General features: G+C 35.1%; 1 long non-coding RNA gene across 2 annotated transcripts; it reads right to left on the reverse strand.

The window, feature by feature from the left end:
• Nucleotides 1-16,287: 16,287 nt before the first annotated feature.
• Nucleotides 16,288-45,877, reverse strand: LOC145950793 (uncharacterized). Of its 2 annotated transcripts, none has more exons than XR_014428637.1 (6): nt 45,658-45,877; nt 45,296-45,581; nt 44,522-44,579; nt 44,196-44,292; nt 42,858-43,020; nt 16,288-16,452 (listed from the first exon to the last, which is right to left on the reverse strand). It is a non-coding gene; the product is annotated as an uncharacterized LOC145950793 (long non-coding RNA). The 2 variants fall into 2 exon arrangements; XR_014428638.1 differs by lacking the exon at nt 16,288-16,452 and adding an exon at nt 22,767-22,903.
• Between the last annotated feature and the right edge of the window lie 26,212 nt (nt 45,878-72,089).

A 72,089-nucleotide genomic window follows, 5' to 3' on the forward strand; every position in this document is an offset into this window, starting at 1 on the left:
TGTTGCATACCTCGGCGCTTCTGACAACCTCGGTAGCTAAGTTTAACACCAACGTGCCTTTGACGACGCTGATGGCTGAGTATTGTCTCTCCAGACCTTGAGTATTGTCTCTCCAGACTTTGAGTACTGTCTCTCCAGACTTTGTTTGAGTATTGTCTCTCCAGACTCTGTCTGAGTACCGTCTCTCCAGACTTTGTTTGAGTATCGTCTCTCCAGACTTTGTTTGAGTATCGTCTCTCCAGACTTTGTTTGAGTATCGTCTCTCCAGACTTTGTTTGAGTATCGTCTCTCCAGACTTTGTTTGAGTATCGTCTCTCCAGACTTTGTCTGAGTACCGTCTCTCCAGACTTTGTTTGAGTATCGTCTCTCCAGACTTTGTTTGAGTATCGTCTCTCCAGACTTTGGTTGAGTACCGTCTCTCCAGACTTTGTTTGAGTACCGTCTCTCCAGACCTTGTTTGAGTACCGTCTCTCCAGACCTTGTTTGAGTACCGTCTCTCCAGACCTTGTTTGAGTACCGTCTCTCCAGACTTCGTTTGAGTATCGTCTCTCCAGACTTTGCTTCTCCAAATGAGGTAGTTGAGTATTGCCTTTTAGGCTTTGAGATGATTTTGTCTCCACAGTCCACGATGCTGCTTCGACGGTTTTTCTGATTTTGTGCCGCTGAGGGCTGGATAACGCAGGGATCCGTCTAGGGGATGTGCAGTCATTCACAGGTTCCTGTGCCCCAACTTGCATTGCATTGTTGGTACCCATGGGGAATTTCTGAATCCTTGGGGTGTGGACACAGATGCTCTCTCTTTGAGTTGAGCGATGCCTTATGTTTGGCTGACGTCCTTTGACGTTGGTGGAGTATCCCGATTTATCCTTATTCGGGTATCTCTTTTTGATTTTCTGATTTTTGCTGCCTCTGTATAGGCTGTTATCCGCTGGGGATTCTGGATGTTGATTTTGTCTCCACAGTCCACGATGCTGCTTCGACGATTGTTTTTGATTTTTGTGCCGCTGAGGGCTGGATAACGCAGGGATCCGTCTAGGGGATGTGCAGTCATTCATAGGTTTTTGTGCCCCAACTTGCATTGCTTAGTTGGTACCCATGGGGAATTTCTGTTTCCTTGGGGTGTAGACACAGATGCTCTTCTTGAATTGAGCGATGCCTTATGTTTGGCTGACGTCCTTTTGACGTAAGTGGAGTATCCCGGTTATCCTTATTCGGGTGACTCTTTTTGATTTTTTGGATTTTGTTGCCTCTGTGTAGGCTGTTATCCGCTAGGGGATTTTATCATTGGTTGTGATTGGCCTCTTCTGTTAGGCGTATCAGCTTGACGTTCAATGATTGGCTAAGAGCCGGATTCCACTTGGGGAATGATTATTTGATCTTTTTTGATTTTCTCTTTTTTGAAGGAGTGCCTCTGAGTAGGCGAATGATCTTGATGTTCAGTGTTCGGCTGAGTGCCGGATTCCGCTTGGGGAATGGTTATTGATATTTTTGATTTTTTTCTCTTTTTGAAAGGGTGCCTCTGAGTAGGCGACTGGGGATTTGGGGATCTTATGTATCCCAGAGTATTTTTTAGGAAGCCTCTGCAGGCTTAGCCTCACTCAACGCTTGAGTCAGAGAGCTATCTTCCACTGAGGAAGTTTCAAGTCCTTTGACTGAATATTTTGCTTGGATGATCGCGCTTCCATTGGGGGTTTTGACGATCTTGCTTTGATAGCTCTCGCTGGGGATTTGTTCCATGAGCGCGAGCTGAGGTTTCTCTGGGGAGTATTATTTCTGCGAGCCTCTCCAGGCTCAATTATTCTGTAAGAGTATTATTTCGACAAGCCTCTCCAGGCTCAGTTATTCTGTGTGCTGTGGAGTATTATTTCGGCGAGCCTCTCCAGGCTCAATTATTCTGAGGGAGTATTCTTTCGGCGAGCCTCTCCAGGCTCAATTATTCTGGGAGAGTATTCTTTCGGCGAGCCTCTCCAGGCTCAATTATTCTGGGAGAGTATTCTTTCGGCGAGCCTCTCCAGGCTCAATTATTCTGGGGGAGTATTGTTTCGGCGAGCCTCTTCAGGCTCAATTATTCTGAGGGAGTATTGTTTCGGCGAGCCTCTCCAGGCTCAATTATTATGGGGGAGTATTGTTTCGGCGAGCCTCTCCAAGCTCAATTATTTGGGAGAGTATTATTTCGGCGAGCCTCTCCAGGCTCAATTATTCTGGGAGAGTATTATTTCGGCGAGCCTCTCCAGGCTCAATTATTCTGTACGATGAATTGGTTTTTTGTTCAGCCCGAGAATGCGAGCTGAGGCGTCTTTTGGAGAGTATTATTTCGGCAAGCCTCTCCAGGCTTAATTATTCTGTGGGAGTATAATTTTAGCAAGCCTCTCCAGGCTCAATTATCTTGTGGGAGTATTATTTTAGCAAGCCTCTCCAGGCTCAATTATTTTGTGAGAGTATTATTTTTGGCAAGCCTCCCCAGGCTCAATTATTTTGTATGGTCAGAGAGTATTGTTTCGGCGAGCCTCTCCAGGCTCAGTTATTTTGAGAGTATTATTTCGGCAAGCCTCTCCAGGCTCAATTATTCTGTGGGAGTATTATTTTAGCAAGCCTCTCCAGGCTCAATTATTCTGTATGAGGCGATTGATTTTCTAAATCTTTTGCCTTTTTTGTCGTTTTTTGGCTTTTTCTGTATTTTTGCCTCTTTTGTTAGTTTCGGCTTTTTCTGTATTTCGCCTTTTTTGTTGATTTTGGTTTTTTCTGTATTTTTGCCTTTTTTGTTAGTTTCGGCTTTTTCTGTACAGAAATGTCTTTGAGGAGTATTATTTTGGCGAGCCTCTCCAGGCTCAATTATTCTTTGATGAAGAAGAGTATTATTTCAGCGAGCCTCTCCAGGCTCAATTATTCTTTGATGAAGAAGAGTATTATTTCAGCGAGCCTCTCCAGGCTCAATTATTCTGCGAGAGTATTATTTCGGCGAGCCTCTCCAGGCTCAATTATTCTGCGAGAGTATTATTTCGGCGAGCCTCTCCAGGCTCAGTTATTCTGTGAGAGTATTATTTCAGCAAGCCTCTCCAGGCTCAGTTATTTTGTGAGAGTATTCTTTCGGCAAGCCTCTCCAGGCTCAATTATTCTGTTATGATGAGAGAGTATTATTTCGGCAAGCCTCTCCAGGCTCAATTATTCTGTATGGTTTCTGTTCAGCCCAAGAGTGCAAGCCGAGATGTCTCTTGGGGAGTATTATTTCGGCAAGCCTCTCCAGGCTCAGTTATTTCGTATGAGTATTATTTCGGCAAGCCTCTCCAGGCTCAGTTATTCTGTATGATGCGGAATCTCTGTCTTTTTTTGTCGAATTTTCTGCTGTCATACACAAGCAATTTTCTATTTTTTCTATTTTATGTGATTGCCTCATGACGAGGTCTTTGAAAATTTCTTTATAGCCAATACGGCCGTATCCATTTCAGTACGCTCGTATTGAGTTGAAATTTTGTTCATAACCCCCATTTTGGTACGGGTGTACTGAACATGGTACGGGCGCATTGTTTTTTCTGAAGTTTATATTTTTTGTTTTTTTGTTTGTTTTTTCCAATAAACAGAGAATAAGTGATCTTCCATTACACCTATCATCTGTATGCATGTATGCAGTATGATGCACCTAATTCTATTTGATTCATTTTTCAAAAGAATTAACCGATGCGTTTTTGGATTTTGCCATTCCTCTAGACGGGCTGTGCGCTGCCGATTTCTGTAACCGAGGAATGATGCGTGTTATATTGGGATTTGGTGTCATCAACCAAATGATCCTTCCCTTCCTTTAAAAGATGTGTCAACCCTCCTATTGACCACTATATCTCCATGTTTCCACTAGATTATTCAAAAATCGTTGGGACAAGAGAGAAAAGAAGGAAAGGATATATATTTTCAAAAGTTTGTGTTTTAGAAGGGATTATTTATTTTTGAAAAAATTGGATTTTGAAAGAATGGCTGGCCAGTGGTAGGCTCAAGTGTTTAGGCTAGTTTGATTAAACACTTATGAAGTTAAACACATCTTTGTTATTAATGATTGTGCTTTGACAACTTGGATAGCTTTTTCTTGAGCCCCTTTGTTGAATTTAGTTTGTGGTACCATCATGGATTTATTTTGTTTTTCCTTTTTTGATGGCCCTATCTTTTGCCTAAAACACCCCTTTGTGGTGTCTTAGCGGGTTATTATTTTTGTTCATTTATTTTGCAACCCTAATTTTTGCCTAGGTCACCCTTTTGTGGGATTCCTAGCGGGTCTTTTGCTCTTATTTTTGCGCAGTCCCCTTTTTGGGTTTCCTGCCGAGCTTATTATCTTTAGGATTTCTTTTTTATCCATGATGGCACTTTATTGAGGCCAAGAAAAGGTGCTCCAAGTTGTCACACACTTCCACATAAAAATGATGCGGGTTTATTGATTATTAAGATGATTTTAACCTCATTTATGTTTATTCAAACAGGGTTACATAATGCGGTTTAGAATTTTATTGCAAGCAAGAAAAGAAGCAATAAGAAATAATGAAGAATGATTTTATTATAATCTTAATGGAAACATGTGCCCTATCGAGGCTCGGGGGTCGGGCTGTCCCCGAGGAGTGATCTCTAATAGTCATCAGGTCTAAACATCCCTATTAGAAGGAGAAGAACACTTGATGACAACAACCGGCCTTGACGTTTGTGAACCGGCCTTCCGAAAGATCTGGCTTAAAGAACGTCGAGTTGGATCTTGATTCCTCTTCGTCCTTTGATCTTTACTAGGGTTGTATCCTAACCCTTGTTTCCCCGGGTTCTCCTTGATAATGGGTAGCTCGGGAATTCCTTGGGAATACTTGCCAAGTCCTTGTCCAGGCAAGTATCCGTTCTTAGTGAGCATATGGGCTACCTTCTTCATTTCTCGGGGAAACGTCTCAACATTGGCAATTTCCAATGCTTGGAAGGCGGTTTCCAAAGCTTCCTCTGCTGCATCCACATAAGGTATGTTGGATGGCTTGCTGATGAGTATGTCATCTTCAGCTTGCACGGTCACCAGTTTGTCACCCACTATGAACTTGACTTTCTGGTGGAGCGTAGAGGGTACAGCTTTCGCATCATGAATCCAAGGTCGGCCGAGGAGACAGCTGTATGCCGGAGTAATGTCCATCACTTGAAATTCGACGTTGAAGATAGTGGGTCCAATTTGGATTGGAAGATTGATCTCTCCCACCACTTCTCTTTTAGAACCGTCGAAAGCTCGAACGATCATGTTGCTCGGGCGCATTTGGACTCCCTTGATTGCCACTTGATCAAGAGTTCTTTTAGGCATCACATTCAAGGAAGATCCATTATCCACCAAGACTTTTGCGATGTGGTACTCCTTGCACTTTACAGAGATGTGCAAGGGCTTGTTGTGGTTTGATCCCTCGGCGGGGATTTCTTCATCGATGAAGGTGAGGTGATCATTAGCCTTGATGTGACTAACAATTCCCTCAAACTCGTCTTGGGAGATAGTGTGCGACACGTATGCCTCGTTCAAGACTTTCAACAAAGCTTGTCGATGCGGTTCAGAGCATAGGATCAACGACAACAGAGTAATCTTTGCTGGTGTCCTATGAAGTTGATCCACGATGGAATACTCGCTCTGTCGGATAAACTTTAACAGCTCGTCTGTCTCCTCCTCGGATTCTTTTTCCTCGGTTTTCTTTTCTTCTTTTTCTTTATTCTTGGGGGTTTTGTTATGAAGATCATCGGGAGTGTAGATCCTACCACTCCTAGTCATGCCCCCAAGTCCAGCGATGTTGGAGATATCGCTGTCGGCAGAAGAGTGGATGTCGTATATCCATGGCACAGCCTTATTTGATTTGTAAGGGAAAGGCCTTGGAACTGTGATCCTTAATGGTGTTGGACCTTCCCCTTTGTTTGTCTTGATTACCAACAACGGAGTTGACGTGTGCTCGCGTGGCGCGGTTGTTGGCTTACACTTGATAACGAACGGCGTGTGATCCATTCTTTGAATATACGCATCGATTTAATTCTTTCTTTTTATTAATGTTATTAATGATTTATTAGGAGAGATGTATGAATGACTCCTAGATCTCTCCATGATCTATATGCATGATATGAGATGATGAGGTTGAATATGCATGCATAGTGTTTATTCAACTAAGCATTATCATGTTTTTAGGATGTCCCTAAGATGATGCATGATATTGCTTGGTTTGGATAAATACATATTTTTTCTTTTGGATATTTTGTATCTTTTTTGTATTTTTTGGGTGAAAAGGGAAACTACCTATATGAATGCAATGAAGGTAGATGTTAACACCATGTACTAGAAGATCTTTATTTCTATTTATTCTTATTATTTAAAAAAAGAATGTTGTATGTTTAAAAGTGCAATGTATGCTCATACAATGTCACATAAAAATGCACAAACAATTCACTCATCCACGAACAGTCACGAGCGAATCACGAGGTAGGGGTCTCCTGCAGAAAAGTGCATATTCAAGGAGGTTCTAACTGTTCTCACTTGGTCAAAGGCCCCCAAGGTGCCCCCATTATAGGGACCCAATTCCTCTCATCGTAGGTCGATGGAAAGCTCCAACGCACCGTCGGACTCAAGTTCATGGTTATCACCTTGAGTGATGTTTTCCGACAACGGTCTACGGGCACCTATAGACCCATTCGACAACCGGCCGTACTAACATCCACTCCCTATGGTTAATCACTCATGCCCCCGGGTATAGAGGGAACTGTTGTGTGCAAAGGTTTGTGTGCAGTTTTTATTTCAAACAATTGCGTAAATTTAAAAATACAACAGTTATTAAAGCCAAATAGATAAACATGTTATCATACAAGTGAGGGGTAATAAAGTAATTTTAACTATTATTTGTTAAAAATAATCTGTCACTAAATGGGACTGACTCTCGAAATATCCCCAGTGGAGTCGCCATCTGTCGCCACCGGCCCAAACGGGCCTCGGCGGTCGCGAAGACGGTCGAGCTCGCTTTTTATTTTGGTTTTGAAAATGTATTGGATTATTAGAACGACTTGTTCTCAAACTGAGACCTTGTCGATCTTATCCAATTTATTTATTAAAAGTCTCACCAATCCATGTTAATCCCAAGCGGGACCCTCCATGGATTAGCGGTTTTCGTAAAAGGAGGGTTCGTGGAGTCGCCACCAATGTTTTACTCAAAACATTGGAAAAAGGGATAAGGCAATCGATTCAAAAATCGACTTCGGCCATTACAACCAGAGTCGGGTAAGGGAGTCGGTTACGCGTGAGGAAGGTGTTAGCACCCCACAGCGCCCCTTTCGGGTTCCCTATGACAGATTATTTCTAAAATAACAATATAAAATTACTAAATTACCCCTATTTATTCTAAGCAATTATAAATTAACTATCTACATGATGACAGTTAAATATGCACACAGAAAGCAATAAAAGAAGGGATTTTTAGAAAAGAAACCTCTTGAAGCGTGCTTTTTATATATCAAGTAAAACTGGGAAGCTTTTTGGCGTTCCCTCGCTCTACAAGCCCGCTCACTCCTTCCTAAAAATAATTTTTGACTTGGAAATCCGGAGGATTTCCCTTCAACTAGGTTCGATCCTCAAGCAAAATGGCTCGGGGCTCAAGAACTTCGTCGGATCAACTCTCCGAGTGATTTCTAGGGCAGAACACTGCTCAAAAACCCCAGAATACTCAAGGAGAGGGTTAAAACTGTGTGTGAAAGTGTGAAATGACGTCCAATTGACGTCATATTTATAGGGAACAGGCCCAATACGGGCCCTGGAGCCAATACGGCCGTATTGAAATTTTTGAACTTCAATACGGCCGTATTGAGTTCAATACGGCCGTATTGAAATTCAGAAATTTCAATACGGCCGTATTGAGTTCACTGCGGCTGTATTGAAGCTTCAATACGGCCGTATTGATTTCAGTACGGCCGTATTGAAGTTTCAGAAACTTCAATACGGCCGTATTGAGTTCACTGCGGCCGTATTGAAGCTTCAATACGGCCGTATTAAGTTCAGTACGGCCGTATTGGGCTTCATTCCCTCCACTTTCTTATTTTGAGCTATTCTAAGACCTCTAGACCTACAGAGAACCCTCCTAGGGCCTTCCAGGAGTCCTTCTGGCTGATCTTCCTTCAGTCTTCGAGAGTCTTCAAGCTTTATTTCCGACCCGGGCAATTTTAGGGGTCTACACCTGATTGAAGGCCGAACACACCAAAACCGAAAGACACCCCTTCGGCCCTGGGCCAGGCCGAGCACCCCCTCGGCCCCAATACAAACAAGGAAGCATCCCGCAAGTATCCAATTCACCCTGGACGCCCCTTCGGCCCTAGACCAAGCCGAATACCCTCTCGGTCCCAAGTTAAGCCGAATACCCTATCGGATCCAAGTTAAGTTGAATACCCTCTCGGTTTCAAGTTAAGCCGAATACCCTCTCAGTTCCAAGTTAAGCCGAATACCCCCTCGATTCCAGGCCAAATACCCCTTCGGTCCCGGGTCAAGCCGAGTACCCCTTCGGTCCCAGACCAGGCCGAATACCTCTTCGGCCCCAGGCCAGGCCGAATACCTCGTCGACCTAAGGCTTGACCGAAAGACTTAAAGCAAGGACGACTCACATAAACACGTGGCAAATTAGATACCTATTATACAATAATTACCATGTCTGATTAAGAAGAGATTAAGGTTAATTAAAATGTTACCCATCTCCCAAGACAGAAGGCCCACCAGGCCCAAACATGTCACTACAAATACACAGGTGATGAGACATAAAGAGGTACGATTTTATTTCATATAAAAGCACTTATTGCTCTATACCGAATACTCACTTGATCGTCGGAGTGCCTTTGCAGGTACCCTCCCCACCCGTCGGAGACAGTATTCGGTCAGCACCGAAGACCTAGAAGAGCAAGGAGAAAGAACGACAAGAGGAGTGTTTCTACGCAGGAACAACGCGTTTTGAGAGATATACCCGGTGTCTATTGTATCTTTGTGAAGGTTCGAGCTCGACCTCCGATTTTTGTTAACTAATTCTTGTGAGGGTTCGAATTTTGACCTTAAGTTGATAATGCCGAGGTCCTCGAAAATTGGAGCAAAATGATTTTATTAAGGTTCGAACTCAACCTTGGATGAGAGTATTGAGGTTCGTATTCGACCTTGGATAAGAGTATTGAGGTTCGTATTCGACCTCAAACTTTAACGAGGTTCGGATTCGACCTCGGACAAGCGTGCTTAAGGTTCGTACTCGACCCTAAATTGAAGCAAAATGATTTTATTAAGGTTCGAACTCGACCTTGGATAAGATTATTGAGGTTCATATTCGACCTCAAACTTTAACGAGGTTCGGATTCGACCTCGGATAAGCGTGCTTATGGTTCGTACTCGACCTTAAATTGGAGCAAAATGATTTATTAAGGTTCGTATTCGACCTCAAACTTTAACGAGGTTCGGATTCGACCTCGAATAAGCGTGCTTAAGGTTCGTACTCGACCTTAAATTGGAGCAAAATGATTTTATTAAGGTTCGAACTCGACCTTGGATAAGAATATTGAGGTTCGTATTCGACCTCAAACTTTAACGAGGTTCGGATTAGACCTCGAATAAGCATGCTTAAGGTTCGTACTCGACCTTAAATTGGAGCAAAATGATTTTATTAAGGTTCGAACTCGACCTTGGATAAGATTATTGAAGTTCGTATTCGACCTCAAACTTTAACGAGGTTCGGATTCGACCTTGGATAAGCGTGCTTAAGGTTCGTACTCGACCTTAAATTGGAGCAAAATGATTTTATTAAGGTTCGAACTCGACCTTGGATAAGAACATAAAATAAGAATATGGATTGAACAGAATGAGTCATTTTATTGATTATGTCTGTGTGCCTCGTTAAAATCCCTCTCAGTCAAAACAAGGACTGAGGCGGGAAAAGAGTGCACAACTCATTCATAAAAAATTAGTTGAAATGGCACTTAAGGTGCGTAGCGTTCCGAGTTCGCGGCATTGGCTCTTTGCCGTGTTCTTGTAGTCGGGGAGCGCCGGTTTCTTGAACTTTGTCTCTGGGCTTGCTAGCGGGGCTCGGTCTTTCACCACAGGGATCGGTCCTCAGGCCAAGGTCAGTGGCCTCCCTGCAGGTGATGTGAGCTACGGTGGGGGGATCTCCCTTGCTTTGCTTGCTGGACGAGGAGATCTTCAGACTCTCGGCGTAGCACTGCCGAGTCGTCTTCTGATTTGCTTTGACGAAGATGATTTTACCGTCGCTTCCTGGGAACTTCATGGTGAGGTGCGGAGTGGACACCACTGCCCCAAGCTGGTTCAACGTCGGCCTCCCAATGATGATGTTATAGGAGGTGTTGGCCTCCACAAAGAGGTATCGAACCATGATTCTCCTTGTATCTGGGGAACTTCCGAAGGTGGTTAGTAGGTCCACGTATCCTCGAGTGTGCACTCGCTCTCCTGCGAAATTGACTAGGGGCTTCGTGTGAGGTTGGATAAGAGAATGGGGGATGTCTAACCTGAGGAATGTCAGCCAGTACAGGACGTCGGCCGAACTCCCTTGGTCGATGAGTGTCTTCTGCACCTCCCAGTTGGCTATTTCTACGACGATGACCATGGTATCATCTTGGTTAGGGCTGACGCCTGCGTAGTCCTCGCCAGAGAAAGAGATCGGCGGTGAGCTCTGGTGCGAAGCCGAGGTGGTAGAGTGGACGCAATTGATGTTCCGCAGGTGTCTCCTCCGGGCCGAGCTGCTGGCGCCTCCCCCAACGAAACCACCTGCAATTGTGTTGGTTATTCCCCGTAAGGGAGCTGACCCTGTTTCCTGGCTTATCTCGGCTTGTACTGCGCCGCTGGCATTTTGTTGGGAGCCCGAGGGTTGGTCCGTGCGAGCTCCCGAACCACGACCTCTGCCCCGTCCTCGTCCACCATAGCCCCCTCGGTGACCCTGCTGTCGCTGGACGTACTGGCCGAGGTTACCTGCCTGGATGAGCTCTTCGATACGGTCCCGGAGCGTGCGACACTCCTCCGTGGTGTGACCGTGGTTCCTGTGGTACCGACAGTGTTTGGACTTGTCGGCACTGTTGGGAGTGTGACTTAGTGGTGGAAGGGCGAGTAGGTTGTTGTTGCTGGCTTCCTCCAGGATGTGGACTCTGGGTGCGTTCAGGGGAGTGTAGAAGTCATATCTCCCCCCTCTGTTTGCCCTAGTCGACTTCTTGAACTGGCTGTCGTTATTGACTTTGATTTTATCCTTGTGCCCCTGTTCCGGCTTCGCTGGTCTTTTTTCGCGAACCTGGTCACGGAAAGCGGAGTGTTCCTCCATCTGGATGTAGCCCGCCGTGCGAGCGCGAAGCTCGTCCATGTCGCGAGGAGACTCACGACATAGGCTGTCGACGAATGGTCCAGGCTTGAGTGCCATAAGCATGGCATGCAGGGCGACCTCGGGGTTCAGATTTCTGATCTTAACCGAGGTGGCGGAAAATCGCTCCATGAACACCCGGAGTGGTTCGTCGTCGTTTTGCCTGAGACTGGCCAGGGTGGCTGAAGTGACATGGTGAGGTCGGCTCGCCGCATACTGCGCTGTGAACCTTCTGACTAGGGTGCCGAAACTATCAATGGACTCGGCGGGCAGCTGGGTATACCAGTTGAGCGCGGCTCCCTTGAGCAAGGTTGGAAAAACCCTACACAAGATAGCGTCACTGTTAGTGTAGAGGTTTACCTGCGTCGTATACAGGTCGATGTGCTCATCTGGGTCCGTCGTGCCATCATAGCGATCGAGGTGGAGAGGCTTCCACCCATGAGGGAGTGGTGTCTCCATGATGCCATCCACAAAAGGGTGGCGGCGGAAGGTTGCCTGATCCCCTGGGATATGAGTAGGGGCCTTGCTGACTTTGTGGGCCGACTTGTGTGTCGGTGCATGGGACCGATGCGTGGCAGGTCGTTGAGTCGGTGCCCTAGTCGCGGTCCGGGGTTGAGAGACTGAGTGCTCCTCCTCCTCATTGTGGTTGCTCGTATGAGGAGGATGATCAGAGTGGTGCCGAGGGATTTGAGCGCGGATTCGCTCGTTCTCGGCGCGTAGCGCCGCCAGGTCGGCTTCATTAGCGGTACGCATTGCCGCTAGGTCAGTGTCGTGCTTGGCACGCATGCTTTGTAGGTCGGCGGCGTGTTGCTGCCGCATCTGTTCGACCTGGTCGATTAGTCTCCTCAATGCTGCTTCGTTATCCATGGTAGTTGAGTGATTTGCGTCATCTGTTGCGTGTCTACTATGGCTTCTGGTGAATACCATAAGCGTGGCCGATAAGAGCTGTCTTGATCGGCCCCACGGTGGGCGCCAAATGTTCTTACCGAAAATCTGCTGTAGAGATGATCCTCCGAGTAAGATTGGTGAGCCTGCTTCGCTGGTACGCTTGATGCTCCAAGATGACTCCGATGCTAAAGTTAGGGTTTGTATGAGTATGAGTCTCGTATAAGTAATGCACGTACCTTAGTGTGAATTAGGGTTGCTTTGGGCCCTGGGCCTGAGATGAGATATGATAAGATTAGATAATGGATCTCGTCTGGAGCGAGATTCCCTGAGATCAGTTATGATCTACTTAAATGCCGAGCTGACGTCGCGTAGCGCGTGCCCGAGGTCATCTTGCACTGTGATGCCGAGCTCGGAGCTCGGTTTCGCAGTACGGATAGTACACTAATTATATTATATATATAAATAAATTAAATAGTTATTCACAATTTTATCGAAACTTTAAGAATTAGGCTAAATTTATTAAGTTTATAAAATAACAATTTTTAAATGAATATTTTTAATTAATGTATAGATTTATTTTTATTTATTTTATAATTAATATGTAATAAGTTTATGATTTTAATTTAAAATGAGTTTAGTTAGATTGTTATTTGTCAGAAAATACAAAATTAACTATAAAAAAAAAATAAGGACAAAACATGTTTTTCATCTCTTAAAATTATTTTAAAATTATTGGAAAAACCCAAATCGCACATTGATTAGAGATAAGACAATTAAAGAATATATAAGTGGTGACATTTCTCAATTTATAAGTCAGTTTTAAAGAGTTGAATTATGTCCCTAACACATTTTTTGATGATATCAAAGTTATCTACATTTACTTTAAATGGGTCATCCACCATGCACTAAATCCAATAGTATTGAATGTGAGAGAATGTATTAAGAAAATTCAAATCCAGGAGAGGAGTGTATTAGAAAAAATCTAAGTCACATATTAACTAAAGATAAGATAATTAAAAAATATATAAATATATAAGTGGGGTAATCCTCACTTTACAAAGAGCCTCCACCGGAGGAGATGTATTAGGAAAAATCCAAGTCTCACATCGATTAGAGATAAGATAATTAAATAATATATAAGTAGAGACAACCTTCATGTTACAAATCGATTTTATAGGGTTAAGTTTATCTATATCATTATTAATAGTGATGTAGTTTTACTTTCTCATCAAGAAAAAATAAAATATGTGTTTTTTGTTTAAATGTAAGTATTAAAATTAAATTTTTGTAGAGACTCAAACCCAACTTGAAATATTTTGAAGGACCAAAGCATATTTTACATTAAAAAAAAAAGTAGGTTTGAAAAACATGAAAACTAAAGCAAACTAAGAAACTGGAAAATAAAATATTAGATAAACATTAATATATATATATATATTAAATCATATATACCAAATTTTATATTAATCCAAGATGATTTGATACTTCATTTTTATAAAACAAAATTGACGTAATATATTCATTTCAAAATACACTAAAATATGAATACTTTGATTACCTTGAAGTTGTTGTTCAACTTTAATAAAATTTGATATACATCTCTAAAGTGATATGAACTTTCAATCTAACGGTTAGATTTACAAAATTCACAATTAATGCAGTGTAATTATAATCTCTCTCTCTATATATATATAAATATATATAAATATATATATATATATATATATATATATAAATATATATATATATATATATATATGTAAGAGAGAGAGAGGGATCCATTTACTCCAAGAGTAAATCCACCTAAACTTACTCTATTCAATAACTCATACTTTATATCAAATCTCAATGATTCAACCGTTGAATTTAAAGTTCCTAATACACAGATCAAATCTATAATTTTTTAAAAAATTTAAACATCATTTGATACTTCGTTTCATTAATTCAAATTGACAGATAATCATAAAAACATGTTATCTGTTAATTTGAATTAATGAAACGAAGCATTAAATAATTTTTAAAATTTTAAAAAATTTGTAAATTTGATCTGTGTATTAAGAACTTTAAATTCAATGGTTGCATCGTTGAGATTTGATATAGAGCATGAGTTATTGAATAGAGTAAGTCTAGGTAGACTTACTCCTAAAATAAACAAATCCCTCCACACACACACACACATATATATGAGAAGAGTTCAAATAACACCTGTGTAACTTTTACTAAGTGTTACACTGCTCAATAATTTTAAATTAAATGTGAATTTTGTAAATCTAACCGTTAGATTGAAAATTAATATCACTTTATATATGTATATCAAATTTTGTTAAAATTGAACAACAACTTGAGGGTAATCAAAGTATTCATATTTTAGTATATTTTGAAATAAATATATTACGTCAATTTTATTTTATAAGAATGAAGTATCAAATCATCTTAGATTAATATAAAAGTTTGTATATATGATCTAAGAGTAAAGAACTTTCAATCTAATGGTTGGATTTACAAAATTCACATTTAATTTAAAGTTATTGAGCGGTGTAACACTTAGTAAAAGTTACACCAATGTCGTTTGAACCCTCCTCCATATATATATATATATATATATATATATAAAGATGTAAGTTAATTTTATATGTAGTTGAAATTAAGTAAGTTTCATAACTTTAGCATGGCATGATTATATATCCCAGAATTTGAAAATCTATAATCATGGTTCTAATATTCCACCACAGTCAACCCTCATTGCGTGAATGGTCAATGGCTTGGGCTTCGGAATTGCCATAAGAACTTCCAAGTTGGATTTTAGAAGCCAAAAAACTTAGCTGTACTCTCCCCAGTCAAGCTTGCAATATGCGACTTTCCAATGTCAAAGGCTTAACGTAGCTATTTGTGATTATTTTATATGGCACTGATTTCACAAGCGCGTATGCCAACCATGTCATATGATAAATGTACTTTTGATGGTTAAATTGTTATGATTATATATCATAGTAGTAAACTGAGAAAAGGGTTAACGCGTAAACCCATGTGCATGTAGCTCCTAACACATAATTAATCTCACATGCTTACTAATTAAGCTCCATGACTGATGACTCCAAATGTTGAACATGTTTTCCAACTTTGTTTCTTCAAGATATTATGCCTGCTTCTGGCATTTCACTTTCAATGCTCTAATACAGTTGAATTTCGTATAATAATTATACTCCATTGTACAGATTATTTAAGTGGCATATATTGTACAATGTTGATTATATATACTTGAAGAAATTCGTTTATTTTAGGAGTAAATTTACTTAGATTTGTTCTATTTAATAACTCATGTTTTACATCAAATTTCAATGATTCAATCGTTGAATTTAAAGTTTTTAATATATAGGTAAAGTTTGTCATTTTTAAAAAAATTGAAAACTATTTGTTACTTTGTTTCATTAATTCAAATTGACAGATAATTATAAAAATATTTTATAGTTCAATTTAAATTAACAAAACGACGTATCAAATAGTTTTTAATTTTTTTAAAAATTTACAAACTTATCTATGTATTAAAAACTTTAAATTCAATGATTAAATTATTAAAATTTAATGTAGAACATGAGTTATTGAATGAAGTTACGAATGTTTCTCCCCTTCATCTACCTGTCTCTATATATTTATATATCATGTCAAATATCATGTCAAATAGAACTATAATTAAGTACAATTTAGGTACGTGAATATTCATGGGTGTAGCTTTATGTTAGTATGGCTTGTTCGAGTCAACTTAGTCGAATGCGAGTTGCCAAGTTGGTAATTAAGGACAGTTTGAAATGATACGTTCTATATAACTCTATCTTCAAACTTCTTAAACATCATCACACTAAAATGAGTCTCACCATTGCGTATTACTTAATTACTATTTACTACAGTTTAAGTGTGACACCCTTACTACCCCAACACATATATAATATAATTTAATTAAGAAGAATAAACTTTCAAAGGGTTCGTAAAAGGGTTCACATAAAACTTCAAATATGTTCTTTCTTCAATATAAGAGAATGACTGAAAAATAAAACTTGAAAGGTAAAATTTAAGAGTTTACAATTTTAAAATCATTTATTACAATACCAAATCCATATAAATATTCTGTCCTAGAAATCCTCTGCCCCGATGTCACACTATCAGAGCATTCCCATAATTTAACTGTTGGCATTCTAGATGTCACTCGTAGCCGGATCTTCTTCACCTAAAATATCCACAGTTTATACGGTGAGAAAAGAAAATATCTATATGCAAAGTACATACAAACACATCACAATATAATCTCATAATTCATTATTTAATAATATATATATATATATATATATATATATATCAATCATTCATCATCTTCACATCTCAATTCACATTTAACATATCTCATTTCACATACATATCTCAATCCATCATAATCCACACCAATTATACAATTTACAACATCATTTCCATATTCATAATTCATGTCAATCTTACAATTAACAATATCATTTCCACATCCATAATTCACACCAATTTTACATTTAACACTATGCCAAGACCTCGCCACATCTGACACAAGTGATACGGGTTAATTGCCTCCCACACCAAACCTAGGGGTGAGCATTAAACCGACACCCGAACCGAACCCGAAAAACCCGATAAAAAATATTGTTTTTGGGTGGGTTTGGGCGGGTCTTATGGGTAAATCGGGTTAAAATTTTGATTTTATACGGATTATATTGGGCGGGTTCGGTTTTGAATTTTTAAACCCGCCAAAAACCGAACCCAACCGAAAATGAGATAAGTTTAAATTTTTATTACTTTTGTATAACTAAATAACAATGGTCCAAACTTAAAAGTCTTTATTTCAAGTATAATATAGCCATCAATTTGTAACTTATTTTTTTCCTTTTTCTCATAACTTAGATATTTATTTTGTCTTCTCCTTCCTCATTCAACTTCTCAACACACTAGTCCATTTTTAGAGTTATCTTTTTGCTTCTTTCTTTGTCTTTCTTTTCCATCTTCTTATCTCCATTTTGAGTACATTTTGTGTGACTGTGATTTCTTATGATTTTGTAATCTAACTTTATATTTCTTTTCCATGTAACAACTATGAATTTTGTTATCTTTTATTTTTGCTTTTTTAGTTTGTAAATGTTTCAACTACGAATCTACTTACACCATCTATTGTCACCTTCATTCTATTTTTATACACTATTTTAAAAATATTTTTTATCGTTTTAAGCTTCATCTTCCTTAAGATAAATTGGTTTACAAAAAAATTCAAACCCGATTATACCCACCCGCTAAAATCCGAATCCGTTTCAACCCGAACCGCCTCAAATCGAAAGCTCAGTCGGTCGGATATGGGTCACATTTTTTCAAAGTCGGTTTACAATGGGTTGGACATTTTTCACCCGAACCCGACCAAACCCACCCGTTGCTCACCCCTAACCAAACCAGGGTCACGCCCTCCCTGTAGCATCACTTACCTAGGGGCCGTGCCATCCCTAGTCATTAAGGAGTACGCTCGTCCCTGAAGCATCACCTACCTAAGGTTCGTATCATCCCTGATCATCCAGGAGTACGCTCGTCCCTGAATCATCAACTACCCAGGGTTCGTATCATCCCTGATCATCCAGGAGTACGCTCGTCCATGAAGCATCCACTACCAGGGTTCGTATCATCCTCGATCCTTTAGTGTGAGGAACCACAATCACATTACAATCCACATAGTCTCTTGCAATTAACTCTATGCCAGGGCTGCCATAATCGACATAAGTGGTGTGTGTTAACTGTCTTACTCATCCCACACCATGCTAGGGTCACGTCCTCCCTGTAGCACCACTTACCCAGGGGCCGTGCCATCCCTAGTCATTAGTGTGAGGAAACACATCGCAATCACATTTTTAATCATGTCCATACAACATCTCATCTCATATCACGATTCCATATCACATACACAATTCCATATCACATACTCAACAGATAAGTCTAACAAAATAAGGGTTTACACATCCTCAAGCAATTCACATCTCGATCATCAATTCTTATAAAATAATATAAGAATAACATTCATAAACTAATATAATAAACATTGGAATTATCAATTTAATATAATTTCAGTACAGTAAAACCCCTAATTGTTCCAAAACCTAGTTCACAGGCACTTTTCTACAATTTCATTCTCTCTCACAGATCATCATTCTTACAAATTATTCGCATATTTATAATCCTCAACACGTACCGAATCTAATGGTATAATTAATTCCTCAAACAGAAATAATCCAATTTTTCCAAAACCTAACCTACAGGCACTTTTCTATAATTTTGTTCTCTCTCCTAGAGCATCATTTTTACAAATTATTAGCATATTTATAATCCTCAACACATACCGAATCTAATGATATAATTAATTCCTCAAACAGGAATAATCCAATTTTTCCAAAACTTACCCTACAGGCACTTTTCTATAATTTCGTTCTCTCTCCTAGAGCATCATTTTTATAAACAAATTATATATTTATTGTCCTAAATATATACGTAATCAAATAATGCCAATAATTCTTCAAACAGAAATAATTGTAAAATTACTCATAATCCTAAGGGCTCTTCTTCTACCCAATTCCCTCATGCAAATCCACATATAAATAATCCCCTTTTCCCCCGTACCTGGATAAATAGGAACTCGGGCAGAACCTCCTCCTCTTTTTCCTTAAACAAGGATCTGAACTAAAACTGGAGTAGAACCTCATCCTTTGAGTTCCTCTTGGTCTTCAGAGAGAAGAAGAGGAACGAAAGAGAGAACAGAAGAGAAGAGAGAGTGAGAATGAGAGGTGTGTAGAAATGAGAGGATTTGAGGCCTATTTATAGGATTTTTCGCCCACCTACCACTACGGCCTGTTCCAAAATCGGAACGGCCCGTTCTGGGCCCTTCAAACCTACGTAAATTTTTCAACTGGAATGGCCCGTTCCCAAACCAGAACGGCCCGTTCTCAAACCCAACAGAACGGCCCGTTCTGCTTCCAGAACGGCCCGTTCTCCAAACTAGAACGACCCGTTCTCCCATCAGAACGGCTCGTTCTGCTTCTACAATTTTGGCCATACTCACTATTCCAGAACGGCCCGTTTCAAAATTGAAACGACCCGTTCTGGGCCACGAATTGGGCCTTTGGCCCACGAAAAATGGGCTATTACAATACTCCCCTCCTTTAAGAAATTTCGTCCCCGAAATTTTGTAATGGTAGACTTCTCTCTTCTTACTTTCTAATCCTTATGCAACCTCACTACCTTACTGATATACAACTCTATCAATTTTATCAAAGGATTTCTAAGGGTAAGACATATAAACTTGGCGAGTCTATCCACTGAAACACAAATAAAATCAATCTCTTAAGCATCTTAGACAAACCTACCACTAAGGTCTATCCACTCACCATCTCACTTCCAAAATGGAGCGTCTAAGTGCTACAAAAATTCCTAAAGACTTCCAGCATACTAAACACGAGTATACAAATTCCTCTACTCCTCTCTTTATCTTAGGCCACCATGCTTCTATTGCACCACTCTGATACATCCTTCTAAGGTCCCGACACATCTCAGTAACTCCTAAACGAATGTTAAGAATACTCTTATGTCCTTCCTCTAAGATCATTTTTCTTAATTCAAGGTTACTAAGCACCCAAGTTTGTTTTTGCACCTCAAAACAATGTCGATTTCTACTCAGAAATGGTTATCTATACTTCTACCAATTTTCTCCACTTGGTTCCCTAAGAAAGGATCTGACTCCTAGGCTTCTCTAATCTCATTTATTAATTCACTAGTCACTTTCAACATAATCAATTCAATGATCGTAAGGATAATCTCACACACCAAGCATAAGTCTCTAAATTCTTTAATCAAATCCAACCCTTAAATCATCAAAAATAATATATTAGAGGTCATTATAATCAAGGCATCTGCCATAATATTGGTTTTACTTCTATGTTCATCTCTAAAGATCAAGCACCTAAGCGTAAGTTTACTAGGTATACATATCAGATCTCTAATTTCACTACTCCATCTACACCCAAGTTAAACTCTTATCCATCACCTTATCCTATAGCATCATATCTTGTCACCAAAATGAATCAACTAATAATGCTTCTCCAATTTCCTTCAACAATCCATTCGTTACTCAAGTCATACTTAGTCTCATACTACTAAAGGTAACCTTATAAGCCAAACTTAAATCTCTAATTTGAGCCAAAAAGATTCATCTCTCCAATCATAAGGGAAGACAAATATAAAGGTCTCATACTCAAAGCATCGGTCACCAAAATGGCTTTGCCTGGATAACAAATAAGATCAAAATCTTATTCCTTAAGAAATCCCAACTATCTCTTTTATCTCATATTCAACTCTTTTGGTCAAAAGATATTTAAGGTTCTTATGATCACTAAATACCTCAAGCTTAGAATCATATAGGTAGTGTCTCCAAATCTTAGTATAAATGACAAAATTGCTAACTCAAGGTTATGGGTAAGGTAATTCCTCTCATGAATTCTCAATTTCCTAGAAGCATAAGCTACTATTGTTCCTTCTTGCATCAACACTCTGTCCAAACCTATCTTAGAAGCATCAACCTATACCACAAAAAGTTTACTAAGATCAACCAATGCTAACACTAGTGCACTAGTCGATCTTTCCTTAAAAGTTTGAAAACTACTCTCGCACTTACTATCCCCCACAAGGACAACACTCTTCCTAGACGACCTAGTCAAAAGTAATGCTATCTTAGAAATTTACTCAATAAATCTCTAATAGTAATGAGCTAACCCAAGAAACTCCTAACCTCATTAATAGACTCAAGTATCTCTCACTTAAGCACGACTTCTATATAAGATAGATCTACGACATACCTCCGCCAGAAATTACAGGACCTAGAAAACTCACTTCATACAATCAAAAATCATACTTAGGTAAATTAGCGTATAGCTGTCTTGGATACATCTTCATCCTCATCTCCAATATGATGATATCACACCCTAAGGTCAATCTTACTAAACACATAAATACTTGTTAATTGATCCATAAGGTCATTTGTCCTCATATCAACATACATGCACATCAAATCATATTAGAATACCTACTTTAAACCTTCATATATATACCATTCCTAAGCATGTACGAATCAATCACCATTTACTCCATATAGCATGTACATGAACCAACTTTACCACATACCATCATATCATCTTAAACAATCTCTCAATGACAAAACCTCAAAACATCATATCCAAATCTATTTTTTTTTTATCCTTGCTATGCCTAACAACTCAAAAACATCATTATAGCATATACCTACCTTCAACAACTGTCAAAGAAAATGACACACAAAGAGTTATACTCATCCAAATGATCTCAAACCTATCTCAAAAGAAAGCTAAGAAAATAAGTTACAACTCTTATGAAGACATAAGATTCCAAAAAGATCATCTTCTTAGCTAAAAATTTCAAAAACCTCAGCAGATATATTCGGCGCTTACAGCTAGACCTTTGATCACTAAAGTAGCTATAACTGGAGTTCTAGACCTTCGTTTTACCTAATTCCAGTTCCATTGGAAAGATAACGTCCAAGGATATAACTTTTGTGAAGACCATAAAATCTAAATCTGTCAATATGGTAGTCATAATGGCACAACAAAACTACAGCCAAAATATCCTCTACACCAAACAGCAATAGTATATCAATATATCTAAGGCCACAAAAATACACCAACCCTTCCAAACTCACACCTCAACTTCATATTCAAGTTTCCCACCACAATCCTAAACCAAAAAAACTCACATATTTAGCACAACAGACTTAGAAAATAAAACTCACATGCTACCTAAACCATAAACGGTAAACATGCCAACACCAACACTCAAGGAAATTACCAACATTTCAATCTCTCGCCAAGGAGACAATCACCTTAGATTCAATCGCTACAACTATAGATGTCAGAAACTTCACCAATCGCAAACTCTTAGTACACTCGACAAATCAATGTATCACTCACATCTAAAGTTCTAGTTGGCTAGCACAAGGCTTCGTTCACTATTACTGGCACATATGTTTGCAACACGAGCGATACTATTTAACCACTACTTCTTACATAAGTAAGAAGTATCAAAACCAATGAGTAATCATCAACTAAGCTATATCATGTCTTCCAGATAAATCCTAAGAACACAATGCACACAAATAAATAAACAAAATCAATCATCACATTAGCACATCAATAAGTTACAGTCAAATCATCACATTACTCATCTACCAAACAAGCATAGTAGACTCATAACTCATGGCCGATTGGATCGACCTGCTCTGATACCACTAAATGTGACACCCTTACTACCCCAACACATATATAATATAATTTAATTAAGAAGAATAAACTTTCAAAGGGTTCGTAAAAGGGTTCACATAAAACTTCAAATATGTTCTTTCTTCAATATAAGAGAATGACTGAAAAATAAAACTTGAAAGGTAAAATTTAAGAGTTTACAATTTTAAAATCATTTATTACAATACCAAATCCATATAAATATTCTGTCCTAGAAATCCTTTGCCCCGATGTCACACTATCAGAGCATTCCCATAATTTAACTGTTGGCATTCTAGATGCCACTCGTAGCCAGATCTTCTTCACCTAAAATATCCACAGTTTATACGGTGAGAAAAGAAAATATCTATATGCAAAGTACATACAAACACATCACAATATAATCTCATAATTCATTATTTAATAATATATATATATATATATATATATATATATATATCAATCATTCATCATCTTCACATCTCAATTCACATTTAACATATCTCATTTCACATACATATCTCAATCCATCATAATCCACACCAATTATACAATTTACAACATCATTTCCATATTCATAATTCATGTCAATCTTACAATTAACAATATCATTTCCACATCCATAATTTACACCAATTTTACATTTAACACTATGCCAAGACCTCGCCACATCTGACACAAGTGATACGGGTTAATTGCCTCCCACACCAAACCAGGGTCACGCCCTCCCTGTAGCATCACTTACCCAGGGGCCGTGCCATCCCTAGTCATTAAGGAGTACGCTCGTCCCTGAAGCATCACCTACCTAGGGTTCGTATCATCCCTGATCATCCAGGAGTACGCTCGTCCCTGAATCATCAACTACCCAGGGTTCGTATCATCCCTGATCATCCAGGAGTACGCTCGTCCCTGAAGCATCCACTACCAGGGTTCGTATCATCCTCGATCCTTTAGTGTGAGGAACCACAATCACATTACAATCCACATAGTCTCTTGCAATTAACTCTGTGCCAGGGCTGCCATAATCGACATAAGTGGTGTGTGTTAACTGTCTTACTCATCCCACACCATGCTAGGGTCACGTCCTCCCTGTAGCACCACTTACCCAGGGGCCGTGCCATCCCTAGTCATTAGTGTGAGGAAACACATCGCAATCACATTTTTAATCATGTCCATACAACATCTCATCTCATATCACGATTCCATATCACATACACAATTCCATATCACATACTCAACAGATAAGTCTAACAAAATAAGGGTTTACACATCCTCAAGCAATTCACATCTCGATCATCAATTCTTATAAAATAATATAAGAATAACATTCATAAACTAATATAATAAACATTGGAATTATCAATTTAATATAATTTCAGTACAGTAAAACCCCTAATTGTTCCAAAACCTAGTTCACAGGCACTTTTCTACAATTTCGTTCTCTCTCACAGATCATCATTCTTACAAATTATTCGCATATTTATAATCCTCAACACGTACCGAATCTAATGGTATAATTAATTCCTCAAACAGAAATAATCCAATTTTTCCAAAACCTAACCTACAGGCACTTTTCTATAATTTCGTTCTCTCTCCTAGAGCATCATTTTTACAAATTATTAGCATATTTATAATCCTCAACACATACCGAATCTAATGATATAATTAATTCCTCAAACAGGAATAATCCAATTTTTCCAAAACTTACCCTACAGGCACTTTTCTATAATTTCGTTCTCTCTCCTAGAGCATCATTTTTACAAACAAATTATATATTTATTGTCCTAAATATATACAGAATCAAATAATGCCAATAATTCTTCAAACAGAAATAATTGTAAAATTACTCATAATCCTAAGGGCTCTTCTTCTACCCAATTCTTTCATGCAACTCCACATATAAATAATCCCCTTTTCCCCCGTACCTGGATAAATAGGAACTCGGGCAGAACCTCCTCCTCTTTTTCCTTAAACAAGGATTTGAACTAAAACTGGAGTAGAACCTCATCCTTTGAGTTCCTCTTGGTCTTCACAGAGAAGAAGAGGAACGAAAGAGAGAACAGAAGAGAAGAGAGAGTGAGAATGAGAGGTGTGTAGAAATGAGAGGATTTGAGGCCTATTTATAGGATTTTTCGCCCACCTACCACTACGGCCCGTTCCAAAATCGGAACGGCCCGTTCTGGGCCCTTCAAACCTACGTAAATTTTTCAACTGGAACGGCCCGTTCCCAAACCAGAACGGCCCGTTCTCAAACCCAACAGAACGGCCCGTTCTGCTTCCAGAACGACCCGTTCTCCAAACCAGAACGGCTCGTTCTCCCATCAGAACGGCCCGTTCTGCTTCTACAATTTTGGTCATAATCACTATTCCAGAACGGCCCGTTTGAAAATTGAAACGGCCCGTTCTGGGCCACGAATTGGGCCTTTGACCCACGAAAAATGGGCTGTTACATTAAGCAATTCTCTACTTATTTTGGAAAGTTTTCATTATTCAACCTATATTGCATCTTCCATTTGTAACACTCTCTTTATATAAATTTTACTTTATATAAATTTTCTTTTTATATCGATCTACATCTATTTATATAATTATTCTATTTATTTTGATTTTAATATTTATATATTTAATTGATAAACTCTTTTGAAATTGTATGAATATTTGTATTATATACACAATAAATATAAAACTCAGGTGTATAGTAATTTTTACTATACGATACCAAATATATAATATTTTAATAAATGGTGGAAATAAATGGGAAAATATTTATTTATATAAATTTTTGAATAATTAAAAGTAAAATTATTAAGTTTATGTACCACTACAATTAATCTTATATTATATTATTATTTTATTAAAAAATATATTTTACTGTAAACTACCAAAAAGAAAGTTAAAATACCCATTAAAATTAGTGACCGAATTTTCAGTGGCTAATAACGACCGAATTTGTCGTCTAATTTGTTTTGATTATTATTTTAGATTAACGACCAAGTTAGTGATCAATAATGTTCGGTGGCAATCTTTAATTAAATCCGTCGCTATCCGTTTTTTTCACTTTTAATTTATTTATTTTTTAACCATTGATTTAGCGAATAATGTAGGGATGGATTTTGATTCGGTGACTAAAGTAGCGACTGACCTTAAATTTAGTTGCAAAACTCAATAAAAAGTAATTTTTAAAAAAAAAATTATTGACAATACTTATGTTATATACACCAATCAAATTCAATCGCTAATTAAATGACAAAATTAAAAAAAAACTAAAATAACGTATTTCTTTTTTAAGAGAAGGAAAGTATAAAACAAATATAGAATTTATTTTTAAAATAATAAACGAATTAATTTAGAAAAACTAGAACTCATGATCCTCACAATAAAATTATTTATTTTTTAAACAAAAAATAATATAAATTATATAATATTAAAATAGATAATAAATCATGTTTGATTAAAAAAATGAGAAAATAGATACTATTAAACAAAATTAAGGAATAATTTTTTTATATTGAATCATTTAAAAATTACGGATGAATTTGAATAATAATTTATCTAATAAATTTATTATTTTTTCTCTTGATAAATTTTAATTTTCTTTTACTTAGTTGATTTTTTTATTTTAATACTATATAATTCCTTTTTATTTTATGATTTTTTTTCAAATAAACAATTTACTATCTTTTACAATCTTATAAAGGTAATTAAGCTTGTTTTCATGAATGTTTATTTTAATTATTATTTTAAAAGTTAGATTTAATTATCTAACTTTATTATATATATATATATATATATAACAATAAAATTTAATTTTTATATCAATAATTTTAAAAAATAGTTTTAATTAATTTAAAAATTATTAAAATTTAATTAAAAAAAGAAGATAAAATCTAACAGATTGAAGAATTAGATAATTAAAAAAATTATTTATACACATAAAGATAGAAAAAGAGAAATAATTTATATATATATATATATATATATATAAAGACAACTTTATGTTTTCTTGTACATATTATTTCAACAATTTTAACCTTTATAATAAATAAAAAGGTTCAGAAAAATCTTTTGATATAAAATTGTTTTTGAATAATAACTTCATACTATCAAACTGAAGTAGAGACATTCAATATGAATTTAAATAAATAATTTTTTCTCTTAAAATATCTTGTATAATACCCCATTTTTTATTTCATTTTTTTTATATTTTAATTAAGGGTATTTTGGTAATTTTATAAATGTATAGAAGTGATTTAGTAGCTTGGAACGGGCTATTCCAGAATTGGAACGAGCCGTTTCAAACCACCAAAATGTATGTGAGTTAGTAGTGTGACACCCTTCTACCCCATAATAGATAAGTAACAACAATAAGAATAATTCAATAAATATAACATCAAGAAGGGTCCACATATTTTAATAAAAACTCATAGGTTCACAAGTCTTGAAATAAATAGAAATAATAATAATAATAATAATAATAATAATAAAGTTTTACTCTTAAAAGAAAATTATCAAGGTCTCTAAAGAAAAATGAAAGGGATCCAGAATTTACAAATATAAGGTGAATATAAAACTCCTAAAAATAAGTCTCCTCAAATTAACGACAAATAACAATTCATAACTAAAGCATCCTAAATTCATGCCCCAATGTCACATCCTATCAGAGCAGAACCCTTTCCCTTTAGAACTCAACACTATGAGTGCCTTCATCTTCACCTAAAAGAAAACCACATAAAAACAGGACGGTGAGAGATAGATAACATCATATATGAACATAGAGCTACCCAATTCCCACCCCACACCGTGCACCAAAATATCATCATTAACTATATAAACAACAAATACATCTCATATAATTACCAAACCTCATTTTTTTTTCAATCATACAAGCTTTCATACACATGCTCACTATATGCTCATACACATCTCCTCTCCTAAGAGTCTCAACTTGGCACTCCGCACAATGGGCGTACCTCGTCAATTCCCTTAGTTGTTGCCAATGCGGGCATACCGTTCTCACACCCACCCAGGGCCGGTATGTTGCACGGTTAAACACCCAGCGGCCCGTGCAAAGGCAATCCACCCACCGTTAAACCCTCTGTGGCCAGTGAGCTGCGCAGTTAAACACCCAACGGCCCACGCATGGAATGCCTCCCGTCATGGCCCCCCCCTGTCTCAACCCCTCTCTGGGCCTAGGGTCCAATGCAATATAGCCACGTCTTGTTTCTCAAGCACCACATGCAACTCATAAGTCTCATGCAACTCATGCATCCCACGTAACTCATAATTAATGCATCTCCATTATATAACATCATCACATGTCAATAACAATTCATGCAATATCATCCCCACATGCTAGGTACCTATCATTAAGTTATCAACATCATAGACCACAAATTTCACATAATTCTTCACACACATCACAATATCTATGACATTCAGTTAATAATTTAACCATAACTCGAGATATACATATCCTTTCTAAGTGATCCCAACTCCATTAGAATCCTAACATCAATATCTACAACTTTCATGAAGAACACAAATCCTAATAAAGTCGTTTAGGTTACCATTCAGGGCTCACAAAAATTGATGTTGTGGTTCGCACACAGATTGGAAGGCTCAAATTGCAACTCACATAACTTGATCAAATATTAATATTTTTACACGATTCTTGTGTCTAAATGGTAGCCCCAGATGTCTAGTTTCTAACAAAACAAACGGCACTCGATTTGGATAACTACACAGAAAGATATTGCAAAATTACAAACGTATGTCGGGGTCCCGACGCCCGACGCCCAAAACTGGCGCTGAGCGCCCAAATCTCTGCCCAGACTCCCCTCCGTGCAATTAAACCTACGTTTTACGAGTTCCAACAAGGTTTTTACCAATTTTCACTACTTCTACACCCCGTTGGTTCAGTTTAACTCCATTTATATTCTTCATACGTTCCAAATCAATTCATACACATCTCAAGCCTTAAAAATTGGTTTCCATTGGTTTTACAAAAAAAATCTAAACTCTTCTTAACACATAAAATTCAAGTCATCAAATTTAAGGATAAAGAATTAACAAGAAAGCCTCAATGGAATTCAAAGACAATTCAAGAAATAAGTTCTTCCAAATGAATTAAGAATTTAGAACATCGATTGCACAGATAATCGTTCAGAATTTTAAATAGAGTTCCTAGAGGGACTTAGGGATTGCCCTCACTTCCCGAGCACCCCTATATTCACATATGAAGAAACCCATCTCCCCCGTACCTGGATGAGCAGAAGATGAATGGTCTTGGTGTGACCTAAGATCGTTCCTGAGTATTCTTCCTTAGAGCTCTTTGTTTCTCCTCTTTTTTTCCCTAACCCTTCAGAACGCAAATGAGGCAGATAGGGTTAACACCACCTGACTCCTTTCTTAAAATTAATCCATTGGACTGGGTCAACCCAACCCATTTTCCTTCTCTTCTAACTCACTTCTAATTTTCCTCAAAATAATTAAATAAAATAAATACATGTATATTATAAAATATTTTTTCTCTATAATAATAATATATTTCTGACCCTAAATATAATAATATAATTTCAATAACAAAATATCATATAAAATCAACATTCTCTTAAAACATATAAATATTTATTTAAAAATGCTAATAAAAATACTTATTTAATACGTACAAAATAATTGTCCAAAATAATAATTATTTAAAACGTACAAAATAATATTCCTCTATAATTATTAAAATAATTATGACCAAATACCATCTAATAATAATAATAATAATAATAATAATAATAATAATAACCTTTTTGAAAATTGGGGTGTTACAATACTCCCCTCCTTTAAGAAATTTCGTCCCCGAAATTTTTGTAATGGTAGACTTCTCTCTTCTTACTTTCTAATCCTTATGCAACCTCACTACCTTATTGATGTACAACTCTATCAATTTCACCAAAGGATATCTAAAGCTAAAACAAGTAAACTTGGCGAGTCTATCCACTAAAACACAAATAGAATCGATCTCTTAAGTATCTCAGACAAACCTACAATTAAGGTCTATCCACTCACCATTACAGTTCCAAAATGGGACGTCTAAGTGCTACAAAATTCCAAAAGACTTCTTGCATACTAAACACGAGCATACAATTTCTCTACTCCTCTCTTCACCTTAGGCCACCATGCTTCCGCTGCACCACTCTGATACATCCTCCTAAGGTCCCGATACATCTCAGTAGCTCCTAAATGAATGTCCTTCCTCTAAAATCATCTTTCTTAATTGAAGGTTACTAAGCACCCAAATTTGTTCTTGCACCTCAAAATAACATCGATTCTACTCAAAAAAATTATCTACACTCCTACCAATCTTTTCCACTTGGTTCTCTAAGAAAGGCTCTAACTCCTAGGCTTCTCTAATCTCATCCATTAATTCACTAGTCACTTTCAACATAATCAATTCAATGCTCCTAAGGATAATCTCACACACAAAGCATAAGTCTCTAAATTCTTCAATCAAATCCAACCCTTAAATCATCATAAACGATATACCAGAGGTTATCATAATCAAGGCATCTGCTACAACATTGGTTTTACTTCTATGATCATCTCTAAAGATTAAGCACCTAAGCGTAAGTTCACTAGGTATACATATCAGATCTCTAATTTCACCACTCCATCTACACCCAAGTCAAACTCTTATCCATCACCTTATCCTATAGCCTCATATCTTGTCACCAAAATTGTGCTTCTCCAATTTCCTTCAACAATCCATTCGTTACTCAAGTCATACTTAGTCTCACACTACTAAGAGTAACCTTATAAGCCAAATTTAAATCTCTAATTTGAGCCAAAAGGATTCATCTCTCTAATCATAAGGGAAGATAAATATAAAGGTTTCCTACACAAAACATCGGTCACCACAATAGCTTTACTCAATTAACAACTAAGTTTGAAATATTAGTCCTCTAGAAATTAAACTATCTCTTTAGTCACATAATTAACTACTCAGTCAACAGATAATTAAGGCTCTAACGATCAAAAAATACTTCAAGCTTGGAATCATATACATAATGTCTCCAAATCTTAGTATAAATATTAAAGCTACTAACTCAAGGTCATAGATAAGAAAATTCCTCTCATGAATTTTCAATTGCCTAAAATCATAACCTACTACCTTTCCTTCTTGTCACAATACTCCTCCCAAACATATCTTTAGAAGCATAACTATATATCACAAAAGGCTTACTAAGATCGGCCAATGCTCACACTAGCGCACTAGTCAATCTTTCCTTAAGAATTTGGAAACTACTATCACACTTACTATCTCACACAAAAATAACACTCTTCTTACTCAATATGTTCAAAGGTAATGCTATCTTAGAAAGTTACTCAATAAATATCCAACAACAATGAGCTAATCCAAGAAACTCATAACCTCGCTAATAGACTCATGTATCTCTCACTTAAGCACAACTTCTATCTTAGATAGATCTACGTTATACCTCCGCAAGAAAATTACATGGCCTAGAACACTCATCTCATACAGTCAAAAATCATACTTAGATAATCTATCCTAAATTTATCTTGGATATATCTTCACACTTAACTCTTAATATGGTGATATCACATCCTAAGATCAATCTCATTAATACACAAACATCCACTAATTGATCCATAAAGTCATCTATCCTCATATATACATACATGCATATCAAATCAAATTAGAATACCTACTATAAAATCTTCATATATACTATCCCTAAGCATATACGAATCAATCATCGTTTACACCATAAAGCATGAATCAACTTTACCACATAACATCATACAATCTTAAACAACCTCTCAATCCACCTAACATCTTAGAATCATGACAAAAATCAATTTTTATCCTTGCATTGTCTAACGATTCAAAAATATCATGACACCATACATATCCCTTCAACAATGATCAAAGAAAATGATACCTAGAGAGTTATACTCATCCAAATGATCTCAAACCTATCTCAAAAGAAAGCTAAGAGAATAAGTTAAAAATCTTATGAAGACATAAAATTCTAAAAGATCCTCTTCTTAGCTAAAAATTTCAAAAACCGCAGCAGATATATTCGGCGCTTACAGCTAGACCTTTGATCACCAAAGTAGCTATAACTGGAGTTCTAGACCTCCGTTTTACCTGATTCCAATTCCATTGGAAAGATAACGTCTAAGGCTACAACTTTTATGAAGATCATAAAATCTAAATCTGTCAATATGGTAGTCATAATGGCACAAAAAAAATGCAGCGAAAATATCCTCTACACCAAACAGCAATAGTATATCAATATATCTAAGGCCACAAAAATACATCAACCCTTCCAAACTCACACCTCAACTTTATATTCAAGCTTCCCACTACAATCCTAAACCAAACAACTCACATATTTAGCACAACAGACTTAGAAAATAAAACTCACATGCTACCTAAACCATAAACGGTAAACATGCCAACACCAACACTCAAGGGAATTACCAACATTTCAATCTCTCATCAAGGATACCAAAACTCCAATTCTCATATACAACCTCCTTGGATTCAATCGCTACAACTATAGATTCTAGAAACTCCATTAACCGTAAACTCTCGACAAATCAATGTCTCACCCAAATCTAAGGTCCCAATAATTTCTAGTTGATTAGCAAGGCTTCGTCCACTACTACTGGCACATATGCTTGCAATACGAGCGATACCACTCAACCACTACTTCTTACGTAAGCAAGAAGTATCAAAACAAATAAGCAATCATGAATAGCCTCAACTAAGCTATATCATGTCTTTCAGCCAAATTCTGAGAAAACAATATAAGTGTAAGCACAACACTAACAACACAAGGGAAACATCATCATCATCATCATTATCCTCATCATAAAGCAAAACATATTCCATCATTCATCTACCAAACAAGCATAGTAGACTCATAACTCACGGCCGATTGGATCGACCTGCTTTGATACCACTAAATGTGACACCCTTCTACCCCATAATAGATAAGTAACAACAATAAGAATAATTCAATAAATATAACATCAAGAAGGGTCCACATATTTTAATAAAAACTCATAGGTTCACAAGTCTTGAAATAAATAGAAATAATAATAATAATAATAATAAAGTTTTACTCTTAAAAGAAAATTATCAAGGTCTCTAAAGAAAAATGAAAGGGATCCAGAATTTACAAATATAAGGTGAATATAAAACTCCTAAAAATAAGTCTCCTCAAACGACAAATAACAATTCATAACTAAAGCATCCTAAATTCATGCCCCAATGTCACATCCTATCAGAGCAGAACCCTTTCCCTTTAGAACTCAACACTATGAGTGCCTTCATCTTCACCTAAAAGAAAACCACATAAAAACAGGACGGTGAGAGATAGATAACATCATATATGAACATAGAGCTACCCAATTCCCACCCCACACCGTGCACCAAAATATCACCATTAACTATAAACAACAAATACATCTCATATAATTACCAAACCTCATTTTTTTTTCAATCATACAAGCTTTCATACACATGCTCACTATATGCTCATACACATCTCCTCTCCTAAGAGTCTCAACTTGGCACTCCGCACAATGGGCGTACCTCGTCAATTCCCTTAGTTGTTGCCAATGCGGGCATACCGTTCTCACACCCACCCAGGCCCGGTATGTTGCACTGTTAAACACCCAGCGGCCCGTGCAAAGGCAATCCACCCACCGTTAAACCCTCTGTGGACAGTGAGCTGCGCAGTTAAACACCCAACGGCCCACGCATGGAATGCCTCCCGTCATGGTCCCCCCTGTCTCAACCCCTCTCTGGGCCCAGGGTCCAATGCAATATAGCCACGTCTTGCTTCTCAAGCACCACATGCAACTCATAAGTCTCATGCAACTCATGCATCCCACGTAACTCATAATTAATGCATCACCATTATATAACATCATCACATGTCAATAACAATCCATGCAATATCATCCCCACATGCTAGGTACCTATCATTAAGTTATCAACATCATAGACCACAAATTTCACATAATTCTTCACACACATCACAATATCTATGACATTCAGTTAATAATTTAACCATAACTCGAGATATACATATCCTTTCTAAGTGATCCCAACTCCATTAGAATCCTAACATCAATATCTACAACTTTCATGAAGAACACAAATCCTAATAAAGTCGTTTAGGTTACCATTCAGGGCTCACAAAAATTGATGTTGTGGTTCGCACACAGATTGGAAGGCTCAAATTGCAACTCACATAACTTGATCAAATATTAATATTTTTACACGATTCTTGTGTCTAAATGGTAGCCCCAGTTGTCTAGTTTCTAACAAAACAAACGGCACTCGATCTGGATAACTACACAGAAAGATATCGCAAAATTACAAACGTATGTCGGGGTCCCGACGCCCGACGCCCAAAACTGGCGCTGAGCGCCCAAATCTCTGCCCAGACTCCCCTCCGTGCAATTAAACCTGCGTTTTACGAGTTCCAACAAGGTTTTTACCAATTTTCACTACTTCTACACCCCGTTGGTTCAGTTTAACTCCATTTATATTCTTCATACGTTCCAAATCAATCCATACACATCTCAAGCCTCAAAAATTGGTTTCCATTGGTTTTACAAAAAAAATCTAAACTCTTCTTAACACATAAAATTCAAGTCATCAAATTTAAGGATAAAGAATTAACAAGAAAGCCCCAATGGAATTCAAAGACAATTCAAGAAATAAGTTCTTCCAAATGAATTAAGAATTTAGAACATCGATTGCACAGATAATCGTTCAGAATTTTAAATAGAGTTCCTAGAGGGACTTAGGGATTGCCCTCACTACCCGAGCACCCCTATATTCACATATGAAGAAACCCATCTCCCCCGTACCTTGATGAGCAGAAGATGAATGGTCTTGGTGTGACCTAAGATCATTCCTAAGTATTCTTCCTTAGAGCTCTTTGTTTCTCCTCTTTTTTTCCCTAACCCTTCAGAACGCAAATGAGGCAGATAAGGTTAACACCACCTGACTCCTTTCTTAAAATTAATCCATTGGACTGGGTCAACCCAACGCATTTTCCTTCTCTTCTAACTCACTTCTAATTTTCCTCAAAATAATTAAATAAAATAAATACATGTATATTATAAAATATTTTTTCTCTATAATAATAATATATTTCTGACCCTAAATATAATAATATAATTTCAATAACAAAATATCATATAAAATCAACCTTCTCTTAAAACATATAAATATTTATTTAAAAATGCTAATAAAAATACTTATTTAATACGTACAAAATAATTGTCCAAAATAATAATTATTTAAAACATACAAAATAATATTCCTCTATAATTATTAAAATAATTATGACCAAATACCATCTAATAATAATAATAATAATAATAATAATAATAATAATAACCTTTTTGAAAATTGGGGTGTTACAAGTAGCCCAAAACAAGCCGTTCTCAAGTTGGAACGGGCCGTTCCGGATTATTAAAAACTGCCTTTAACTCTAAGTGGGAACGAGCTTGGAACAGGCTATTTCTAAAATATGGCCGTTGTGAGTAATAAATGCACACCAGAACGGGCTGTTCTGGTTTGAGAACGGGCCGTTCTGGATGTGATTTTTACCCATGATTTAAGGGTCTAGAATAGGCCGTTCCGGATTTGGAACGGGCCGTTCCGGCGAAGCCTGATGCCTATAAATTGAGCTCTCTGCCACTCCCAAAAGGCACACCTCTCATTTTCTGATTTCTTTTCTTCTGCTCTCTCTTCTTTTCCCTCTACTTTCTGCTTTAGACCGAGGGGAACCCAGCGAGGGAGACCAACCAGATCTTGTGTAGGTTCAACTTCTACATATCCAAGTACGTGGGGAAAATGAAATTATTTATATGTAGAGTTACATGAGGGTATTGGGTAGAGGAAGTCCCTTAGGATTATGAGTAATTTTATAATTATTTCTGTTTGGAGAATTATTGGTCTTATGTGATTTTGTATGAATTTAAGATTATGAATATATATTTAATATGTAAGAATGATGATTTGGGAGAGAGAACGAAATTATAGAAAAGTGCCTGTAAGTTAGGTTGTGAAAAATTGGATGATTTCTATTCGAGGAATTGATGATCCCATTAGATTTTGTATGTGTTGAGGATTATAAGTATGCTAATAATTTGTAAGAATGATGATCTGGGAGAGAGAAAGAAATTGTAGAAAAGTGCCTATGAGCTAGGTTTTGGAACAATTGGGGATTATAAGTATGCTAATAATTTGTAAGAATGATGATCTGGGAGAGAGAACGAAATTGTAGAAAAGTGCCTATGAGCTAGGTTTTGGAACAATAGGGGGTTTTACTGTTGATGTTGAAATTATATTAAATTGGTAATTCCGTTGAGTATTATATTAATTTATGAATGTTATTGTTATATTACTTGATAAAAATTGATGATTTAGATGTGAATTGCTTGATGTGTATGAAACCCATTATTTTGGACTTATTTGATGTGTGTATGGAATTGAGCTATGAGATGAGATGTTGTATGGATGTGAATATGATTATGATTGTGGTTCCTCACACTAATGACTAGGGATGGCACGGCCCCTGGGTAAGTGATGCTACAAGGAGGGCGTGACCCTGGCATGGTGTGGGATGAGTAAGACAGTTAACACGTATCACTTATGTCAAATATGGAAGCCCTGACATAGGGATAATTGTAATAGATTGTGTGGATTGTGATGTGATTGTGGTTCCTCACATCAATGACCAGGGATGGCACGGCCCCTGGGTAAGTGATGCTACAGGGAGGGCGTGACCCTGGCATGGTGTGGGATGAGTGAGGCAATTAACCCGTATCACTTATGTTAGTTGTGGCGTGGCCTTGACATAATGTTAATTGTAAGATTGTGTGAATTATGAATGTGAAAATCGTAACACCCCAGAATTTCTACTATAGCAATATCAATTATTGTCTATTTTTTTATATTTATAAAGCATATTTTTATATAGTTATTTTAGTTTATTAAAAAGGGGTTTCATAGAGGTTTGTAATAATTTAAAATTATTTATAAAATCTTTTTATAAAATTCTATTTTTGGTTTGGAACGGGCTGTTCCAAAAGTGGAACGGGCCGTTCCAAACAATGAAAATATACAGTTTTTGAGGTAGCAGAACGGGCCGTTCCAAATGTGTGAAAAGGCTTATATGGGTTTTTCCAGAACGGGCCGTTCCCAAAGGGAAACGGGCCGTTCCGGAATTCTAAAAATACCTAGAAACCATAGTTGGAAACGGGCCGTTCCAACTATGGTCAATACGTGTTAAAGTGGATCTCAGAACGGGCCGTTCTGATTTTAGAACGGGCCGTTCTGCTTTTTGGAACGGGCCGTTCCTATTTTAGAACAGGCCGTTCCGAATTCAGTACGGGCCGTTCCGGGTGCGCCAGGATGCCTATAAATAGAGGGGCAGGGGGTGAAAAATTTGTATATTGAGTGAGAAGGTAAAATCTTAGAGAGAGAAAGAGGAAGGAAGAGAGAGAGAGAGAGAGAGAGAGAGAAAGAAAGAGAAAGAAAGAGAGAGAGATAGAGAAAGGAAGAGGGAATCCAGAGGAGGAGGCCCTGCCCAAGTTTCAACTCCGCTTATCCAGGTAAGAGGGAGAGTGAGAAACCTTGCTCGGGGGTGTGGGGATAATTGTTAGATAGTTTGATTGTCGGATTGGCCCCCAATTCCTTGCCTGTTGTTCTATTTTTCTGTTTGCTTTACTTTGTTCCTTGTTACTTTGTTCCTTGTTACTTTGTTCCTTGAAAGTAATAAATGAATATGGAATTAATGCTAAAAATAAATAAGTTTTAATATGAAAAAGAAGGTTAAAACCCTATTTTGGTCCCTTATAATCTTTTTTTGTTTCAATTTAGTCCTTCATTAATTTTTGGTCTCAAATTGGTCCCAAATTAATTAATTGGTTTCAATTTAGTCCCAAATTAATTAATTAGTTTCAATGTGGGACTTCCGTCCAAATTATTTAAACGAAGTTAACTTTTGGCCACGTAGATGCATACGTGGCATCCACGTGGATGAGAAAATTCTTTTTAATACACCTGGACCCGGAACGGCCCATTCTGAAACCGGAACGACCCGTTCTGGTTGCAAAATTAAAAAACTACCAGTGAAGCAGAACGGGCCGTTCTGGTTTCAGAACGGCCCGTTCCAGAACTGTGAATAAAGTATTCTTTACTTAATTGTGTTTTTGATATTATAATTATGCAATTTTGATCTCTAAAGTTTTAATTGAGTAATTTCAGTCCTTAAAAGATTATAATTGTGTAATTTTAGTCTCACAATTTTTAATTGAACAATTTTAATCTCTCAAATATCATAATTGTGGAATTTTAGTCTTTCTCATTAAAAATTTAATAATTTTAAAATTTTAATATATATATATATATAATGTTTTAAAACTATATAATTGTTTGTTTATTTAAATTAACGTATATTATTTTTTTTAATGTATCAAATGATATATATTTACTATTACTAAATAAATAAAATTTATATATTATTAGTATTTTAGTATTATTGATAAATTAATATCAATAATATTTTTACCCTTTTTATAAATAAACTAATAATTTGATAAATATAACTTAATATATATTAATATACTTTTACAAAAATATAAATATATAAGATCAGATATATATTTTTAATTAATATACTTATATTTTTGTAAAAGTATATTAATATATAACAAGTTATATTTATCAAATTATTAGTTTATCTATAAATATATTAATAATATTATTGATATAATATCAAAAATTATAATATACGTTAATTTGAATAGATAAATAATTATTTAATTTTAAAACATTATATATATATATATATATATATTAAAATTATTAATTTTTAATGGGAGAAACAAAAATCATACTATTATGATATTTGAGGGACTAAAATTGTTCAATTAAAAATTGAAGGACCAAAATCGCGCAATTGCAATTCTTTAAGGACTAAAATTATGCAATTAAAATCTTGGAGATCACAAAACTGCACAATTGTAATACTTGAGAGATAAAAAATGCAACTAAACCAATATTCTTAATTAATTTTATTAAAAAATATAATAATTAATAAGATAAAAGGAATATCACTTTATAATTTTTTGCAACTTATTTAAGATTAAAGGAATAAAATGATAAAAATTAATAAGATAAACATAATAAAATAAAATATAAAAAAAATATTAATATATTTATTTTATTGGATATAATAACATAATTAAAATATAATTAATAATATATATTTTATAAAATTATTAATATTTTATATATAAAAAAATAAAATAAAACCGGAACGGGCCGTTCTAAAACTGGAACGGGCCGTTCTGGTGCATTTTGGGTGTGTTAATTTTGCACTTGGAACGGGCCGTTCCGGATGCAAAATTAACACACCAAAAGTGCACCCAGAACGGCCCGTTCCGGTTTTAGAACTAGCCGTTCTGGGTCCAAGTGTTTTCAAAAAAATTCTCATCCACGTGGATGCCACGTATGCATCTACGTGGCGTCCACGTGGCCAAAAGTTAACACCGTTAAAGCAATTTGGACGGAATGTCCAACATTGAAACCAATTAATTAACTTAGGACTAAATTGAAACCAATTAATTAGTTTGGGACCAAATTGAGACCAAAAATTAATGAGGGACTAAATTAAAACAAAAAAAATTATAAGGGACTAAAATAGGGTTTTAGCCGAAAAAGAATGTTCTCTGTGAATTCCTGTGCGGACCTTATGAGGAGTATTGATGACATGACCATGTGAAATATGGACAAATGACATGAGACCTAAGAATGGACTATTGAGACAAGATGTGGTTATGAGAACATGAAAAAATGATGACATGATGTACTTAATGAAATTCTGTAATAAGTCAAATGTTGAGTTAATGAAATAATGAATGTATGACATGCATCATATGCATATATTATTCCAGGTATGCCGCTGAGGCCGCATACCAGTGATGTAGCATGCTAACAAGGTGTACCTTAGGGTCACCAGTGATGTAACTTGCTAACAATGTGTACCTTAGGGTCACTAGTGATGTAACTTGCTAACAAGGTGTACCTTAGGGTCACCAGTGATGTAACCAGGTGTACCTTGGGGTCACCAGTGATGTAACCAGGTGTGCCTTAGGGTCACCAGTGATGATATGGGTTTTTCCTGAACGGGCCGTTCCCAAAGGGAAACGGGCTGTTCCGGAATTCTAAAAATACCTAGAAACCATAGTTGGAAACGGGCCGTTCCAACTATGGTCAATACGTGTTAAAGTGGATCTCAGAACGGGCCGTTCTGATTTTAGAACGGGTCGTTCTGCTTTTTGGAAACGGGCCGTTCCGATTTTAGAACGGGTCGTTCCAGTTGTACTTTTTGCGTATATTTGAAGGTTCCGGAACGGGCCGTTCCGAATTCAGTACGGGTCGTTCCGGGTGCGCCAGGATGCCTATAAATAGAGGGGCAGGGGGTGAAAAATTTGAAAAAGAATGTTCTCTGTGAATTCCTGTGCGGACCTTATGAGGAGTATCACTACAAAAAAAATTGCATATAGCGACCACCAAAATTGGTCGCTAAATTGCTAAAATCGGTTGCTATTTGCCTTAGCGACCGAATTAGCGGTCGAATTTAAGTAGTCACAAAAACCCTAGTCACAAAGCTATATAGCGACCAAAAAAATTTCGGTCGCTATTTAGCGACTGAAAATTTTGGTTTAGCGACTGAAAATTTTGGTCGCTGTTTAGCGACCAAAAATTTCGGTCGCAAAATGGTTGCAATGATTTTGGTCGCTGATGTGTATGGGGACCAAATTAGTGACCGAATAAATCGATCACTAAATCGGTCGCTAAAGATTTATTTTTTATTTTATTAAATTTTATAGACGTTGCAAATTCAGTCGCTACGAAATACTCATATTTGGCCTCTCAAGGATTCTATTTCACAATACTTCACTTTTCAGCATGTTTTGTCCTTAATTACACAATTTTTGGGAAACTTCCGAGAAGGTCACCCATCCCTATATTACTCCAAGTCAAGCACGCTTAACTGTGGAGTTCTTATGAGATAAGCTACAGAAAGGCATATGCATATTGTCAGTATAGGTAGTGCAAATTAATTCATTTAAGTCATCCTCAAATATTGAATCTCATACTTATACTATCTTTGGATCCCTCTCATTTCGGTGTATCCGAACCGTTATAAAAATATAATAATATATTTAATAATTATATTACCAATAATAATAATTAAATTATATTTAATTAATATTTATTTATATATACTTACTTTTATAATTAACAATCTACTTATTTCTATTTAAAATTAATATTATGATACAATTTAAATTATCTATTATAAATTTAAAAATTTAAATAATAATTTTTATATTTTAAAATGAGAAGGGTTATGATAACACTGGTATAACTTTTACTAAGTATTATATTGTTCAATAACTTTATATTAAATGTGAATTTTGTAAATCCAACCGTTAAATTGAAAGTTCATATCACTTTATATGTTTATATCAAGTTTTGTTAAAATTGAACAACAACTTGACAGTAATCAAAATGCTCATATTTTAATATATTTCGAAATGTATATGTTACGTCAATTTTATTTTACAAGAATGAAATATCAAATCATCTTGAATTCATATAAAATTTTGTATATATGATCTAAGAGTAAAAAACTTTCAATCTAACGGTTGAATTTATAAAATTCACATTTAATATAAAGTTATTGAGCGATGTAATACTTAGTAAAAGTTACACCTATGTTATTATAACACTTCTCTTTTAAAATATTATTTTTATAAATTAAATTTTAACATTTTAAATAAATTATTAATTAACTTAATATATTTATTCATCTTAAATCTAAGATATAAAATTCAAAAAATGTATTTATCCTTGTTTTATTTTTTAATTATCAACCATTAATAAAATACTAATTTAAAATCTTATCAAGTTATATCATAATATTTTCATATCAAGTTTAAAACCAAATATTAGTTATAAAATATGTTAATTTATGTTGTAATTTTATTTCAACATGAAACTTTAAAATAAATGTGCGAATAAAAAAAACTCCGTTAAAACAGTCACGTATTCTATTTGATAGAGAAAAAAGCAAGGAAACGCATTGTCACTACTAGAAAAATTAAAATTAGAGAGGGAACAAATCCGTCACTAATTTTGATAAAATCCGTCACAAATCAATTAGTGACGGAAATGATTCCGTCACAAAATTTGGCGTCACAAAATATTTAGTGACGGATTATTTTTTCCGTCACAATTAGTGACGGAATTAAGGCATCACAAATAGTATAATTTCCGTCACTAATTTCTAATAATAAATGTTTAGAAATTAATAAAAATCTGTCGCAATTTGTGAGGGATTAAATCCCTCGCAATTTGTGAGGGATTAAATCCGTCACAAACTGTGATGACTTTAATTAAGTAGAATCCGTCACAATTTGCGAGGGATTTAATCCCTCGCAGTTTGTGAGGGATTAAATCCCTCACAAATTGTGAGGGATTAAATCCGTCACAATTTGCGACGGATTTTATCCGTCACTAACTGGGATGAATCCCTCACTAACTGTTGATGACTAAATTTCAGGGAACCATTTGTTTTTAAGAGTCTGGTAATCGATTACCTATACATGTAATCGATTACCAGACAATGAAAATCATATGTTCGAAATTTACTTATTAAAAGGTTCTCTGGTAATCGATTACCCATTTATTGTAATCGATTACCAGAGCCTATTATTGAAACAATTTCAATCAAAACAAAAATATCAAGTCTTTTTTATGAAAATGCATGATATCATTTAAAATGAAGATAAAAGAACAATACAGACATCAAGAGGAGTTCCCAAGATTAATGATGTGCTTAATCGGCAAGACAACACATGAAAAATAATGAATGACCTCTATCAGTGTAACTATGACAATAAAGCTTCATTGGAGTATATCCATAGCCATGATACTTTTCATCATTTAGAGATCAAAATCCACAAGGCACACATTTAGGCAAAGAAACCCCTTCAAACAATACACATGAAGCAACCTAATTTTACTAAGCTAGATTGCTTATATAGTGATGACCTTATACCTATCTACCAAACATACAATTAATAGAGGCAACATGTTCCAAATCAAATCATACAAAAATTCAAATACAGGGAAAAAATTCTTAAAATTGATTACCTTTTTTCCCGGCCTAACAAGCATCAAGGCCACCTCAGCAGCAGTATTTGCAGTAGCAATAACATCAGTTGCCCTTCCTGTGACAGGACCTTCCTGAAGAACATGAGTGTGAGCCACAGCCGCGATGAAACCATCTATATGACAAGCCAAATCACTACAAAGTCTAAGAATAACAAAAAATATTGGTCAATATTCGATGATATAGCTATATTTCTATAAGCTTAAAAATAAATCCAAATACAATTAACGAGAATTTGGTTATCACTTATTCACTTTCTTTTTAGGTAATTAGTTGTCACTTCTTAAACTACACCCATGTTGTGCATTGTTGTGAAGCTTTAAATAGCTGATCTTGAGTTGGGATAAAAGTGGAGGTTATGTTAGGCACTCAAATTCTAACATAAAACATTGTTGAATCTTTTTGACATGCACAAACATGTGATTGTTTAATGGTTAATGCTGGATAATTTGGTAGAGGTTTAAGAAAGGCTAGATGAATGAAGGAGAATCACTTTGATCTCTATTTAGAGGAATGAAGAAGACATACAGAACTATACCAACTACAAAATGGTAAAGCTCATCATAGCCACACTATGAGCATATGGGAGAGAGTAGTTGATCAAAGATCAAGACAAGATTCATTCAGTAGAGAACCAATTTGGTTTTATTACTAGGAGGTCAACCATGGAAATAAATCAACAATATATCTTTTGCAAGGTTGATGGAGAAATGTAAAAGGAAATGAAAAGATCTACATAAGGTTTTCATCAAGCTGGAAAAGAGAGTATGTTAGACTGACTAGATAAGATTTGAAGAAGGCATTTAAAAAGAAAGGTGTTCATTTGAATGAATTTTTGCTGCCAAGAAGGGTGACGAGTCAGGGAAGTGCGTTTGATTTGGATTATCTTATTTGTGTTTAGAAAAACTTATAATCAAAATGCTGCAGAGAGAAGCTATCTTTATATAAAAGTGATGTAGCTTACTCCAACATACAAAAACAGCCTCTTATACAATTGAGAGCCAAGCAATTTTAGCAAAGGGTGTATTATAAACCAAAACAATCTGTTAGTTCTGTAGAGATTCAAGGAAAAAATATACTGAAACTGACCAAATTAAATAGTCAAAAAGGAGGGAAACCTCAAGGGAAGACAAGGAACATAATCAAGCTTGTTCATACCCAATATTGTACTACATTAACCCCTCATCCATGATCATTACAGATGTTCATTATTCAAGGAATTTCTTTATATTACAAAAAAATTGCTCCAGAGAAAAAGAAAAAATACCACGCATATTTACAGAAAAGGAGAATGATCCTTTAAAGTTTAAACAAATTACCAGTGTTTCCTTTGAGTAGTAGTTAATTTGAGGTAAAGCCAATACAGTTGTTGCAAACCAATTTGTAACCTTGTCAACAGTAAGCTCACCAACAAACCTAACACGGAAAATAATGTATAGTAATTCCATGCAGTAGATTTTTTTTTTTAAACCATGCAGAAGAATATGACTTATGCAAGTAGACTCACTAAACACATGATATAATAATTTGTATGACCTAATTTAATTTAAATGTGAATTACCCTCTGTTAATAAAGTAAAAAAGGAATTACAAAATTTGAATTATCTATTCTCAAATCAACCCTTGGTTTTATAATAAAACTCACCTATTAATACATTTAGTAGCTCGACATCCAGCAGGAATGGCAACAAGAGATGGAATTCCTGAATTAATATTTTCAATAGGTCAAGACAAGGCACATGTGATCCTTATCACCTAAAATCTGAAACATTCATCTACCATTTATGACACAAAACAACCATTTGTAATTGTAAGTCAAGTAGAATTACTGGAAATTTTATAAAACTTTTACCCCTTTTCGGATATTGAATTTCAGTTATAAGTAACACTCACTAACACACACACACACACACACACTTATTGAGCTCTGCTGGTGGGTGTAACGGAAAATTGAAAATGATTTAACTTCTCACCACCCCTACATTCTAACAAATTTTTGCTCAAATAGAAGGTCAATCAGGTAAATTCAAATCTTTAACAAATCAAAAATTTGATTTTCACCTCTATCAAATTCCCAATTCCTCTATTGAAAATATTCTCAGCAGCAAATGAAACACTCAATTTGTAGCATAGAAGGAAAAATCAATAACAAATCAGTTTTATACAAGTATACCTAGATATATGCAACATATCTGCTATAAGGAAAAGCTCAGGAGTCCCTAACACAAGTATGTATAGACAAAAAAACATACTCAGAATTAACAGCATACCTGCAACTAGTCTGATTTGGGTAAAACACACAATCTTTACAATGAATTTACAAAGTATAATTGTAAGTTTTGCAAAGAATGTTCCTTGTTGGAGGGAATTTAAGCAGCGAATGAAAGAAAATAAGCAACTCTAGTTTAGTTTCCCATACCAGAGCAGACCAGACCAGACCAACGCACCCTCTTCTCTTCTCATTCCCTACAACGCCGTTTACCAACTAAGCTGGAGGGAATGGCCACCGCACCGGCGCCTCCTCCGGTCAAGTCGCAGCCGCTCCAAAACTTCTCCCTCCCCTTCTTGAAATGGGGCGGCACCGCCAAGAACCACACCAGCGCCGCCCACCACCACCGCTGCTGCCGCCCTCCCCCTCAAGCCTCACCACCACCACCACCACCACGCCGCCGCCGCCATCTGGAAGGAAAGGAATCCGCTCCAATCTGCAAAAGAAGGATCTGAGTGAAGGAAGAAGAAGGCGCATTGGAAATGGAAGATTGGGAATCGGAAAAAGCGTACCAGAGACGACGAAGAGACGGAAGAAAATTGGTCGGGGACGAGTGGGAAAGAAAGACCAGCGACAAATGAGAAGAGGGGGAGAGAAGCCCTAATTTGTTCAAATCATTCTGTGCGGGAGAGAAAAAGCGGAGAGAAATGAGAAGAGCGGGAGACAAGCCCTAATTTGTTGAATTCATTTTGTGTGTGACCCTCACATTATTCATTCTGTTTGTGTCTTAATTTATTATTTAATATTTACTTTTATATAAATATAATTGAGGCAAGCAATTAACTTGACGGGTCCACTGCTACCTAATCTGAAGTTAATTCATGGGTCTTTCTGTACGTGTAGTTTAAAAAGGGAGGATTTGAAGATTATTTGTTGATTGGAATTAAAAATTAAAAATTAGCTGGATAAGAATTTCATGAAACTTCTTTCGAACAATATTATATCATGTTAAAAATTAATTTCAAAATGTTTAAATATCTAAATAATTAAAATATTTAATGAAATATACTATATATTCTTTAAGTCAAATTTTTTGAGAATTTAATGATCATGTACAAATAATGTAAAGTAATTGTCAACTAATAAAAAATTATTGTTATATGATTGTTTACTGATTTATTATGAAATTCACTTCCTGTAAACAGGTATTGACCAATACGGTAAAATCAAGTGAGTGAATGATAATGAATTAACTAAATTACTAAAATTCTAAAATATATTTTAATTAAAAATAATTTTTTGGTAAATATAGTAACTAAAAAGTATTATAATAAATAATTAAATTAAAAAAGAATAAATTTTATAATGATTATTTTTTTAATGATGTTAAATTAAATATTCTAATTATTTTATAATAAATTAAAATGAAAATATAATAAAATATGTTAACCAATATTTTAAATAAAATATATTAAAATATTATAATCAAAAGAAATTTAATATTAAATCAAAATATTATATAAATCATAACTAAAATTATAATAAATATTTTGATATTAAATTTATTATATATTAAAATTAATTACATATTTGTATCAAAGAAATTGCTCTAGATTTTAGATTTTATTTATTATGTTTTATAATAAATAAAATCCAATATTAAATCAAAAGATTATAACAATTATAACTCAAATTCAGGTAAATATCTTTCATAATCAAAAGAAATCCAATATTAAATCAAAAGATAATAAAAAATTATAACTAAAATATTTATAAATTTTCTAATATTAAATTTAGTATATATATTAAAATTAATTAATTAAATATTTGTATTTAAGAAATTGTTGCAGAGTCGGATCTGCGAGCGGTGATTGAATTGGTGGATGGAGAAACACTGAAGAAGAAACACCAAACCCAACCACAATCCAAATGAACGCAGCGACAAGCAGTGAAAATAAAAATAATTTAATTGGAAATAATGTTATAATTAAATTTATATTGACAATGAATGAAATAAATGAAAAATATAATAGATTGTGTGGCAAATTATAAAATTGTCTAAATCCTCAATTCTAGGAGATAAATTGACTATTTGTTTGAAATTTATTGTCTTGGAAACTTTTTCTTTGTCATATGAAAATATTTTGCACACATTAAAATTAAACACAAGATTTTCTAGTAAATTTTTTTTTTTTTGCTAGGCAGATTTTCTACTAAAATAAATTATAATATGTGACCGCAAAATATTTAATCACTACATTAATTTATAAAGTTACTGTATTAGGCATTTTTTAACATCTAACTAAATCAAAAATCCCTAAGAATATTAATAAAAATATATTTTCATTAATTAAGGCTGAGTTTAGACATGTAGACTTCTAAAATTAAAATAGATATCTATAACCTATAAAGGTTAATATTTATAAAATAGATATCTAGAGCCTAATAATGGTTAATATTTATAAATCTTATTATGTATATACAAGTCAATAGTTACACATTTCATACATAGTTAATTAGTCACATATTTTCACTTGATCTAAAAATTAAATAATCACATATTTAAATAGCCCAGAACGGGCCGTTCTCAAACTGGAACGGGCCGTTCTAGACTACTAAAATACCCTATTAAAATTAAATCAGAACGTCCCGTTCTAACACATAAATTTATGATCAATACGCAAATACAGAACGGCCCGTTCCCAAAGTGGAACGGGCCGTTCTAAAATACTAAAATAGCCTATTAAAACTAAAGCGAAACGGGTCATTCCATACGTGGCTGTTGTACCTTAAAATTTGATTCCAGAACGCGCCGTTCTGGTGTAAGAACGGGCCTTTCTGGTTTCAGAACGGACCGTTCTGGTTTCAGAACGGACCGTTCTGGTTTCAGAACGGGCCGTTCTGGATATACATGTTTTTTTGTTGTTTTTCTTATATTTAAATATAAATGTATAATTTTAATATCTCTATGGTTCCTATGAAAAACCTAAAAGTATGTTTGGATGAGGAATTTTAATGGGATAATTCATTTGTTTGAAGAATTTTAAATTTTTGAGGTGAAATACTTTGTTTCGATGGAGAATTTACAAAGAATTAGAATTCCAAGCATTTGTCAAATTCTTTGAAATAATAGAATTTCAAATTCTCCCAAAAATGTAAGAATTTGAAATTCCTCATATTTTTTCCCCTTATTTCACTTATATATTTTATCTTATATCTTCATATTTTTAATTATTGAATATTAAAAAATACTTTAAAAATTATTAAATATTATCTAAATTAATTTTTAAAATTATTAAATATTTAAAAATTGGTTAACATTTTTTTATTAAATTTTATTTAAAAATCTCAACATATAAATATATTTTTAAAAGCAATTTTATCATGATAGAATCAAATTATCATATCCAAATTAACAATTTAAAATTTAAAAAAAATTAAATTGACTTATCTAAACAAAATATTTTAACAATGATATAAATTGAAATCAAAGTAATTCAAATACCAAGAATTTCAAATTCCTTAAATTTGTAAAATTACTCATCCAAACACACCATAAGGGAATGCAATTGTAAGAGACAATTATATGAGTAAGATGTTTATTGTATGGATTAGAGTACTCTGTGGGTTCTTAAGAGAACCCTGAGAGAAACAAATAAACTATGCAAAAGTATAAATATAACATTATATATTAATATACTTTTACAAAAATATAAATATACATATCTTATCTACTATATTTATATTTTTGTAAAAGTATATTAATATATACTAAGTTATATTTATCAAATTATTAATTTATCTATAAATATACTAACAATATTATTGATATTAATTTATTAGCAATATTAAATTATTAATAATATATAAACTTTATTTATTTAGTAATAATAAATATATATCATTTGTTACATTAATAAAAATTATAGTATATGTTAACTTAAATAAGCAAATAATTGTATAATTTTAAATTATTATATATATATATTAAAATTTTAAAATTATTAAATTTTTAATGGGAGAGATTCAAATTGCACAATTATGATTTTTGAGGGACTAAAATTGTTCAATTAAAAATTAAAGGACTAAAATTGCACAAGTACAATTCTTTTAGGGACTAAAATTATCCAATTAAAATCTTAGGGATCAAAATTGCACAATTACAATACTTGAGGGATAAAAAATGTAATTAAGCCAAAATTAAATTAATATTCTTTTTTTTGTATTTCACAAGTTTTTTTAAAAATATTTTTAATGAATTTCTTAGTTTCTTATGTTCAAAATTGACAGTTTTTTATTTAATTAAATGAATTTCATAATTTTTTCAGTCCTTTAATGAAATAAAATATTTTTAATTTTATTATTTTTTAAAAAAAAATTTAACATATTTTCTTTAATTATGCATAATTCTTAAATATAAAAGTTTCATAAATAAAATTTAATATTTTGAGAGGGAACAATTTGTCACAAATTTTTTCACAAAATATTTTAACCTATTTGTGACGGAATTTTGAGAGGGAAAAATCCGTCACTAAATTTTTTCATTTTAGTGACGAAATTTGTGACAGATTTTTTAGAGACGAAGTTCATTCCGTCACAAAATCCGTCACAAACATTTTTTTTTATTTAGTGACGGATTTTTAGAGACGAAAATTTTTCCGTCACAAAATTCGTCACAAATTTTTTTTTTTTGATTCAGTGACGAAATTTGTGACGGATTTTTAGAGACGGATTATATTCCGTCACAAAATCCGTCACAAAAGTCAATAAATTCTTGTCCGTCACAAAACTTAAAATTCCCTCACAAAATGCGTCACTATTAGCGATGCTATTTTTTCCGTCACAAAATTCGTCACAAATATTAATTTTTCTAGTAGTGTGTGATGTATTAAAAACTGATCAAAAAGAACCAGTGGGTGGTTTGCCCAATTAGTTAAGGGGGAAGACTTAAGATTTTCTCCACGTAAGTATGTGTGTGGATTCGAGCTCTACTGTCAGCAATTTTAGCCTTTTTAAACAAAGCAAGTGTAATTGTAATAAAAAGGAGGTGTATATATCATAAGTTAAATACTATGAACATCTATGAGTAAATTAAAATCAAAGGATAATAATTTTTTTAAATTACTAAAAAATATTTCATTTTATAATTGTTTCACAAATTCTTACTAATTTTTGTATAAGTCAATTGCTTTTAAACAATGAAACTAGCACGATTATATCAATTGAATTGAATGATTAAGCCTAACTTTTAAAATAACAATTGAAATAAAATAAGATTCATGAAAATAATTTCAAAATATATTAGATAAATAATTTTTATATATAATAAAATTAAAGACAAGGATTAAAATAATCAATGGAGTTAATGTAATATTCATTTATAAATATTTAAATAAATTATAAGTAGCAAGGTATTATTTAATTGATGTTTAAAATAAAATATTTTATAATATCTAAATGAATTGAGTTTTAAGATAAACTATTATATACATATTTAATTAATATAATTTTAAAATATATATGTATAATTAGATATATTTTAAATAAATATTTTTATATTAAAAATTAATTTATCATTAAACAAAATAAAAATATTTCAAAATATGGTTGTTGTTGAATCAGTTTCCCATGGTGGGATCATATTCATATATAATAATAGAATCATCTCTCCTCAAAGAAGCGATATCTACCCCAAAATAGTACGAGCATAATCGAAGATAGATGGTATAACATATTTTAACTAATTGATCTCATATGTTATTGGTGTATATATTTATATATATAATTTATTTTATAATTTTTTATTTATTAAACTAATGGAACATTAATTATATTTTATCAATTTTAGATTTGTTTGATAAATTTTTATTAATCCTTATATAAGCTAATTATTTTTAATTTAATGAAACTAACTTGTTTATATCAATTGAACTAGATGTTTAAGTCAATTTTGAAAATAATAATGAAAATAAAATAAGATTTATGAAAAGAAGTTTATTTATCTTAACAAAATTAGAAAGCACAATAAATTATGTATTTTCATATTATCTAATAATGTAATAAAATATTAAGCATGGTAAAAGAGAAATAAATTTCTTAAGAGAAAAATAAATAAATTTTCTAGATAAATTATTATTTAAATTAGTCTAATTTTTTTTTTTAAAAAGATTCAATTAAAAAGATTATTATTTAATTTTCTTTTATAGCATTATGTTTCTCATTTTTTAATGCATCATGATATATTAATTATCTATCTTAAATTACATAATTTGTATTATTTAAAAAAAATTAATTTTATTAGGAGGGTACTAATTTTTATTTCTTATCATTAATATTTTTATCATTATAAAAATAATATTATATATTTTTATATTTTCTTCCATTTAAAAGAAATATATTTCTAAATTTTTTAAAAAATTTACATTTAGCGACTGATTTTAATTTGGTCGCTAAAACTATTATAAATAATAATATTTTTTATTTTTTTAGCGACCGATTTTAATTTGGTCGCTAAAATTATTATAAATAATATTTTTTTTATTTTTTTAGCGATCGATTTTAATTTGGTCGCTAAACTTATTATAAATAAATTTTTTTTTATTTTTTTAGCGACCGATTTTAATTTGGACACTAAAATTATTGTAAATAATATATTTTTTTTTATTTTTTTAGCGACCGATTTTAATTTGGTCGCTAAAATTATTATAAATAATAATATTTTATTTTTTTAGCGACCGATTTTAATTTGGTCGCTAAAATTATTATAAATAATAATTTTTTTTTTATTTTTTAGCGACTGATTTTAATTTGGTCGCTAAAATTATGATAAATAATAATATTTTATTCTTTTAGTGACCGATTTTAATTTGGTCGCTAAAATTATTATAAAGAATAATTTTTTTTTATTTTTTTAGCGACCGATTTTAATTTAGTCGCTAAAATTATTATAAATAAGAATATTTTATTTTTTTAGCGACCGATTTTAGTTTGATCGCTAAATTTATTATAAATAATAATTTTTTTTTTTATTTTTTTAGCGACCGAAACCATTTCGTCGCTATTTTAATCAACAATTATTATTTTAGCGACCGATTTTTTGCTACTAAAAAATTCGGTCGCTAAATTGGTCGCTAAATAAAATTTGCAACTAAATCAAATTCGGTCGCTAATTATGTCGCTATTAGTGACGGAAAAAGATCGGTCGCTAATTTCGGTGGCTAAATTGACTTTTTTTTGTAGTGATTGATGACATGACCATGTGAAATATGGACAAATGACATGAGACCTAAGAATGGACTATTGAGACAAGATGTGGTTATGAGAACATGAAAAAATGATGACATGATGTACCTAATGAAATTCTGTAATAAGTCAAATGTTGAGTTAATGAAATAATGAATGTATGACATGCATCATATGCATATATTATTCCAGGTATGCCGCTGAGGCCGCATACCAGTGATGTAACATGCTAACAAGGTGTACCTTAGGGTCACCAGTGATGTAACTTGCTAACAAGGTGTACCTTAGGGTCACCAGTGATGTAACTTGCTAACAAGGTGTACCTTAGGGTCACTAGTGATGTAACCAGGTGTACCTTGGGGTCACCAGTGATGTAACCAGGTGTGCCTTAGGGTCACCAGTGATGATATGTGAAACTTCCTTATGGCGCCACATGCATGCATTTATGAGTCGAGTCCATGACATCATTGCATGATAAATAAGTGTATATGTGTTGTTGATTATGTATGTGTATGATTTACATGTGACTTATATTTGTTGTGTGTGTGTGCTATCTAACCTTTATTTCTTCACCTAAAACTGAGTGAGATGTTTCTGACTCCCTTGTTGTTTTTGTATATGTTTAAATTATGTTGCAGATGATCATCATCATGAGGATGTTGGTGATGAGGCTTAAGGCTTCAGTTGGGCATGCTCTGATAGGATGTGACATCGGGCATAGCTGGGCTTATTTTGGATGTTATTATTTTTAAAAACTTTAATTTTATCTTCTTTTGTAATTTTGAACGTTCTTGAGAAAAGACCAAAATGTATATCTTTGTTATATTATTTTTATTACATGAATTGAAAGTTATAAATTAATTCCTAACTAGCTAGGAGGCACTGCCACCTTTGCTGGAATTAATCTATATTTTCTTTTATATGATTTTCTTGAATCTTAATACTTACATGTCGACTTGTTATGATTTATGAATTACGAATGTGAATCTTCTACCTTATGATATTTGAAACAATTGTTTTATCCATGAAAGATGTTAACTATGAAAGATTTTATTTACTTTAAAGGAAAAAGAAACAATATTTTGTGTATTAATGTTGGGGTAGAGGGTGTCACAAATATGATAATGTTAATTGCAAGATTTGAGATGAATGGGTGTGATTGCGAATTATGAGCTGAAAATGATGCATATTGAAATGCTTGTAAATATTTCATTATGTAATGAGATTACATTGTTGTATGTTTGTATGTGCTTTACATATGGATGTTTTCTTTTCTTACCGTACAAATTGTAGATGTTTTAGGTGAGGAAGATCCGGCTACGAGTGGCATCTAGAATGCCAACGGTTGAATTGTGGGTATGCTCAGATATTGTAACATCGGGGTAGAGGATTTTTAGAACATAGGTTTTTATATGGATTTGGAATTGTAAATATTATTTTTGAAAATAATTTGTAAACTCTTGCGTTTCATTTTTATTATTGTGGTTATTGAAGAATAATTTTGAAGATTCTCATGTGAACCCTTTTACCGAAATTGAAAAATTTATTTGTAAGTTTTCATTATTACAATATATGTGTTGGGGTAGTAAGGGTGTCACATCTTGTTTGAATACTCTAGTAACATAAATTCAAAATTTATTATTTTTAAATGTTATTTATTATTAATTGAAAACCTATAATTCTAAATTCGCTTTCAAAATAACGAATTTTAAAATTCCTTTAACTTTCTCAAAAAGACAGTTCACTTCTTTGCATGTGTTTAAAAATTGAATGATTGAGAATTAGTATATAACTTGATAAACTTTCCTTACTATTTATTAGATATTTTTATTGCATAAAAATTAAATGGTTTTATATTGTTAATTTATAATCATTGATTAATATTTTAAAGATGATTATAAAAATAATTTATAATTGTTATTAAAAAACTCAAGATTCACAAAAAGAGTTGCGGTAACAACTATGAAGAGGTTTGTGCAAACTAATAATTTAATTTTTTTACTTATCATATTTATTTATGAATTAAATTTTAATATTTTAAAATTAATTATCTATATTTATAATTAATCTTTCATCGTAATATGAATTAGCTATCTTAAAGCTAAAATATAATTTATATATTTTAAAATATCTATTTATATAAATTTTTAAATCTGTACCTGTAACACTCATTTTACCCTAACATATATATTGTAATAATATAAAAGAATAAAGAAATAGATTCTTAATAGAGGTAAAATGGTTCACATAAATCTTTCATAAATATACTTCAATAACCAAATGATTTAAAAATTGAATTTAAAATAATAAAAGTTCAATAAATGCTCCAAAAGAGATCGATATAAGTTCAAATACAAATAAACTTCATTTCTAGGAAACCCTTGCCACGATCACTACAAAAATATGGCATTTAGCGACCACCAAAATCGGTCGCTAAATTGTTAAAATTGGTCGCTGTTTACCTTAGCGACTGAATTTAAGTAGTCGCAAAAACCTGGTCACAAAGCTATATAGCGACGGAAAAATTTTCGGTAGCAAAATAGTTGCAATGATTTTGGTCGCTGATGTGTGTAGGACCAAATTAGCCACTGAATAAATCGGTCGCTAAATATTTACTTTTTATTTTATTAAATTTTATAGACGTCGCAAATTCGGTCTCTACGAACCACTCATATTTGGCCTCTCAAGGATTTTATTTCACAATACTTCACTATTCAGCATGTTTTGTCCTTAATTACACAATTTCTGGGAAACTTCCCAGAAGGTCACCCTATCCCTGTATTACTCCAAATCAAGCACGCTTAACTGTGGAATTCTGATGAGATAAACTACCGAAAAGCAGATGCATGTTGTCAATATAAGTAGTACAAATTGATTCATTTAAGTCATCTTCAACTATACAATCTCATACTTATATTATCTTTGGATTCCTCTCATTTCGGTGTGTCCGGACCGTTATAGAAATATAAAAATATATATAATAATTATATTACCAATAATAATAATTATATTATATTTAGTTAATCTTTATTTATATATATACTTACTTTTATAATTAACAATCTACTTATTTCTATTTAAAATTAATATTATGATACAATTTAAATTATTTATTATAAATTTAAAAGTTTAAATAATAATTTATATATTTTAAAATGATAAGGGTTATAATAACACGTGTATAAATTTTACTAAGTATTACACCGCTCAATACTTTATATTAAATGAATTTTGTAAATCCAACCGTTAGATTGAAAATTCATATCACTTTATATGTTGATATCAAGTTTTGTTAAAATTGAACAACAACTTGAAGGTAATTAAAATGCTCATATTTTAGTATATTTTGAAATGTATATATTACGTCAATTTTGTTTTACAAGAATGAAGTATCAAATCATCTTGAATTTATATGAAATTTTGTATATATGATTTAAGTGTAAAAAACTTTCAATCTAACGGTTGAATTTATAAAATTCATATTTAATATAAAGTTGTTGAGCAATGTAATACTTAGTAAAAGTTACACCGGTGTTATTATATCCTTTCTCTTTTAAAATATTATTTTTATAAATTAAATTTTAACATTTTAAATAAATTATTAATTAACTTAATATATTTATTCATCTTAAATCTAAGATTTAAAATTCAGAAAATATATTTATCCTTGTTTTATTTTCTAATTATCAACCATTAATAAAATACTAATTTAAAATCTTATCAAGTTATATCATAATATTTTCATATCAAGTTTAAAACCAAATATTAGTTATACAAAAATATCAAAATCATATAGTAAATTATTAATAAGATTATAGTTAAATAATTTAAAAAAATTAATTTTTCAACTATATTGTTTGCAAATAATTTATTCCGAAGCTAATCAAATATTTTCTATATTAATTATTAGTAAAATTTAATAACTTTTAATTTAATAATTAGATCGATGAAATTTAACATATACCATGAGTTATTGAGCGGAGTAACTTTACTAAGAGTTACTTTGTAAGTCATTTGATTCCTCCTCCTCTTCCTCCTCTCTCTCTCTCTCTATATATATATATATATTAGAATATATATATATATAGATATACATATATATTTGAAGTTTTATTAATGATCTTTTTAAATATATGATTGCAAATTTTTGTCAAAAATTCTAACATTTTTGACAAATATAAATTTGTCAGAAATATTCCATTAGTAATATAAATCATGTGTTATTGGTATGTATATTTATATATATAATTTATTTTATAATTTTTATTTATTAAACTAATTGAACATTAATTATATTTTATCACTTTTTAATCAATTGAGAGGATGACAGTGAATTAATAAAATTTTAAAACATATTTTAATTAAAAGTATCTTTTTTGGTGAATGCTTAATTTAAAAGTATTTTTTTTATGAATAATTAAATGAAAAATACATTTTAAAGTTTTATGATGGTTATTGTTAAGTTAACACAGTAATTGTTTTTAAAAAAATCTAATTTTTTAATCGATTTTAGATTTGTTTGATAAGTTCATATGAATCCTTATATAAACCAATTATTTTTAAGTTGATGGAACTAACATTGTTCTTACCTGAGATCGGTGTAAAGACGATCTACGGGCAAGATCAGTGAGCCTCTTCTACTTTGCGAGTTTGTCAGTCTTGAATGGGGTGGGTACCTGCAAAAGAGACTCCAATGCTTAAGTTAGTCTTTGTAAATGTGTAAGTCTCATATATATAATGCACGTACCTTGATGAAGATTAGGGTTTTTCCCCTAGGTGATGTAGACCCCTAAAATTGTCCGGGTCGGAAATAAAGCTCAAAGACTCTCAAAGACCGAAGGAAAGTCAGCCGGAAGGACTCCTAGAAGACCCTAGGATGATTCTTTGTAGGTCTAGAAGTCTTAGAATAGCTTAAAATAAGGGTATGCAAGGATTGGAGCTCAATACACCCTCCCAGAGGTTCAGTACGACCGTACTGAGCCATTTGAACTGCAATACGGCCGTACTGAACTCAATACGGCCGTACTGAAGATTTTGAACTTCAGTACGGCCGTACCAAATTCAATACGGCCGTACTGTAGTTCAAAAACCCAGTACTGGCCGTACTGACCCCCCAGGCCGTATTGCGCCTCAATCCTATAAATAGGACGTCATTGGCACGTCCTTCCACACTTTTTACAGATTCCTCAACCCTCCTGCTGAGTATTCTTGGGTTTTTGAGCTCTTCTCTGCCCTAGATATCTCTCCGGGAGCCGATCCGACGAAGTTCTTGAGTCATGAGCCATTAGCTTGAGATTCGAACAAGTCGAAGGGAAATCTCTTTGATTTCCATAGTAAAAATTTGTCTTTAGGGGGAAAGGAGCGAGCGGACGTGTAGTGGGAAGGAGCGCCAAAAAGCCTCCTAAACTTCATTTTGAATATATAAAAGCCCACTTCGGAGGTTTCTTTCTAAATCCTTTCTTTTACCGCTTTTATTGATTTTTGATTGTTACATTGCATGTTTAGAGCTTTCATCATGTAAATATTTTATCTATAATCGTTTCTAATAAATAGGGGTAATTTAGTAATTTTACATTGTTATTTATGAAATAATCCGTCATAGGGAACCCGAAAGGGGCGTTGTGGGGTGCTAACACCTTCCTCGCACGTAATCGACTCCCTTACCCGACTCTGGTTGTAATGGCCAAGGTTGATTTATAAAAATCAATTGCCTTATATCTTTTTCCAATGTTTTGAGTAAAATATTGGTGGCGACTCCAAGAACCCTTCTTTTTACGAAAACCACTAATCCATGGAGGGTCCCGCTTGGGATTAACATGGATTGGTGAGAGTCATTTAATAAGTATTGTTAGTTCGATGAGGTCTCAGTTTGAGAATAAGTCGCTCTAACAATCCATCATCTTTCAAAACCTAAAAAGAGTCCAACCATCGTCGCGAATGCCAACGTCCGTTTCGGCGGGTGGCGACAGGTGAGAGTGGGATCAATTATGATTTGATAAGATTGCAGACTTATCAGATTATCTTATCAGTTGGGGAGTGGTTCGATTTGATAAGCCAATGTGGTCCAACTTCTTTGGTGCCAAGGTGGGCCTTGGTACCGATGTGGGTAGTACACTAGCCCCCCTAGCTCTAAGTGCTATGAGCCGAAGAGATGATGCCGAGGTGGGCCCCCAGAACCGATGTGGGTAGTACACTAGCCCCTCGAGCTCTGAGTGCTAGAGATGGTACTGATTTTCGGTGAGGGGTCATGAATTTTCATTTCTAACTCTTGGGTCGAGTGCCACGTGTTGTCGAGGCATCGCCTCGTTTCAAGAAGCAAAGACGACTGTAATAAAGAGTGGTAGCCCATAATGATGGGACACACCCTGTCATTATGACGCTCTATTTAATGCCTTTGCCCTTTGTCATTTTTTGTTTTTAAATGCTGGTTTCCCTCTTTATTTTACTTATCTTCCTTATTGGCATACTCGTTTCTCCGTCTATCAAGCCTCTTTTTGTTATTCCTGCCGTTCTTGTGTCATTTACGGTAGTGCCTTCACCGTCTATCTTCGCCATTTGTGAGTATTCAAGGGTCAGTTCTATAAATACCAGGTATTTCCCTTTGCTTGCTCATCTCCCCTCTGTTCTTAGTTGAGTGTGTCGTGGAAAATGGCCTATGACGGAGAACAAAGTTTTGTCTCTCCCTAGGTCACATTGCAAAAGGCCAAAGGAAAGGCCAAGGCCCAGGAGGAGGGGGTGGTGGCTGCCGGGGAGATAGCCATTGCTGATGATGGAAAAAAGAGAAAGAGGGGGTAAATAACCGGAGGGACTCACATCCCACTATCTCCATTCCGAGCTATGAATGGGTGAGGGGGGATGTGGAGGAATTCGAGAGTAGGTTTAGAACCTTTCTCGATGTGAATACCCTCTAGAAGTTGTTGACAATCTGTAAGTCGGCCATTTCTAAGCTCATCCAGGTTGAGCCTTGCTAGCCTGATGAGCGTGTGTATATGCCAGGTACTGTGAATACCCCATTTTTTTATATGTATCGCTGCCTTTTTAGAGACCTAAGTGTTTACTTTCCTTTTATCGAGTTCAAGTGTGCCTTCCTTTCTTACGTTAATGTCTCCCCCTACCAGTTGCATCCTAACAGTTGGGGTTTCCTGCGTGCTTTTCAAGTCTTGTGCTCGACCCTGGGGATCGATGTGTCATTGTCTATTTTTCTATATTTTTATCAACTTAAGTTGGGTGAGCCTCGCTTAGGCTGGGTGTCGCTTAGTGGGAGTAAGGTTTGGGGTTGTTCCAACTCTACTCCCAATCCTACAAAAATTTCAAGAAAGAGGTTGTCTAGGTCCGACCTGTAAATGTTGACCCAAGAACCGAAGAGGTCTTCCATCACGAGGGGGAGTCGAGGTTCCCCTTCTTCTGGCAGTGGAACCTTGTGAAGTTCAATGGTTCCACATGTCTTCGCTTGTCGGTGTCTGACACGACCATATAGCTAACCTTGAGAAGTTTCCTCGACCCGTGGATAGCAAGCTTGTCCTTTCTCTTATCGACCTGACAGATAAAGAGAAGATTTTGGAGAGTGAGTATTTTTTTGTTTTGTTTGTTGGGTTTGCTATGTATTTTCTAATATTCTAAAAATTTTGTGTTGCTTTTGTTTGCAGAGCCTGGTGAGAAGGAGAGGAGGAGGTTACTCCTACTTTGAGGCCTCACCATAAGAGAAAGAGGACACCAAAAAAGGTCGACAAGGCTTCATTGGCTTCGATTCTTGAGGAGGTGACATCAAGAGTTGCCGACCATGCAACAACAATTGATTTGACTATGAGTCCTCGAGCTGAGACTCTAGCTAGGGAGCCTATGGTGGGGGTCACCCCAGAACGACAGGTACCAGATTCATCTTTATTCTTGTGATACTTTGCAGTTTTCATGTAGTTACGAATTTTTACCGCAAGTGGTTCCGACTGTTTTCACCACTGAGGTTCATGGGAAAAGTGCTATGACCGAGGTGCCAATGACGACTCCTCTAACTGTGACTTCGTTCGGGCCTGGCCCAGCTACTGCTCCAAAGTCGAGATGCATATATCAACATTTTGACGTAAGTCATCCCTTGGTGAGGCTAGACCATGTTAGCATGTTGCCTGACATCGCGTCTCTGTGGAATCCTAACCTGACTGTTGAGGGATTTTACAAGGAAAACCCCACCTTTATGGCCGATAAGGCCATCATAGAGAAGGTGGGTTCGGTCGAGGGGCTGGACTCGGTCGAGGTTTTCATGCAGAGGTCTATAACCATAGTGGATCATTGGAGGTGCAGATGGTAGAGGCATCAAGCCAACTTGGAGAGGGTGCAGAGGGATCAAGCCGAGATCTAAGCAATAAGGAGGGACTTTGATGGAAGAAGGCTGAAGAAGATTGATGTTCTTCAAGATTCCTCCCTCCAATGACCTTTTCTCTTTGAGGTTGAACTCTTGTAAGTGGCGGAAGCACCTTGGAGAAGTCTCCAATGGTGGAGAAGCATCCAAAGGAGGTTCGGTTACTCCTTGAAAAGGTGAAGAAGCTTGATGAACCAAGCTAAAAGGTTGAGAACCTTTGAGAGAAGTCTAAGGAGATTGAACTCCACGGATTCTAGGTGACTTTGAGAAGAGAGAATTTGTGAAAATTCTGAAATTCATTCATCAAAAGTGAAGGAAAAGATTGGAGTTACAAATATATAGAAGGAGGTAGCTTAGGGAGCAAGCTAACCTTAACCATGGTTCAAGTGAACCATGGTTTGATTGGTTTGACCGTCCAAGCTAGTTAGGATGCTTGTGGAGCAAGCTTCTCACTTAGCTTTCTTGGGAAGAAAGCTAAGGAGAAGCTTGTAGCACAAGCTTCCCAAGCTTGAAGAAGGAGAAGAAAATTTCGGCCAAGAGAGTTAAGGAAGCTAGGCGGATTGGCTACATTTTGGCTCCTTGATTTAATTTCAAAAATGTTTGATTTGGTCTAGTTAGGTTCATCCAAAAGTGATGAAACCTAGCTAGATCAAATCTATGAAAAATTAGGAGCAAAATGAGTCCAATATGTAAAATTTTGCCTAGGTGCAATTCTGGCCCAATTGCTAGTCACACCCTCAAGCATTGCTAAATGCCACCCCACTTCTACTATTGAAAAATATAGAAAATGAGTGTACCAAACAATAAGGTTAAATGGAGTCAAAATCTACAAGTAACCCACCCTAGAATCAATATACAATGACTAATAAAATGAAATAAAGTGCCTCACAAATACAAAGGCAAAAATAAACCTATATAAGAGAACTATGTACAAGTTATACACAAGTAGAACTAAGCCTTCTCTTCATGATAGAGTAGTCCAAGTGAAGAGTACCTTGGGCTTAGAAAACCCACTAGTCTTCAAGATGTCCAACTCTTCTTGTATGCTCCTGGCCATAGCTCTAGTGATTGGGCCATTGGCCCATGGTCCATCATCCCCTCCCTCTTGAGAAGGATTTGTCCTCAAATCTGTAGGATCGACCTCCTCATCAATATAACCTGTAAAAGGAATAAGATCACTAACATTAAAAGTGTTACTTACTCCATAATCACTGGGAAGATTTAACCTATAGGCATTATCATTGATTCTTTGAAGGACCTGAAAAGGACCATCTCCTCTTGGATTGAGTTTAGACTTCCTTTGAGAAGGAAACCTTTCCTTTCTCAAATGAAGCCAAACCCAATTTCCTTCCTAAAAAATGAGGCCTTTCTTGCCTTTACCTCTTTCTAAGGCATATCTCTCATTTTGTTGTTGTATATGGGTTTTAACCTTCTCATGCAATTTCTTCACAAAATTAGCCCTAGATACCCCTTCTTTATGAAAGTAATGAGAAGAATCAGGTAGGGGTATTAGGTCCAAAGGAGTGAGAGGGTTAAAACCATAAACAACCTCAAAAGGTGAGATTTTGGTAGTCTTATGGACTACCCTATTATAGGCAAATTCAATGTGGGGCAAGTACTCATCCCAAGACTTGTAGTTACCCTTAAGGACTTCCCTTAACATAGTAGATAGGGATCTATTAACTACTTCTATTTTCCCATCAGTTTGGGGATGACAAGTAGTTGAGAAAAGTAGTTTAGTTCCTAGCCTACTCCAAAGAGTTTTCCAAAAATGCATGGCTAAGGAACTTAGTGTCCCTATCTGACACAATTGTCTTGGGGAGACCATAAAGTCTAACCACTTCCTTGAAGAAGAGTCTTACTATGTTGCTTGCATCATCTATCTTGTGGCATGGTATAAAATGGGTCATTTTACTAAATCTGTCCACTACCACAAAGATAGAATCCATGCCTCTCTGGATCCTGGGGAAGCCCAATATAAAATCCATATTGATATCAACCCATGGAGAGTTAGCAACTGGCAAAGGTGTGTAGGAGCCATGAGACATTACTTTAGACTTTGCTTGCAAGTAAGTTATACATCTAGAGCAAAACCTCTCAATATCCCTTCTCATGTGGGGCCAAAAAAAATTTTCTTTTAGAAAGCTTAGAGTCTTTTCAACTCCAAAGTGCCCCATGAGACCACCCTCATGACTTTCTTTAACAAGGAGTTTTCTAATGGATCCTTGGGGTATACAAATTCGTCCTTCCTTGTACAAGTACCCCTCAGAAACATAGACCTCCTTGAGACTTTACTAAACAATGGGTATAAGATTCATTAAACTCAGAGTCATTGGAATACAACTCCTTAATGTGATCAAATCCTAGGATTTGAGATCCAAGGGAGACTAGTAAAGTATGTCTCCTAGAAAGGGCATCAACTACAACATTGTTTTTCCCTTTCTTGTATTTAATCACATATGGGAATTGTTCCAAGAACTATACTTTAGCATGCCTTTTGTTGATTTTGCCTTGACCCCTCAAATATTTTAGTGACTTATGATCACTATGAATGACAAATTCCTTGGGAATAAGGTAGTGTTCCCAAGTTTGAAGGGCCCTAACCAAAGCATAGATCTCTTTGTCATAGGTAGGGAAGTTAAGGGAGGCACCTTTAAGTTTTTCATTGAAATAAGCAATTAGGTGCCCACCCTGTAAAAAAACCGCCCCTATGCCAACTCCAGAGGCATCACATTCTAGCTCAAAAGTTCTTGAAAAATCTGGAAGAGCTAGAAGTGGTGCATGAGTGAGCTTATCCTTTAAAGCTAGGAAGGCTCTCTCTTGTTTCTCTCCCCATATAAATTCAACATTTTTCTTGACCAATTCATTTAATGGGGAGGCGAGTGTGGAGAATTTAGGAACAAATCTCCTATAAAAGCTTGCCAATCCATGGAAGCTCCTAATATCTCCAACACGCTTAGGAGTGGGCCACTCTTGGATGGCCTTGATTTTCTCGGGGCCCACATGAACCCCTTTTTTACTAATAATGAACCCTAAGAATACTACACTATCTACACAAAAAGTACATTTTTATAAATTTCCAAAAAGATGATTTTTCATAAGAATATTAAAGACTTGCCTTAAGTGTCCTATTTGATTACTTAGGCACCACCTACTATATATAAGAATATCATCAAAATAAACTACAATAAATTTTCCTATACAATCCCTTAGGACATGATTCATGAGGCGCATGAAGGTACTAGGAGCATTGCTGAGCCCAAAGGGCATCACTAGCCACTCATATAATCCAAATTTGGTCTTGAAAGCGGTTTTCCATTCATCTCCTTCTTTGATTCTAATTTGATTGTAACCACTTTTAAGATCAACTTTAGAGAATATGATGGCTCCATGAAGCTCATCTAGCATGTCATCAAGCCTAGGATAAGACGTCTATATTTAATAGTGATGTTGTTGATGGCTCTACTGATGGCTTTCTCCTTCCATGGATGACGTCTAGAAAAGGAGGAAGACACGCCCTTGATCTTGTTCACCAAAGGAAAGGCACAAAGGAAGTTTTGAGGGTGGAAAAGGTGGAAGCTTGCGTGAGGATGCTTTAGGGTGGCGGAAGGTGTTTAAGGATTGGTGGTGATTGCTCACAAAGTTGGCTCACTCCAATGGAAGGTGGAGGCCACTCTAGGGTTCCTATTCTCCAAGGGTGGAGATAGGAGTAGGCTAGCCGAAACTCTCCTAGGACTAAGGAAGGATTTTGAGGCACTAAATGGCTCACTCAATATCATATATTCCAAAGTATTTACAAGTGGTGGGGTGTGGGGTATTTATAGGAGAAGTTGCATTTAGGGTTGCATGGCCGAAATCTCCAAAGCCAAATGCACTCCAAATGCAATGCTAAATTAACCCTAGATGCAACTTGGTGGCCAAGTTTGGAATCTATGGGATTAGATTGGCTATAACAAGGTGCATGACAAGTCCATGCAACCTTTGCCCACCATTGGGCCTAAGCCTTTCTAATACCAAAAATGGTCCAAAAATGCTACCAAATTGGCGTCACCTCCTTCTAAAATACCCTAGCCCAATTAGAAAAACCTAATTAACTAAAACACCCCATAATACAAGGGCAAAATAGGAAATACAAAGAAAATAAATCCTATGACTAAAATACCCCAAAATACAAGGGTAAAAATGGAAAACAAAATTTAATACTAGACTACTCTAATTAACCATTGGTGGGCTTCACATGAAGTCAAGGATGGTCCTCCATCATACCCTCCTTCTTGAGAAGGATTTGACCACAAATCTTCAAGCTTTTCCAATCCTTTGAACCTTCATAAGATGTAAAACCACAATTAGGGAAGTAAAATACTAAAATTTAACTAGGCAATCCTTAAGCACACAATTTTGTTGAATGAAAGCACTAGGGGAAAGGAGAGAGCCAAAGAGGCTTCACCATCAAAGTTATTGGTCCCATGCAATTCATTCACCAAATTATCTAACTTAGGGATTGGGTGCCTTTTATGCAATGATGGCTTTTCCTAAAATAGTGCACATCCTCTATTGCCATCTTTCTTTGGCACCAAAGAAAAGAGGATGGCACAAGGGTTAAGGTTCACTTAAACCTAGCCCTTTGTTGTCAAAGGAAAAATTCTTTTTGTCTTTTCTTTTCTTTTTATTTTTGTTTTTGTTTTTCTCTTCCTCATCTTTCTTAGCTTTGAGTTTGAGGTGGTCCTCATTCACTTGAGATGGTGAGAGAGGACACCACACAAACTTTTTACCTAGGTGTTGGAAACTTATTTTATTAGTGAGGCCATCATGGATTATGTGCTTGTCATATTGCCATGGCCTCCCTAGCAAGACATGACTAACCTCTAATGGCACTATGTCACATAAAATTTCTTCTTTATATTTGCCAATAGAGATTGGTACACTTGCTTGTTGGTTAACTACAACACCTCTTTCCTCATTGATCCATTGCATTTTATAAGGCTTAGGATGAGGTTTTGTAGTCAAGGCTAACTTATCAATTAATCTAGTGCTACAACAATTAGAAGTTGACCCACTATCTACAATGAGAGAACAAGTACTTTCTAAGACATTGCATTTTGTTTGAAACAAGTTCTCTCTTTGGGATTGGTCAATTTCACTAGATTGATTGTTAAGGAGCCTTCTAACCAACAATAGGTCTCCTTCACAAGGTAAGATTTCTTCCTCGGATTCTAAAACTTCTTCTTCATCTCTTGAAGATGAGGAAGTAGCTTCATCAAGGCTACTATAGTGATCTTGGCCTTTCAAAAGCATGGTTTTCTTGGTGGGACATTGTGAAGCAATGTGCCCACGGCCAAGACACTTGAAACACTTGATGTCACTTGTTTTAGTGTCTTTGGAAGATGCCTTAAAAGATGAATTTTCTTTTTCTTCTTTTTTTTCTTTTTCTTCTTTGGGATAAGGTAGGGAAGAGTGGCCCTCCTTTTTAAAATTCTTGGAATAAGAGGGAGTGGAGTCTTTTCGAAAAGTTTTTCTTGTAAGTTGATGCTCCACTCTTGAACAAAGTTGAACTAGTTCATTCAAATCCCTATAAGGTAAAAGTTCAACTTTGTCTCTTATTTCAAGATTAAGACCACTTTGAAATCTAGAAATTGTGGTCCTCTCTTCCTCCCTAATCCCAGCCCTCATCATTAGCAACTCCATAGATTGCCTATATTCTTCCACACTAGAGGACCCTTGCTTTAACCTTTGAAGCTTATCCATAAGTTCTCGGTCATAGTATGGAGGAATATGCCTCCTTCTCAAGGCACTACGGAGCTCATTCCAATATTGGATTGGGGGCTCATGATTTATTCTTCTTTCTTTTTCCAAGGAGGTCCACCAATACATAGCATGCCCTTGGAAGCTAAGGGTTGCTAAAGAAACCTTCCTATCTTCACTTATTCCATGGCAAGAAAATAGTTGTTCAACTTTCATTTCCCAATCTAGATAACTTTCAACATTATCTTTGCCATGAAATGGGGGAAGATTGAGGTGAGGTTCCTTATTGGAAGACTCCCTATGTCTATGGTGCCTTGGGGGTCTTTGATAGTAACCATCATTGTGATGGCTACTAATGAAGGTATCACTTAGAGGTTGGGTGTGATGCCCTTCCTCCTCATGATCACTTGCATACATATGCCCCTTACCTCTTGAGGGTTGAGGAGAAGTGACTTTTGGTTTTGAGCCACTAGCCTCTCCTCCCACAACTAATCTTTCTAATAATCTTTTTATTTCTTCATTATTCTTTTCCATCTCTCTTTCTTTTCTTTTTAATTCCTCTTCTCTTTTTATATTTTCTTCTTCTTTTCTCCTTAGGTACTCTTTGAGTTGCCTAAGTTCATCCCTAACACTAGACCTAGTACTACGGGAATTATGACCTTGAACACTAGATTGTTCACTCATCTTTGATCAAAAAGGTTTTCACAAAGGTTTTTGAAAAAGGTTTAAAAAGGTTTTCACAAAGAATGAGTGACACAAAAAGGTTTTCACAAAAGGTTTTTTTTTTTAAAGGTGCAAGATAGGTAGGAAAGGCCTAAGTGCACAAAGTGAACTATCAAAGGGAGGTGGACTACAATGAATCACTTAATAACCAAGCCTTATCAAGTAAAAATCACTAAGCCTTTTCTACTTTTCTTACAAAAACGTTTTGGACACAAACAAAGGTGTGTGTGTGCACGTTACCCCTAGTAGGCAAACAAGCCTTCTAAACGTAATTGCACAAAGAAAAAGAAATCCTAAGCAATTATACTACTAAAGCTTTAAAACATGTAAAGGAAAGCAATTAAAACAAGTTCTAGTCGAGGTCCTAGGTGAAGGTTTTCAAATCACCTTCAACTACACGAACTAAAACCAAGTTGAAGAGGTTTATGAATGGCCAAATTACAAACCAAATGAAAGAAATTAAGGCCAAAAATACAAAGTGGCCGAGAGAGAAAATTAAGCAACAAAACAAGCAAAATAAAGCTCTAAATCTTCAAACTCCTCCAAATGGGTCCCTTCACAATGAACAAATTGGTTAGTCCTCTCCAAGTGTTTGTTCACTCCTTTTGTGTGGTGTAAGTCCCTCCAAAGGCTAGGCTTGGATTCGGTTCACCCCTCCACTCAAATCCACCAAAGGTGTGAAAATTGACTAGAGTGGTTTTGGACCTACAATGAAAATGAAACCAACCCAAAGCAAGAGTTCCAAGGAATAAAAACTAAAAAGGCACAATTAGGAAAGCTAAACTCAAAGAGAATTGATGTAGACAAACAAAAGAGGCCAAAGAAAGACAAGCAAAAATTAAGACTCAATCAAAGAAGGCAAGCACTCAAAGAACAAACTTAAAAAGGCACTAGAATGGGTTTGGTGTTTTGTCCACTTGATTAAGTTAATTTTGTGTTTTTAGTCCAGCCAAAAGAAAGTCCCAAAATGAGGTCAATTTGTCATAAGTTCAACTCCCAAATGCAAAGGTAATGGTCCAAGTCCACAAGTCTAGCAACAAGTCCTTTTTGTCCAAGAATTTTTTTTTTTTTGTTCCTTTGTTTTTGTTGCTCACGGCAATTTGATTTTTAATAGGTCTTGGGTCCGAAATTTTTCTTGTAATTAAGCCCAATTGTTGCTTAGGTTTTGCACTTGTGGTTGGTCCAAAAATTAGGTTAAAATTTAGGAGCAAAATGTGATGACAAGTGGCGGCACTTGATAGGTCTTTAGGGAATCTTTTTAGTGGAATTGTTTGTACTAGTTGGTACAAGTTGTTGCACTAAATTTTCCAGCCAGCTATTAGATTCTTTTAGGGTTTCTTTTAGGCATACAAAGTTAACTAAATCAAGTGAAATGCAAGGGGAAAAAGTGGGCAGCAATTATAATCATGTGCAAGGGATCATTTCACACATGGAAACTCAAAAATTTCAAGGAACATGCTAGGACTATTTAGCATGCATGAATGACTCCTAAAAGCAATATATATGTCACGCCCACTATATCATGCAAGATGGCATATTTTGTTCATGTATTTCATGCAAAGTGTTTGGCACATACATGGAATTAATGAAGACAAAATATAGGAAACAAAAGTGACAAAACTTTAGGTGGATTTAAAAATTAAAAGCATGTTCTTCATGTTCATGTAAGACTCAAAAATGAAAAAGCATAGCAATGACCTAACATGGAAACCTAAAATGTTAAAGGAAAGTTCACAAGGACAAGTTATGAACTAAAAAGCTATTCGGCCACACAAAGAATCAAGAAGAAGAAGAAGTGACCAAAAGCAAAAAGACTCAAAGAAAAATGACTCAAAGAACTAGATGATGTTACCCTTGATGAACATGGCTCTTGATACCACTTGATGGCTTTCTCCTTCCATGGATGACGTCTAGAAAAGGAGGAAGACACGCCCTTGATCTTGTTCACCAAAGGAAAGGCACAAAGGAAGTTTTGAGGGTGGAAAAGGTGGAAGCTTGCGTGAGGATGCTTTAGGGTGGCGGAAGGTGTTTAAGGATTGGTGGTGATTGCTCACAAAGTTGGCTCACTCCAATGGAAGGTGGAGGCCACTCTAGGGTTCCTATTCTCCAAGGGTGGAGATAGGAGTAGGCTAGCCGAAACTCTCCTAGGACTAAGGAAGGATTTTGAGGCACTAAATGGCTCACTCAATATCATATATTCCAAAGTATTTACAAGTGGTGGGGTGTGGGGTATTTATAGGAGAAGTTGCATTTAGGGTTGCATGGCCGAAATCTCCAAAGCCAAATGCACTCCAAATGCAATGCTAAATTAACCCTAGATGCAACTTGGTGGCCAAGTTTGGAATCTATGGGCTTAGATTGGCTATAACAAGGTGCATGACAAGTCCATGCAACCTTTGCCCACCATTGGGCCTAAGCCTTTCTAATACCAAAAATGGTCCAAAAATGCTACCAAATTGGCGTCACCTCCTTCTAAAATACCCTAGCCCAATTAGAAAAACCTAATTAACTAAAACACCCCATAATACAAGGGCAAAATAGGAAATACAAAGAAAATAAATCCTATGACTAAAATACCCCAAAATACAAGGGTAAAAATGGAAAACAAAATTTAATACTAGACTACTCTAATTAACCATTGGTGGGCTTCACATGAAGTCAAGGATGGTCCTCCATCATCTACTATCACAACATATTCTTCACTTACCATCTTTCTTAGGTACCAACAACATTGGGACAACACAAGGACTTAAGCTCTTTCGAACCCAGCCCTTCTCCAACAACTATTGAACTTGAGACTCTATTTTTTTAGTCTCTTGGGGGTTGGTCCTATAGGCTGGCCTATTAGTAGGCTAGCCCCAGGCACCAAATCAATTTGATGTTTTATCCCTCTTAAAGGAGGAAGACTCATTGGATCCTCTAGAGGAAATAGATCATCAAATTCTTTCAAAAGAATTTTGACCCCCTTAGGTAGAGTCTCATGTCCACTAGATGTGGCAGTGCAAGTTAGAGTTCCTGTACACAGAAGGACAAAATAGGGTTGCTTGATCAAGAGGTTTGGTTTAGAAATTTCTTTCTCTTGGAGTTACAAATATATAGAAGGAGGTATGGTTCAAGTGAACCATGGTTTGGTTGGCTTGACCGTCCAAGCTAGTTAGGAGGCTTGTGGAGCAAGCTTCTCACTTAGCTTGCTTGGGAAGCAAGCTAAGGAGAAGCTTGTAGCACAAGCTTCCCAAGCTTGAAGAAGGAGAAGCAAATTTCAGCCAAGAGAGTTAAGGAAGCTAGGCGAATTGGCTACATTTTGGCTCCTTGGTTTAATTTCAAAAATGTTTGATTTGGTCTAGTTAGGTTCATCCAAAAGTGATGAAACCTAGCTAGATCCAATCTATGAAAAATTTGGAGCAAAATGAGTCCAATATGTAAAATTTTGCCTAGGTCCAATTCTGGCTCAATTGCTAGTCACACCCTCAAGCATTGCTAAATGTCACCCCACTTCTATTACTAAAAAAATAGAAAATGAGTGTACCAAACAATAAGGTTAAATGGAGTCAAAATCTCCAAGTATCCCACGCTAGAATCAATATACAATGACTAATAAAATGAAATAAAGTGCCTCACAAATACAAAGGAAAAAATAAGCCTATACAAGAGAACTATGTACAAGTTATACACAAGTAGAACTAAGCCTTCTCTTCATGATAGAGTAGTCTAAGTGAAGAGTACCTTGGTCTTAGAAAGATCACTGGTCTTCAAGATTTCCAACTCTTCTTGTATGCTCCTAGCCATAGCTCTAGTGATTGGGCCCTTGGCCCATGGTCCAACAGACTTCCCGAAGACTCAAAAGTCTTCGGAAGTTGCTATGAAGGCCAACGAGTATGCCGCCAAGGTTGGTGAGTTACAGGAAGTCGTCAAGTCCGCTAAGGGCGAGGTAGAGATTACTCGAGGCCAGGCTCGATCAATGGAAGAGGAGAACGTGGTCTTGAAGGCCAAGTTGCAGGCGGCTAAGGAGAAACATCTTTGTGACGAAGTGCTTCTTGTTTTCAGGGGAGAGGAGATCAACGCCTTGAAGATGGACCTTGAGGTGCTGACTTCCTCAAAGAATGATCTGGAGAAGGTGCTTCACGGGACCGAACGCACCGTGGTTGTTGAGCACAAGAAGGGCTTTGCAAAGACGGTATGCCAAGTTAAGGTGATTGCTCCCGAGGCTGATTTCTTAAAGATGAATGTGGATAAGGACGTGTGGGACGGCCAGTTGGTGAATGAAGACATCTCCCTGAAAGTTCTATTGACGATACAACTACTTAGTTCTGCATGCGTAACCTTCGAGTCTTGTAATTTTTTCTGTCTTTTTTTTTGGTGTTTTGTTTGACGTTTATCTACTTCTGACTTTCTTTATGACTTGAATGGATTATGTATTTTCCGTATACTGCCTTTACTTTTTTCATTCCCGTTTGAACTCGCTCTTTTTGGTGTTAATACGAATTGTGTATTTTTCAAGATTAAGGTTCGAATTCGACCTTGCCATTTTTAAGGTACAAACATGACCTTTGGTTTTTGCTTCCAAGGTTCGAATTCGACCTTGGAACCCAAGATTTAAGGTTCAAGCTTGACCTTTGTTTTTGCTTCCAAGGTTCGAATTCGACCTTGGCACTTAAGATTTAGGGTTCAAACTTGACCTTTGTTTTTGCTTCCAAGGTTCTAATTTGACCTTGGTGCTTAAGATTTAGGGTTCAAACTTGATCTTTATTTTTGCTTCCAAGGTTCAAATTCGACCTTGGCGCTTAAGATTTAAGGTTCAAACTTGACCTTTTGTTTTTGCTCCCAAGGTTGGAATTCGACCTTGGCGCTTAAGATTTAGGGTTCAAACTTGACCTTTGTTTTTGCTTCCAAGGTTCAATTCGACCTTGGCGCTTAAGATTTAAGGTTCAAACTTGAACTTTGTTT

This window comes from Cajanus cajan, chromosome 8 (assembly GCF_000230855.2).
Source record: "Cajanus cajan strain Asha chromosome 8, NIPB_CcT2T_4, whole genome shotgun sequence".
Classification (NCBI taxonomy): Eukaryota; Viridiplantae; Streptophyta; class Magnoliopsida; order Fabales; family Fabaceae; genus Cajanus; species Cajanus cajan.